Source organism: Vitis riparia, chromosome 17 (genome assembly GCF_004353265.1).
Source record: "Vitis riparia cultivar Riparia Gloire de Montpellier isolate 1030 chromosome 17, EGFV_Vit.rip_1.0, whole genome shotgun sequence".
NCBI classification, from domain to species: Eukaryota; Viridiplantae; Streptophyta; class Magnoliopsida; order Vitales; family Vitaceae; genus Vitis; species Vitis riparia.
In genome coordinates, this window is record NC_048447.1 from 8,308,982 (window position 1) to 8,381,070 (window position 72,089).

At 34.4% G+C, this 72,089-nt stretch overlaps 3 protein-coding genes and 1 pseudogene across 4 annotated transcripts; 1 reads left to right on the top strand and 3 right to left on the bottom strand.

The window, feature by feature from the left end:
• Positions 1-277: 277 nt before the first annotated feature.
• LOC117904819 (rhodanese-like domain-containing protein 11, chloroplastic) lies at positions 278-12,942 on the top strand. 2 transcript variants are annotated; one of them, XM_034817588.1, is made up of 10 exons: positions 278-562; positions 669-764; positions 2,235-2,342; positions 2,775-2,871; positions 9,397-9,436; positions 9,536-9,610; positions 10,814-10,901; positions 11,010-11,077; positions 12,200-12,272; positions 12,376-12,942. In XM_034817588.1, the coding sequence occupies exons 1-10, from the start codon at positions 431-433 to the stop codon at positions 12,457-12,459; spliced, it is 861 nt and encodes a 286-aa protein (XP_034673479.1). In that variant the 5' UTR covers positions 278-430; the 3' UTR covers positions 12,460-12,942. The 2 variants fall into 2 exon arrangements, with proteins under 2 accessions (XP_034673479.1, XP_034673480.1); XM_034817589.1 differs by lacking the exon at positions 278-562 and adding an exon at positions 1,591-1,779 and having other exon boundaries at positions 679-764.
• A 774-nt stretch (positions 12,943-13,716) lies between these two features.
• LOC117904818 (cytochrome P450 71A1-like) lies at positions 13,717-15,474 on the bottom strand. The gene is made up of 2 exons (XM_034817587.1): positions 14,526-15,474; positions 13,717-14,402 (listed from the first exon to the last, which is right to left on the bottom strand). Exons 1-2 carry the CDS (start codon positions 15,435-15,437, stop codon positions 13,791-13,793), a joined length of 1,524 nt encoding a protein of 507 aa, XP_034673478.1. The 5' UTR covers positions 15,438-15,474; the 3' UTR covers positions 13,717-13,790.
• A 12,832-nt stretch (positions 15,475-28,306) lies between these two features.
• On the bottom strand, positions 28,307-34,486 carry LOC117904058 (annotated as a pseudogene).
• Positions 34,487-55,398: 20,912 nt separating this feature from the next.
• On the bottom strand, positions 55,399-57,652 carry LOC117934497 (cytochrome P450 71A3-like). Its single transcript, XM_034856206.1, has 2 exons — positions 56,517-57,652; positions 55,399-56,081 (listed from the first exon to the last, which is right to left on the bottom strand). The coding sequence occupies exons 1-2, from the start codon at positions 57,444-57,446 to the stop codon at positions 55,470-55,472; spliced, it is 1,542 nt and encodes a 513-aa protein (XP_034712097.1). The 5' UTR covers positions 57,447-57,652; the 3' UTR covers positions 55,399-55,469.
• Positions 57,653-72,089: the final 14,437 nt, after the last annotated feature.

Consider the following 72,089-nt stretch of genomic DNA (forward strand, 5'->3'; position numbering starts at 1 on the left):
TAAATCTAACTCTCAATTTTTTCTCAACCTAAAAAATATCTATTTTTGATAATTTATCATTATTATTATTTTTTTATAAAATAATTTTCTTTTTTAAAAATTAAATACAAATAATCAAAATATTGAAACATATTTATGTTAAAAATAAGTTATTTTTAAAATTTAAATATTGAAGAAATTAGATTTATAAATTTGAAAATTAATTCTTTAAACTAGGATTAATAAACTACTCTTAAACGTCGCGGTTTTGACAAAAAATGCCCATTTGTTGGAGGCAGTCTCTTGGATGCGCACGAAGAAAATGCTGCTATTCGCCTGATCCCTGAAACGGCGTCGTTGCAGGCAATCTCTCTCCATCCCTGAGGAAGTGGATAAGCAATTGGGTGCCGATTCTCTCTTTCTTGTTTCTCGAAGCTCTCTGGAGTTGCAAATGGAAGCTCTGGGACTACCACCTCTCAGTACTGTCAGCGTTTCGCGTTGCAGAGCAGGAGTATTGGGAAGAACATGTTATAGCAATTTCTCAGTGCCATCTTCCCTCAAACTCAGTACAACTCACCACAAAGTAGTTTTGATTGATGGGCTTTCTGTTTATGTTTTTTTTTTCTCTCTCTTTTGATTGATTTCAAGTGGGTATGTTCTGAAAAGGATCGTGTTTGTTTTTTATTCAGAGGCACGGTATTGTTCGAATGCAAGCTTATGAAGAAGAGTACGAGCTGAAGCAAATGAAGGACATGGCTGCAGCCAGAAAGAGATGGGAAGCTCTGGTATTTAACATAATTACAAGTACCAATGCTGCTTTTATTATTTTTATCAATTGTTCAGGAGCTGATTTGGGTTTTGAATTAGCAGCAGTGGCATGCCTGTATCTGAATTTTAACAAAATAATTGACAACCCCATTTGGTGTTTGAGCCATTGTATAGTTGTGGTCATTTGAGTTCCATACTCTGAATACTATTGATGGGTTTGGTTAGTGAAGGTGTTTTTATTTGAGGTGAGATTGCGATTACTTAATATTCTCAAATGTTGTTGAGAGCGGTTGAAGTTTGGAGAATGGAATTGGAGGTGCTGTGATTTCTCTCTCTCCCCATGATAGTTAATGGGCTGGAAAAATTCAGAGGATCCTTATTCAACTTAGGCACTGAGGTTGGATAAGAAATCAACACCACAAATTCTTTGGTTATGAAGTATAATTGAAAATTGTGTCTATGCATGTTCTTGCCTCATGTGTTTTGCTTTCATTCCCTAAGCCAAACCATATCATATTGTTTGGCAAATTGAAAATACGATAAAAAATTCAAATACAAAATGGGATAAATTGGAATCTGCATTTAAGCTGAAGCCATATTTTGTCTTGACTGATTGAATAATTCTGGTGAAGTTTTATTGTGTAATCACTAATTCAATACTTATTCTGAAGTTGTATAGTGTCATTACTAATTCAATAATTCTGCTCAAGTTGTATCATTCTATAATTCTGCTGAAGTCACTTTTGTTACTATTTTAGTAAATCTGTTGAAATCATATTGTATCGTAATGCTTTCAATTATTCTACCCTCACCTTTCTTCCTTTTGTGATATGATTTGTTCAGAATCTATGAACCCATTTTGTTTTAAAAAAAATGGTGAACGATATCAGAGTCTCTGTTGCTTTGTCAAACATCAGATATCCACTTCTTGAGGCATTGTCTCAACAAACAGACCAATCACTGCATGCATGAGTCTTGAGGCAGGCTTTAATATTTGTACAAATGTTTAGCCATGCCACCGGAATCAAAATGGTAGGTTCCAAGTGTTCAATTTTTTTTTTTTTTTTGTCCTTTTCATTTGATTTTGGCCTCACATTGTGAACAGTATGGATGTTCCAACTGTGAATCTTGAAAATAATTGGTGTTGGTTCTTTAGGACTTTTGTGTAATATTGTTATCTATTCCTTCTAGAATAGAAGAACAAGGCACAATCTAAGCTGGGGTTTTTCATATTTAATTTCATAGATAAAATTATATATTTTATTTGATAATATAAAGATATAGGCCTGGGCAAGGCCTTCTAATGTTTAGTCATGTCCAAACACCATTATAACTGCCTAGAAATCTCAATTGCACTGAAGTATATGTCTACTATGACTCACTGAATATGAAGTAGGATTTTGATCTAATTGCCTCAGTCAGTGGAATTTGACACTTCAAATGTGTCTCAGGCTTTCTTTCTTCTGTTGGGTAACTTTCTTGTATAGATCAGGGAAGAAAAAGTTAAAATTCTTTCCCCGAGGGAAGCTGGATATGCAATTCAACTCTCTAACAAGACTTTACTTGACGTTCGCCCCTCTACAGAACGCAAAAAGGTGAGTAGGTTTTTTTTTTCTTCTTCTCCTTTCTTTCAAATCGTTTTTGTTTCAAACTCAGATCTTGTTTACATAAATTGCAGAGATCATACTTGTCTTTCATCCTGGTACTCAAGCAGAAAGCATTATTCTTTTTCAATATACTTTCATTTCATTATAGTCTGTCATTCAACTCATTCCCTTTATTACAGATCCACAGTACTAGGAAAAATTACGTGTTAAAAGTTTCATATATGACTATTGATATAAATTAGATTGATTTTTACCCATATACCTATAATTCTGGTTGACAGACTTGTGATAGGGATAGTCTTTTTTAGAAATTTATCTTGTTTTGAAATAAAATAAAAAAAAGTGGAGAACAATGTCTGTTCATTGTCCTTATCATTTCCATTGTCATTGGGTTATATAATTTTTCATTTTGTTTTGAAGGCATGGGTGAAGGGCTCAACATGGATTCCAATTTTTGAAGTTGATGATAGATTTGATGTCGGAACTCTTTCTAGAAAGATCACAAATTTCATGATGGGTATCACCAAATTCTTGCTGTCTTGTCTTTTATAATTGAAAAAAAGTCCCATGTTAGCAGTATGTTTTGTATAATTTCTCAATCGAGTGAAGGTTTGCCCAATGATTTTAATAAGAAGTCATTGCACAACAATATTATATATTGCTTGGAGTAGGAGACAAACCCTTTAGATTGGTTGTTGATGGCAATTTTCAAATAAGAAACAAATTTTATTTATTTATGGTCCCAAAATGTTTTATCAAATTTCAAAATTAAGAATTGCAATTAGAATAATTTAAACACATTTTTTAATAAATGTTTAAATACTCTGGAATAGTGCAGAATGCTCTAAAATACTCTGAAATTGTGTGAACTTTCTAGAAAGTTGTATGTACAAAGAGTAACTAGTACCAGAACATTTTAAAATATATTACATAGTGTAAAGAATGTAGGAAGATTCTGGATACTCTCCTAGAATCCATAGGAAGATAGAGAGACAAGGAGTATGTACAATGCTCCCAAATAATGTAAAATATGTTACATAGTATAGAAAATGTAGAAACGTTTTGGAGACCCCGGAAAGTTAGAGATTCTGTTACATTCTTTAGGTGCCTATAAATAGGTAAAGCCTTCATTTGACTTAGGCACCAAGACTTGTAGCATTCAAGGCTTGTCAAGCTCATTGCTGCAATACATTTGTAATCTTTTTAAAGCTTCCAATTGTTACTTTCTTAGTCTTTTAAAGTTAACAATTAATCTCCTCTCAATGTGGCATGACCATGCAGTCAAGTTGATTATGTGAACAGATTCTTGATACTTCCATTGCAAAAATGGAGTTTCTTATATGATCCAATATAGTTTGTGTTGAGAGAGAGAAAGAAGAAAGACCTTAATTCTCATTAATGTAATTAATCTACTTACAATTGAGAAATATATATATATATACAAGGCTAGGAGTCCTAACTACCATACATGTATCCTATATTAACAAGGAAAGGTTATATACTATAAATACATTATATTCAACACTCCCCTCAAGCTGGAGCATATACGTCATATGCACCAAGCTTGTTACAAATATATTTAATCCTAGGACCTCTGAGAGATTTAGTGAAGATGTCAGCTAGTTGATCATTTGAATTAACAAAACTTGTAGCAACACATCCTGATGCGATCTTCTCTCTAATGAAATGACAGTCAACTTCAATATGTTTGGTCCTTTCATGAAAGACTGGATTGGATGCAATATGTAATGCGGCCTGGTTATCACATATGAGTTTCATCTGTTCATCCTTTCCAAATCTCAACTCTAGAAGAAGATGTCTCAACCATATGAGTTCACATGTTGCCAAAGCCATAGCTCGATACTCGGCTTCAGCGCTAGATCTGGCCACTACATCTTGTTTCTTACTCTTCCAAGATATTAGATTACCTCCAATAAAAACACAGTACCCTGAAGTGGAACGTCTATCTGTGGGTGAGCCAGCCCAATCTGCATCTGTGTAACCAACAACCTGAGTATGACCTCTGTTCTCGTACAACACACCTTGGCCTGGTGTACTTTTGATATATCGAAGAATGCGGATTACAGCATCCCAATGGCTATCACATGGTGACTGTAGGAATTGACTAACAACACTCACAGGAAAAGAAATGTCTGGACGAGTAATGGTGAGATAGTTCAATTTACCTACGAGCCGTCGATATCTCCCGGGGTCTCCTAAAGGCTCCCCCTGTCCTGGTACAAGTTTGACATTCGGATCCATAGGTGTGTCTACCGGTTTACAGTCTAACATACCAGTTTCTTCCAGGATGTCTAAAGCATACTTCCTTTGGGAAAGGAACACAGCAGAACTGGATTGAGCTATCTCAATTCCCAAGAAATACTTGAGTTTCCCCAAGTCTTTGGTCTGAAAGTGAGTAAAAAGGTGTTGCTTTAGTTTCTGAATACCATCCTGATCACTGCCTGTAATGACGATGTCGTCCACATAAACAATCAGATAAATACACTGCCCCAAAGAGTTATGATGATAGAAAACTGAATGGTCTGCTGTACTGCGAAGCATGCCAAACTCTTGAACAACAGAACTAAAACGGCTAAACCATGCTCGAGGAGATTGTTTCAAGCCATATAGAGAACGGCGTAACCTGCATACTAAACCAGACTCCCCCTGAGCAACAAAACCAGGAGGTTGCTCCATATAAACTTCCTCGGCAAGATCACCATGAAGGAAGGCATTTTTAATATCCAATTGATAAAGAGGCCAAGAACACATGGCAGCCATGGAGAGAAGCAGACGGACAGAAGCAATCTTGGCAACCGGAGAGAATGTGTCACCATAATCAGAACCATAAACCTGAGTATAGCCTTTAGCAACTAAGCGGGCCTTAAGGCGATCAACCTGACCATCAGGACCAACCTTAACTGCGTAAACCCAACGACAGCCAACGGTAGATTTACCCGAGGGTAAAACAACAAGATCCCAAGTGCATTAGAGTGCAGAGCAGCCATTTCATCCACCATTGCCTGTCGCCAGCCTGGATGGGAAAGAGCTTCATGGGTGCTCTTTGGAAGAGAAACAGAGGATATAGCAGAAACAAAAGCAGAATAGGGTGAAGATAATCGATGATAACTCAAAAAATTGTAAATAGGATGAGGATTACGAGTAGAGCGAGTACCTTTCCGAACAGCAATGGGTAAGTCATTAGGAGAAGGCAGAGCCGGGGTAGGTGAAGCCGAAGGGATAGGAAGTGAGTCAGCAGGTGCCTCAGCAAAAGGGAGAGGAGCAACGACACGAGGGCGACGATGATAAACCTGAAGTGGTCGAGGAGGCATAGCATCAGGTGGGGAGACAATGGGAATAGGCAAGACTTCAGAAACAGGAAGAGACTCAGAAGTGGTGGAAAAGAATGGTGAGTCCTCAAAGAAGGTGACATCAGCGGAGATAAAGTATCGATGAGTTTCAAGGGAATAACAACGATAACCCTTCTGAAGTCTGGAGTATCCCAAGAAGAGACACTTCATGGCTTTGGCGGAAAGCTTGTCCTGTCCAGGAGTGAGAATATGAACAAAGCAAGTACAACCAAAGACACGAGGAGGAAGGAAATAAAGTGGTTGGTCAGGGAAGAGAAGGGAGTGAGGAATCTGATCATGTAAGACAGAGGAGGGCATACGATTAATCAAATAACAAGCGGTAAGAACAGCGTCCCCCCAAAAACGAAAAGGAACATTGCTATGGAGGAGGAGAGTACGAGCTGTCTCAACAAGATGTCGATTCTTGCGTTCAGCTACCCCATTTTGTTGAGGAGTATGAGCAAAAGAAGATTGATGAAGAATCCCATGATGAGACATAAACGAAGTAAATGGGGCTGAAAAATATTCCCTGGCATTGTCACTGCGTAACACACGAATAGAAACATTGAACTGGGTTTGGATTTCAGCATAAAATTTCTGGAAAATAGAGAATAACTCAGCTCGATTTTTCATTAAAAATAACCAAGTACATCGAGAATAATCATCAATGAAAGTGACAAAATACTGAAATCCTAAAGTAGACGCAGTCCGACAAGGACCCCAAACATCAGTGTGGACAAGCTCAAAAGGAGACTTTGCCCGATTATTCAAACGCTTTGGGAACGAGACACGAGTATGTTTCCCAAGCTGACATGACTCACACGGAAGCGACGATAAAGTGGAAAAACGAGGGACCATCTTCTGGAACTTGGAGAGACTAGGGTGGCCCAGACGATTGTGAATGAGGAGAGGAGCATCAGTGGAAATGCAAACTGCAGGAGATGAATCCGAGGTGAGGTGATAGAGGCCTTGAGACTCACGTCCTATGCCAATCGTCTTCCCCGTACTCCGGTCCTGCAAGGTCACAAATTTATCAGAAAAGGTAATAGAACAATTAAGAGTACGAGTGATTTTGCTGATGGAAATAAGATTAAAAGGACATTCAGGAGTATAAAGGACAGAAGTGAGAGGTAGAGAAGGCAGAGGAAGGGCCAAACCAATACCTTTAGCCACAGTTTGAGAACCATTAGCTAAGGTAACAGTAGGTAAAGCAGAGGTAGTAGTAATAGAGGAGAAAAGATCCTTATTACCAGATAAGTGATCAGAAGCTCCAGAATCTAGAATCCAGGGTCCAAGAGAAGATGTGTGGGTAAGGCAGGCAGAGGCATTACCAGGCTGGGCAACAGAGGCAACAGAAGCCTGAGATGCGGAAGAGCTCGGAGCTTGAGGCAGCGGAGAATCAGAGGACTGGGCCACATGGGCAGTGCGAGGAGGTCGTCCATGTAACTGATAGCAACGATCGCGAGTGTGGCCAAGTTTATTGCAATAGGTGCAATGAGGACGTTGACCTCTACCTCGGTACCACTACGGCCTCCTCGAGAGTTAGTTTGAGAAACTAACACAGAAGAATCTGAAGTGCTATCAAATGGCAAAGTCTGAGTGGAGGAGATACGGAGGAGGCGAGCAAACACATCATCCAAGGACGGAACTGATGAACTACCAAGAATCTGATCGCGGACAGGCTCAAGATCCGGACGGAGGCCAATAAGAGTAAGAACCATGAAGAACTTGTCAAGCTGTGTTTGTTGAGCCCCAACATCAGGAGTAAGAGGCATCACAGTCAAGAACTCCTCCTTAAGAGAGGCAATCTGGCCAATATAAGTAGATAGATCCAAGTCCTGTTGGCTGAGATGGACAATAGCAGAAGCCACCTTATAAAGACGCTGGATATCATTCGTATATAATCCTTTGGCCTGAGTCCAAAATTTAAAACAAGTTTTGTAGGCCTGAAGATGAAGAAGAATCTTGGGATCAACCGATTGCCATAATACACTACATAACTGTGCATCTATCTTCCTCCACTGTACGCGGTCAACCTCAGGGATATCTGCCTCCTGTGTAATCAAGTGATCCTCATATCCTTGACCCATAAACCAAAGTTCAACAGAGGCAGACCAGGAAAGATAATTGTCACTGCCAACCAATTTCTCCGAAGTAATCATAGGAGATCCAGATATAACAGCGGAAAAAATGGAATTTTTAGTAGTCATATCTACTTATCTGGAGAATGAAGTATGTTTGGATTGAAGAGAGCCCTAATACGGCTTCAGATTGCGGCGTGGCACCACGAAAAAGGGAGACGGCCTCAGATCGCGGCGTGGTACCACCAGAAAGGTAGAAGAACACTTCCCAAGGCACGTGCAGGGATTGGAGTAGAGAAAAAGTAGTCGGAGCTTCGCCGGAAAGACTGTTTGGAGGGCCGACGGAGACAAAAATCCCCAAAAGAGGTACGTGCAGGGCTCGAATGGGAGAACCAGGGAGGTAGAGAGGCTGGTCGGCGTCAGGCGAGGCTGCTGGAGGAGGCGCGTCGCCGGAAAATCCCTCACGCGCCCTCACGCGCCGGCGCGTGAGACCCAGCCGCCGGACGGAAATGTGCGCGTGGGCGGCGTGTGGATGCTTTGTTGGTGCCGGTGCCTTCACAAAAGTTGTAGATCTCCTCCAGGCGCTCCTTCTGGTATGGTCGGTGTCGGAAAAATACGTCGCCGGAAAAGTTCGCCGGAAAAGTTCGCCGGAAAATTTTGCCGGCGGTGAGTTGTTTCTGTCGACGATCCGAATGACCGGAAAGTATTGGGAGATGGGGAAGGTGACCGGAATGAAACACGGTCACCGGAAGGTTTCCCGGAGTTGATGACACGGGAAACAGGAAAGAATTAGGTTTTCTTCCTTGGCTCTGATACCATGTTGAGAGAGAGAAAGAAGAAAGACCTTAATTCTCATTAATGTAATTAATCTACTTACAATTGAGAAATATATATATATATACAAGGCTAGGAGTCCTAACTACCATACATGTATCCTATATTAACAAGGAAAGGTTATATACTATAAATACATTATATTCAACAGTTTGGATCAAAGGTTAATCTCTTAAATGATTATCATAAAAATTTCTTAGTAGACAAGCAAGGATCATTGCAAAATTTGTTCCACTAAGAGAAACTTGTGGTATCCAGTTGACTAAAGAGGTTCTTGTACTATCCAGTTGACTAACAGACATAAGAAGATGGAATAATAATAATGTTGTGTCCAGAGGATCCTAGGTGTTGAAGTATTATTGAACACTAAGAATGAAGGACGATATTTTTTCCCTTGAATTGATTTATTCAGTTAGTTATTCAAAAACATTTTCTTTTTGAAAAATTTGTTAAAATATTATGTTAAGAAGTTAGATGTGCTTTAAAGACAGTTTTATTTCTATTTTTTACTTTTAAAATAAAATTATAAACATTGTTTTTTATTTTTTATTTTTAAAAACATATTCTTTGGATGATAAATACAAGGATGGACAATCCTATTCTAGAAAGTTCACACAGTACTAGAGTATTTCAGAGCATTCTATACTAGTCTAGAATAGTTTACTATATTTATAAGTATGATGTCATTTGTTCAGGGTATGACATCTCCTTTTTGTTTTACTTTTTAGTAAACTTTATCGGAGCTTTTGAGGGTTATTATCTTGAGAATTTGTGCAGGAGGATGGTGGAGTGGTGTTCCTGCATTATCATATGATAGGTATGTGAAAATTATTTTTATTCTTCTATTTTTTGTTTTAAATTTTTATGTCTATATATAAGCTAGAATTACTCATTTATCATCTTTTATTTTCTACAGCCAGTTTTTGACCAAGGTTGAGCAAAAATTCCCAAAGGATACAGACCTTATTGTTGCATGCCAGAAGGGATTGAGGTGAACCTTTTGTTTTAACTGGTCCTTCACATACCATCTTATCAAGTTAAATAATCATCAAATACATTAGTGGGAAGGGATTGTTATTTTGGCTGCCAACATGAGCATTTGGAAGTTCCAGGGAATGGAAAAGTTCTATTTTGGTTTTTGTAGCATTTGAAAATGAATTGGTTTTGCTCTATTGCATTCAAAATAAGCCTATTCTGTGTTTCAGAAAATGAAACCATTACATTCCTTCATTCTTGCCTATTACTATGACCTCTTTTCTTTTATGTATTTATTTATTTTTTTCATTGCTGCTGAAATCATGAAAACTGACATTTTTCTCAGATGCATTTAGGAGAAATTTGTTAATTTTAGTCTTTCTATACCATGAATTGAGATTCATTCAACCATATAAGAGGGAAAAAAAATGGAATTGTCATCAAAATTAGTTCTTATACCTTCAGTCTTCCAGGTTCATAAACCAATTGGATGTAAAGTATAGGATCTCAATTCCAGGGGAAAGTTCCAGATGACACAGCTTTTTGATTGGAATATAACATCCATGTTGGAATTTCTGCTCTTGTAGCCTTCTGGCAGTTTCTAAGCCATGTTTCAGATCAAACATGATTTTTTATTTTATTTTATTTTGTCTGGTTGAATCTCTGCTTCTGGACACAATTCTGAACCATTGACCGAATTGGCATTCAACCTGGCCAAGAAACACTAAGGTCATGTTTAGAAACTGGCCTGGGAACTGTATGGTTTAAATTCAAATTCTGTTTATGAATGAATAATGAAGCAAGTATCAGGGAGGAGACTCACCCTTGAATATGATGAAAATGACTCAAAATATCATTCATGTCATAAAGACCACTTCCCAGTCTAGGAAAATTGCAGAGGGTTCTACATGGTTGTATGAGTTTAAAGGGCATAACCAATAGGGTGGTTTTCCAGCTTGCCAACTCATCTCAACCAAGTTTCATGGTGAAATCATCTCCTGCTAGCAATTTCCTTTGAGGATTTTGGCATCAATTTGTGTAGGGTTACTGTCAGCTGCACACCAATCATAGGAATCTCAAAACTGTGATGGATTGTACTTCTGTCTATAAAATAAGCCTGAGTTCTTGGGAGGAGGCTTTTTGGTTCAAATCCTAAACAACTAAAATGTTGTACCTTCTCAAATTTCTTTCATCGTACTGAACCACATTTATATAGCAGATCTCTTGCTGCTTGTGAGCTACTGTACAATGCTGGCTATAGCAACCTTTTTTGGGTTCAAGGAGGCCTGGAGGCTGCTGAAGAAGAGGTATAGGCATTTCAGACTGATGATGGCTCCAGTTCTTTTTTGTCTGTTTTCTGTTAATTAAAACTAAATTTCATTTTTGATAATTGAGTCTCATCTTATGTGGAGCAGGATCTTGTAAGGGAAGGTCCAGAGCCATTTAAATTGGCTGGAATTGGTGGACTCTCAGAATTTCTTGGGTAAACATGTCATGTTCTCTATCTTTTCTTTTCAACAAATTTCCTGAAAAACAAAAATTTTCCCCCCTTTTCCCCCCTCCTTTAAAATGATGAAATCTGATATTCCCTGATAGAGATCATGAATATAGAGCATACATGTATGGTTTGTATCCTTGCATGGAAGTGGGATACTGGGAGTTGGCATTTAGAATGTGACTCCACCTAGGAGGCTATGACTTTATGATATGGCAAGCTGTGTCATTCAATGATATCAGCATGATGCATCCCAAGGTTCTCTTAATGGTTGTAGAACTATGAAAGTTGTGTCAAACAACTAGAGATTCTTGTAGAGCCTCAGGGGGGCATTCAGTAGATGTCAATAATAACCTTGATTCTTTGCACTGAGAGCCAGGGGCGAACTAAGCAATCTGATTTGGATAATTACTGGAAAACTGTTTAACTTGCTTCGATCTATGAATGGTAGAATACCTGTCCTTGTAGATAGGCATGGCAAATCAAAATATATTATTTATGAACTCATAGTCTATGACATGGGGATTAGGTCCTGTAACCTCATATCTTGTTCCAATACATCTCTAGCTAGAGAGACAAATTTATGGTCTATCACATCACAGGTTTTTTTGATAGTTTGAAACTATGAAAGGCATGTGCAACTTCCAGAAAATGCTTGTAAAGTGAGCATTCAGTAAATATCAGTAGTGACCTTCCCCTAGAACTCACTGGGAGCAAGGGTCAGGGGTAAGTGATTTGATTTTGGATTATTACTGCGACAAAATTGAACTTGCTCTGACCTATGGAACTAGTAGGATATCCATCCCCATAACAGACATGACAAATCAAGATATATATATTATGGACATCACTTATGGTCTACAATTTGGTGACAATACTTTATAACCTTGCACTGTGCTCAGTATATCTATAGCTAGTGAGGCAACTTATGTTCTTGGACCTATTTTTTATCTTTACTTTCTGTAATGCATTTTCATTATATTTTCCTTATTTACAATACACCTTTACTGTTATGTGTTTGATCATGTGAAAAATCTGATCATAAATTACATTTTGTATTAAAAATATTACCAAAGTTCTTTCATCCACTAAGTTACTTTCTTCTGTCAGTTGGACTGATCAACAAAGAGTTGCAGCCACCAAAGAAGGTTGGGGTTACCGATTGGTTTTCTCTGCCCGTCTGGTAAATATTCTCCAGCTACAATGAAATAGAACAAGCTACTGTTAACCTTAGTTCTGCTTTTCACCCTTAAAAGACTTATTTCCTGTGTGATCATTTTTGGCAGGTGGGAGTCTTTCTTGTTGCTGATGCTTTTTTTATTGGGGCTCAGCAACTGGGTCGCTATCTTCAAGATATTAGGTCACACTGATGGCCATTGTTAGGATTGAAGGTATTTTAATCTAAACATGTGAGAAAGGACATTTTTTTCAGTCTTGAATCAATGTAATGAGGACAACGATTCACTGAGGATTCCAATTTTGGAAGCTAGAGTACCCTTGTGCAACAGGTGTTTGCACACCACTCTTTAGGCCCACTCCCTGCATCTGTAACCTTCCTATTCTCTCTCTTCTTGTACATCTCAGTCAATTGTGTTGTATTGAAGCATGGTTTCCTAGCATGTGGAGTTGTGGAGGTTGTCGGGCTGTTAATGCCAGTCAAATTTTGTGAACTCGGACTGCTTGTAAGGAAGATTTCTCTAACCTTTTGCTGGAAATCTGGATTTTACACTGCACAGTAATGTATTTGTTCTGTGAGTTCTACTGCCTAAACGTGTATTCTTGTATTTCCATTTAGAAAGTTTTGATTTGTATTCCCTCTTTAGTAGAATCTGTACTTGCTCTTTCGATTTTTACATTGTCTTTGGTCTTGATGATTCATTTCCCTTGGGTAGGAAGGAATGAATGTAGCAAGGATCTTGCTGCTTCATATTTATAATGAAGAGATCAAAAGTTTGTGAAAAGTTCTTATCATTCTGAGGATCAGATGATATACTTCATTATCGATGTAATGCATCAGCTTTGAGAACAAGGTCCAATGAGTAGAAAAGAAGACATTTTCCTTTGTTTTGGCTGAAGCTAGATTTTGTTTTCAAGTATTGTTTCTGACACATTTTGTGGAATAAATTCCCATATTTGGTTGCCAATTTGGTATGATATTGTTTAGCAAACTCACTAGATTACAGCATTAGGAATCTTGATACTTTGTTGATGACAAATGCCATATTATTCCAAGATTAATACAGTGGCTTCCCCTGTCATTTTTTATTTGATCTTATTTTATGAGGCTTCTTTCTGGGGAAATAAGCTCCCATCTACTTCTATCTTGATGCAAAGACATGACAGACCAACATCAGAATAACAGTTTTGGTACCTCAGCCAACAATTACTTTTCTCCTAGATTTCATTTATTTGCTGAAACAGATGGAGGCTACATATTTTACTAATTCTCAGAAAAGAAAATCAGGTATTTGCTCTTGCCAGTTCATTTGTCATTGCAAGCTCAAATGTCATCATCTACCATCTTATTCGAAGATCTGATGTTTGTATTTGTGCAATGTGAGATGTCAAGGGTTTTTTTTTTTTTTGCATGTAACATTCATCATAGAGAAACTGGATAGATGACTAGATGTTGAATTTAGGATGAACCTTGAAATTATTGTAATCGAACATGACCTGACTTGTTGATTGGCATGGTATTATCCTAGGGAAAGTGTGGTTTTGCAAGCACGATTAGGTTAGCTATCCTGTGCATTGTGATGCCGAAAACTTCTGTCATATCCAAATCTTGAGCTTGGATGCCAGGGGGAAGCTCCCAATCAAAGCTGTGGAGAAGTTGAGCAAGAGCAAGCTCAACAGTTGCTGCTCCAAATGTAATAGCTGGGCAGCTTCTTCTCCCAGCCCCAAAAGGTATCAACTCAAAATCCTGGCCTTTGAAGTCAATAGTACTACCCATGAATCTTTGTGGTTCAAATGATTCAGGGTTTTGCCAGGATTTTGGGTCTCTCCCTATTGCCCAGGCATTAACAAAAAACCTTGTTTTGGCTGGAATATTGTACCCATCAATTGTTACATCTTCCATGGATTCTCTTGGGACTAAAACTGGTGCTGGAGGGTGCAATCGGAAGATCTCTTTGATGACAGCTTTCATGTAGTGCAGTTGTGGAAGATCACTCTCTGTCACAACTCTTCTCTCTCCAACAATGCTTCTTACTTCAGCCTGTGCTCTTTCCATGACTTTAGGGTTCATGATGAGCTCTGTCATTCCCCAATCTAGGGTTATGAAGGTTGTATCAGTTCCTGCAGCAAACATATCCTGCAACGACACTAATGATCTCATTAATGGTAATTCTAATGCAAATAGTTAAGCTACTAGGACTCATGCAGAATGGTAAGTGAAGTTAAAAGGAGAAAGTGAATGAGGAAGTTTTCCACTAACCAAGATGATGGCCTTGACATTATCCATGGTGAGAGGCATTTCGGTAGCTCCTTCCTCCTTGACATGGAGTAAAACATCAACGAGGTCCTTGTGTTCCTCTTTCTTTCTCTCGGGATCGAGATGTTCCTTCACCACCTCATCAAAAAAGTGATCAAAACGTCGAAAGGTGTTTTGTAGTCTTGATTTCATGCCTGTTAAGCTGTGTATAAACTCCATGGAAGGGAAGAAATCTCCCACACTAAATCCTCCAAGCAATACTTGATACTCCTCGAGCATCGTTTGGAACCCATGTCTATCGTACTCCCCTCCTGCTGAGAAATCCCTTCCAAAGGCGACCCTGCAAAGGACATCATTTGCATAGAGTCCAAGAATCTTGGTTAAATTGGTGGGGCAGGGATATGACTCTGCAATCCGATGAACCATGCGAGCAACTTCTTCTTCTCTGACAAAACTAAATGATTGGACCCTTTTGGCACTCAGTAGCTCAAGTATGCAAATTTTCCGTATATGCCTCCAGTAAGCACTATAGGGAGAGAACACAATATCAGTGCAATCATAGAAGAGGTGTTTTGCTGAAAAGATCTGGGGGCGGCTTGAAAGAGCCAGATCATGGGTCTTCATCACTTCTTTCGCTACTCTAGCGGAAGAAACTACCACTGTTGGCACCTCTCCAAGTTGCAGGAAAATGATGGGGCCGAACTTCTGAGCCAGGCGGTGGAGAGAAATGTGGGGCATGTTGCCAAGCTGATGAAGGTTGCCAATGATGGGTAGCTTCCGAGGGCTGGGTGGGAGATTGAATTTTCTTTTTCTTAACATGCCCTTCTGAAGAAACTTCAGCACCGCTACTAGAATAATGCCTGCAAAGAGGAAGGAGGGTAGGAAACCTTCCTTCAGCCATTGAAGGAGAGCCATTGGAGCTTCTTCTAGTGAAGAACAATTGCAAAGCTTTCTACATGGATGACCATATATTTACAAGCTCAGTTTGGATCTGACTTGTAAGGAGTGTAAAATTTTTATTTAAAACTCAATAAGAGCTTTTCTAATTATTAGGTTAACTTTGTTCAAAATAATTTGAGTTAAAAAAAGTCTAATATGAAATTGAGGAAAATATTATTTCTTTAAAAGCTTTATTTTAATTTATAAATTCTTTTTTTTTTCTTCATATCTAATAAAATTTTATAATATTAATATTTATATATTTTTTCATATTTAATAAAATTTTATAATATCAATATTACCCCTTAAAAATTATAAAATTATAAATTCGGTGGGTATGTGATAAATCAATTTAATAACTTAAAGTAACTTAATAATTTAATTTAATTTATTAAATAAATTAAATATATATGCTTGTTAAAAAAATTAATGGTATGAGTTAAAGTAAAAAATAATAATTAATTTATTGTTAAGTTCATATTTTATTTTACATTTTTACCTTTATTTACCTATTTATTTCAACCTTTTCTTTTATTACCCCAGGACATATATTATTAATCGTCCTAACTTACCTTAATTATAATCTATAAGGATAAACATGTTAATTTAATAATTTATAATAAATTTTATTAAACAATCTTAATATTAAAATAATAAATTAAATAATAAATTTTAAATTAATAATTTAAGTATATTTAACTTTAAAACTACCTTTAATTTTACCAAACACCCCCTTATCTTCAAATTCTAAGTCAAAAATAGAAAACCCTTCCCTTTAGCTAGCTTGATACTTTCGTATGAATCCAATCTTTCCAACCCTTTAGCCGACTTGATCCTGTCATGCCTTTTTATTATTATTATTATTTTATTTATTTTTTGTGGAATCAATGCACTAGTGTTCAATTATCAGTCAATTTAAAGCTAAATTGTTCCATCATGACGTGAGAGATTTTTGGGCCTTTATGAATCATAGCTTTGAAGAAAGAGCACCACTGACTGAATGTGATATCATTCCACATTTTGCCATTGAATTACGATCCCACCTTAAAACTTGATGCTCCAAGCCTCCACCTTAGAGAAGATATGAAGACGCCGTGTCTTTGCAAAACACTCTCCTAATGGCTTAAATAGACTAAAGTTTGGTAAATGGTGATGCGAGAGACAAGATAATTGGACCAACCAGGCTACCAGTTTTCTCATTTCGTATGTTAGATTTCTTCTACGTTCCATTCAAAGTCCCACAGTTTGTGCAGCTTCCTCAGTATTAACTCGTGATTTACATTACCCTCCAGCAAGTTGGAGTTGTGGTGGGGTCCAACACCCCCTATCTCTGAAGAAAAATCTTAATGGGTTGCCTCGTATTCATCATGGTGGGGTCTCTCACCAATGGTGGCAAGCGGTTAAGGCAACGTAAGTCAGAAGACAGAACAATAATGGAGCCATGCTTGGGAATCTTTCAGATTTTTCCCACGACCGGTACTAGTCAGTATTGTGAAGCAATCAATCGTATTTTTTGGCGAGTTTTGTTTTATATTATACTGTTCAAAATGTGATTGCAATGTTTCCTGGAAAAAATGACGGACTGTCATTTTGAATCTCATGAAGATATTTGGTTTCAAATCACGAAAGCAACCTTATTTTAAGTTTCTTACCGGTTGATGAGGGAGTTTTGATTTTCTAATATAAGCCTCACAACCTATGCTGTACTGAGATTGTTGGAATTTGAATTTAAATTTCACCCATGTTAAAAGCAGAATGGATAAGATTTTTATGGAATTCAAAATTTAGTTTGAATTCGACGGGTTAGAAATTGAATGAACATAATTTTTTATTTAATTTAAAAGGTTTATTCTTCACCATTGAAATTGCCTATAAATGTATAGATGTTGTAAAATTATAAAGTGAAAGGAGAAGAAAATAAGAAAGAGAAATTATAATGTAGGAAGATAATATAATAGATTTTCATGAGAGGTATCTTCCTTTTTTAAAGAGTCACAAAGAGATATACATCAATATGGATGATTATCCACAAGTTCCCATAATCTGAGAAATTTTCATATTTTCTAACACTTCCCATTAGATGATCATAAGAATATGGTAGCTACCTCATTAAAAACCTTGCTAGTAAAACTCAATGGGACAAAACCTAGACGAAGGAAAAAAGAGTGCAATATATCCATATTAGCATTCTCCCCCTCATGTAAACATGATTATGATTTCTTCAATATTTCAAATGGCAGATCTCTCAATCTTCGCATTCCAATGTTATACCTTAACTTTTTCAATGTGGTTGAAGGTAACGCCTTTGTGAATAGATCTGCTAGATTATTGCATGACTGAATTTGTTGAACATCAATCTCACATTTCTTTTGGAGCTCATGAGTATAGAAGAATTTAGGGGAGATATGCTTAGTTCTGTCACCTTTTATGAATCCTCATTTAATTTGTGCAATACAAGCAACATTATTTTCATGTAACATGGTTGCATTGCCTTTGATGGAAGGTAGTCCACATGTTTCTTGTATATGTTAGATCATTGACCTTAGCCATACACATTCATGACTTGCTTCATGAATTGCAAGAATTTTTGAATGATTTGAAGATGTGACTACCATTGTTTGCTTGACTGATCTCCAAGATATTGTCGTTCCACCATAAGTAAAGACATATCCCATTTAAGATCGAGCTTTATGAGGATATGAAAGATATCCTGCATCTGCATACCCAATCAATTGTGATTTTAATTCTTTTGAATAATATAAACCCATGTCACTTGTTCCACGAAGGTATCGCAATATATGTTTAATCCCATTCTAATGCCTTTTAGTTGGGAAAGAACTGTATCTTGCTAGTAAGTTGACAGAGAATGCTATGTCTGGTCTAGTACAATTTGCAAGATACATTAGTGTACCAATTGCACTGAGACATGGTACTTCTGGACCAAACAATTCTTCATTTTCTTCTTTAGGATGAAATGGGTTCTTGTTCACTTCAAGTGAACGTTCACCATAGGAGAATTGCCTAGATGTGATTTGTCCATATGTTGATTGATGGACTAATATGCCATTTGAACAATGCTCGATTTGCAAGTCGAGGCAATATCTTGTTTTCCCCAAGTCTTTCATTTCAAATTCCTTCTTTAAATAATTGGTTGCTTTTGTGAGCTCTTCAAGAGTTCCTATAAGGTTTAAATCATCCACATATACTGCAATTATTGTGAGCCCAAATTTTGATTTCTTGATAAAAACACATGGGCAAATTGAATTATTCACATATCATTCTTTTAACAAATACTCACTCAAACGATTATACCACATACGTTCGGATTGCTTTAATCCATACAAGGATCTTTGTAGTTTGATTGAGTACATGTTTCGAGGTTTTGGATTAGTTGCTTCAGGCAATTTGAATCATTCAGGGATTTTCATATATATATATGTCAGTATCTATAAACCGATATAAATAGGCTGTAACAACATCCATAAGACGCATATCTAGTCCTTCAGAGACTGTTAAACTTATCAAGTATCAAAGTGTGATTGCATCCATTACAGGGGAATAAGTTTCCTCATAGTCTATATCAAGTCTTTGAGAGAAACCTTGAGCAACAAGTCGTGCTTTATATCTTATGATTTCATCATTCTCATTTCATTTTTTCACAAAGACCCATTTATATCCAACAGGCTTTATGGTTCTAAGTGTTTGAACTACAGGTCCAAATACCTCTCGTTTTGTTAATGAGTTTAGCTATGTTTGGATTGCTTCTTTCCATTTTGGCCAATCATTCATTTTTCGACATTCATTCACAGTTTTTGGTTCTTGATATTCATCATTTCTCATGATGTCCATAGCCACTTGGAATGCAAATATATTATCTATGATAGTGTCGCTACGGTCCTTTGTTTCTCTCGTGTGACTCATTGAGATCTCTTCAGTTCTAAATACCAGTATTTGATCAATTTGTGCCTCTTTAGGAGCTAACTATTTGTCAAGTTGGGTTTCATCATTTGACCTTTTCATATTTGTGAACTCTTCAGGAGTACTAAGTTTTTCATATGTTGTTCCTTTTTTTTTTCTACGATTTAAATCCTTTGAGCCAATAAGTCTACCATGCTTCAGGCGTGTCTTAGATTCATTTGCTATGACATTCTCCAATTGTCCTTCAGGGACATCAATATGTGTTGGGGCGTTCACAGCTGGCATGTGTGACTTTGTTACTTTCTTTAAATCTGTGAAAGCATCAGGTAATTGATTTGCAAGTCCTTGCAAATGAATAAGCCTTTGAACTTCTAACTCACATTGTCTTGTGCAAGGATCAAGATGAGACAAGGAGGGTACATACCATGTAATGTCTCATCATTCTTTTGACTTATCTCCCCCTAATGGCGGGAAAACATTTTCATCAAAATGACAATCTACAAAGTGGGCAATAAAAACATCACTTGTGATTGGTTCAAGATAATGGATAGTGAAGGGAGAATTAAAACCAACATATATACCAAATCAACGTTGAGGTCCTAACTTAGAACATTGAGGTGGAGCTATGTGAACATAGACATCACAACCAAAAATACAAAAATGTGAAACATTTGGTTAGGAGCCTAAACCTAGTTGTAAAGGTAAGCAATCATGATTAGCTGTTGGGCGAATTCGAATTAAAGTGGCAGCATGAAGAATAGCATGCCCCCAAGCAGACAAGGGCAATTTTGTTCTCAAAATTAATGGTCTTGCAATTGCAAACACTTAATTAGAGATTCAGCTAATCCATTCTGAGTATGAATATGAGCAATAGGATATTCAACATCAATACCAATCGACATACAATAATCAAGAAATGTTTGAGAGGAAAATTCACCAGCATTATCAAGACGAATTGTCTTGATAGGATGATCAAGGAATTGTGCCTTGAGTCAAATTATTTGAGCAAGTAACCTGGCGAAGGCAATATTTCTAGTTGAAAGAAGACAAACATGAGACCAACGAGTTGATGCATCGATTAAAACCATAAAATAACGAAAAGGTCTACTAGGTGGATGAATAGGTCCACAAATATCACCTTGAATACGTTCTAGAAAGGCTGGTGATTCATATTCAACCTTGGTAAATGATGGTTTAATAATTAATTTGCCTTGTGAGCAAGCAACACAATTGTAATAATTGGGCATTAGAATCTTCTAGTTCTTTAATGGATGCCCTAAATAATTGTTGATGATACGACGCATCATGGATAATCCTAGATGACCAAGACGTTCATGCCATATCATAAAAGATTTTAAGTCATAGAACTTCTAGTTCATGACAGCATATGACTCAATGGGTCTAATGATTGTTTAATATAACCCACAAGAATAAGAAAGAAGTTTTTCCAAGATGTGTTTTTCCCCATAAATAATTCAAGTAATGAGAAGGTATTCATTACTATCATCATTCATAGTTTCAATGTGATATCCATTTCGGCGAATATCCTTGAAACTAAGAAGATTTCGATTGGATTTTGCAGAATAAAGGGCATCATTAATGTGGATTTTAGTTCCTCTAGGTAAAATAATATTTGCTCTTCCGGAGCCTTGAATCAAGTCTACAGGACCTGATATTATATTAACATTAGACTTAACCAACGATATGTAGGAAAAATATTTTTTATCACGAAGGATTGTGTGTGTTGTGGCACAATCTACAAGACATGCATCTACATTGGATGTCGTATGATGTACCAAAGTATGAGAAAGATCCATGTATCTTTTTGTGAGAAAGAAGAGAGAAAAGTCTTTCTATTTCTCTGAAAAAGAGAACATCTTTCTATTTCTTTTGTAGAGACTAGTCATGTTGATAACGTATTGTAAAATTATAAAGTGAAAGGAGAAAAAAACAAGAAAGATAAATTAGAATGTAGGAAGAGAATAAAATAAATTTTCATTAGAGGTATCTCCCTTTTATAGGGAATCACAAAGAGATATACATTAATATGGATGATCATCCACAAGTTCCCATAATCCGATAAATTCTCATATTTTCTAACAATAGAGAAATTATTGATAAGTCAATGATTTTTTTTCTTTGGGTATTTGGGTTTCTCTATGTCTTTGATTATTATTTTTATTTTATTTTATTTATTTATTTATTTTTGCGGTGTCATTTGAATTAAAAATATGGAAGATGGAAACATAAGAAACTAATAGAATTCAAGGTATAGAAGACTTCCGAAAGTATTTAATCTAACTTGCAGTTTTTATTTTAATGCTACAATGGTAGGAGAGCCAAATCATACTTTGATTTTTAGGGTGGTTTTGTGTCACACCTCGATTTATTTTTTTATTTTTATTTTTTCAAACTGAACAATTGATACTCAAATACAGTATAAGTGCTCTCAAAGATATGGGGATACAAAAATTTAAATGCTAAGTTCCTGCTTGATTTTGTGCGAAAAGAGAATATGCAAAACCTATTATAAAGAGTACATCTTATATTAAACTTTGTAATTATTAGTTAACAAAATATGTTTTGTTTCACAAAAGAAACTTGTATTGCATTATTTTACTTATACCAAAACCCCATGGTTCACTATAGGTAGCCCATACTACAAGTGTACCTTGCAAATATATATATATATATATATATATATATTACATCATTCCTACAAAAATATTCAGTCTTTAACACAAAGGCAAAGCTTCAAAACACTTTCAATGTGAGCAAACAACATCGAATCTCAATAAAGCATTGCTCAAGCATTATTTCCTGCATAGGTCTTTTGACCTGCATCTAAAGGTGGAAAGGGATAAGGTGAGTTCATAACTAAGTAGGAAAGTTTATAACCATCCTAAGCATACCCTTAAAAACCTTGAATTAAACATGTAATAGCATGCATGATAAACATTTTATAACCATTAACAAATATGCAATCAAGTCAAACATGTATGCATGTGTTTGCTGGTTTCATCTTTGCTTTTCCTCATCCATCCTTTCACAATTGATAAACTGCTCACCCACACCAATCTATACATCCTATATCAATGGTCCACAAGATACTCGGTCAATATAATAATGACTATTCTAGGACATCACCAAAGGGCAAGTCATACCCCGTGTCTTTAGGGACTCATACCCAAGGGCAAGACCAACCCCATGTCTTTAGGGACTAAAACCCAGGGGCAGGACCAATCCCACATACCCACATCAAAGTGTCTTCCTCGAGGGCTTTAGGGACTTTCACCCAAGAACCCACGGTCTCACATAAACAATATATCAAAGGATAATGTCTGTAGCATCACATAAACACTTCCCACCAATCAATTCTCTGAATATCATATGTGATTATTCCATATCCTTCTTGCAATGCAACCACACCATGAACCATTTTCACAACACAGACCCATGAATCTTCATACCAATATGTGTTCCAATCTCAATGTAACATTTCAACATAATAAATCGAGATGCAATGACACATTAAAACATTTTATGAAATCATAGAAATGACATGAAATTTCGAATAAATGTTTCAAGGAAAGAAATCAGATACACCCTAGGATAGCGTAAACTTCCCTACCTTACACGGACTTTCCCTTTGTGATTCTTCTATGTAAGTGATCTTTACCTATTACAAGAAATTGAAATGAAACACATAATTTAGACTTCCTAACGATGAAAATTTATACAATTTACTATTGCTAATTTTTTAATTATAATATTCTCTAATCTACTTGCCTATAGGTTTTCAAATCAAATTTGAATTGAATTAAACAATATTTACAGTGCATATTAATATTCCCTAATTAATTACCAAACACTAATTGTTTTTATTTTCTTAAAGTCTAACCTATTAACAAATCCCAAGTGTCCAAATAACCTAATTAATCACATGTCTACTAATCTATTTTTAAATTAAACAAAATTAAACAAAGATTTATGCTGATCTTACCATTAATAAAATACTTAAGCTAAAATACTTTAATCTTTATTAATTGTGATTTTTAACTAAAACATGTTTATAGCTAATTACACTCAACTTTTACTGTTAATTTGTTTCAACATACCATTAAGAACCAAAATAAACCTAAATTACTAAAATAAATAACTTGCTTACCTCAAATCTTCACTTTTTCTCTCTAGATCCTCTCTCTAACCTAAGCTGCTGTAGGTAAAATGGTGGAAAATGAGCTACAGGCCCTTATATAGGGCTCTCCATGCAGCCAAGTAGGAGGTGGCAGGCCATATGGCTGCCACTAACCCCAACTTCTCAATTTTGCACTTTAGTCCTTCAAGTTATCAAAAATTAAACCCATAATTGCCCAATAGTCCTTTAGGTTTTCATAACTATAATCAGCCCCTAAGAACCTAATAAGCATGGTTAAGTCATTAACTAATTTCACTTAACTTTAATCAAAGTTTAATTCATAATTAAACACATTTAAAGTTAAATACTAAGATAATCATTATTGTCTATTTAATTCATTGGTTCTAGGTATTACATTTTGTTTATTATAATCTCTCTAGTCTTTTTAGGAATCTGACTAGAGGTTACTATTCACTATGAATCATTGATACTACCACTAGGTGTTTTTACTGCATTTCTATTATTCCAAGTAGTAGAATTGACTTGTTGTACGACGATCTTGACAAATCAATCCTTATCGTTTGGTTGTAACATAACTCGAGTTTTTTTTCTTTTTCTCTACCCCATACTAGACTCCTTGTATATTGATATTTTCCACTCAACCACTCCATAAGAAAATCAACCCCAAACTTTTCATCTCTAGCTAAAAATTTGATCAATTCTGTTTTTATCAAATAAGTTGTAATGAGATTATGAGGTACCAATGGGTATCACTAGCAGGATTTAGTTTTCTTTTCCTTTACTTTATGAATAAAGTATAGCAGGGTGTCCATAATCAACTGAACCAATGACCACCATTGCCTAGTGAACACACAATAGATAGCCTCTAATGGTAAATCTTAGAGCTCTATAACATGCCAATAATGAGATAATTGAGTCCTGATGAACCAACAATCTAGATACATCTCTAACCTACAAACTACGATTTGTGAACTAATACCCTCAGTACATAGTGTAGTTGCCATAGTTGTAAAATTAGTTGGCTTAAAAGGAAGAAAACTTCGTTAATAGGCATGCCAACAGAAAGTCCAAATGTAGTAGATAAGGAAGCCTCATCAATGATATCTGATTTGCCTAAAACTGTGAAGCGTAAACGGTTACTGATCTCCTTATCTATAGTCAACATAGAATAAAAATTTCTCACATCATTGGCATAAACACACGATAGAGGTTTCATAAATTGTCTAAGTCCATATCTTGATACAATGGCCTTATTAGAAAAATGTTTCCCTTATCACTTATCAAAAACCTGAGAACACCAAAATAAGAAAATATATTCAGCCTTAATAACTTGAACACTTCTTTATGGTCATTTGTTCTGCATGCAATAACCTCTACCATTTCAATACACAATCGACCCCTACTAGAATGTAATGAAAGATAGATGAAGATGGAAATAGACCCATAAAATCCACACTCCAATAGTCAAATATCTCTACAGCTAAGATGTTATGCAATGACATTGATCATCTCTTATTAATTGTTCCTGAATGTTGGCATTTTTCACATCCTTTGGTGTACTTCCAAGCATCTTTCATAAAATTGTTCCAGTAGAAACCTTACTGCAAAACCTTTTTAGTAGTTTTTTTGGAGGCAAAGTGCCCTCCATATGCATCACCATGGCACATGTTTAACATATTTTGTTTTTTCTCCTAGGATACATCTTTTGATAATTTGATTAGGGTAATATTTGAATAAGAAGGGTTCTTCCCACATATAGTTCTTTACTTTAGATAGGAAGAATGTATTATCTTGAAAAATCCAATCCACTAAGAGCTAGCCAAGGTAATTCACTATGTCTACATGTCATGGTAGTTTCCTTGTCATGGCCAAAGCTTTATCAAGAAAATCATAATTTCTCTTCTTTAAATTTAGTCATAGTCCTTGATATGTGACCAACTACTGCATTTTTTACTCCTTTCTTATCTTTGATTTCAATTGGAACTCTTATAAGAGTAGTATCCAATGAACAAGCCTAGCTTTAGCTTCCATTTTCCCAAAAAAAAAAATACTTCAACACATAATGGTATGTGAATTGTTGGGATATTTGAGCCTTGGAAAGCATGACATGATGTAAGATTGAAATTCATTTATAAATTTATTTATTTATTTATTTATGTTTCTTGGTTTTTCTTAAATATTTTATTTGTATTAATTGGTTATTTGAGCATGCATGCCCCACATCACTTACATTGTACATGATTTGGGTGAATTAGAAGTTACTCATAAGATCTAAGTCATGGGTTCTTTATAAAGTGATGATTTGACCACAATTAGTTCATAGATTTGGGTTATCCATTTGAGTAACTCCTAATTTGAGGGATGATTTGTCTTGGTTTTCAAGATGGTTTTCCCAGGTGAGTGTACTAGTGCATGTGATGCACATTGGACAAGACCTATGGTAAATCAAGACACAAGACTATCCATTTTCATGATTTACCAAGTTACTATACTGCATAGACTTTCAACCTTGAGAGGATATTAAGCTTGTGTCAAAGTTGACAAGAGGTTTTGACTTATGGGTGAGGCCCTAACGTAGTCATATATCCCTATGAATTGAGTCATTGTTGATGGAGGTTGGTGGCAATAGGTGTTCTCAATAAAAACACCATGATATCTCATGGATTGAGATAATGTGTTCTCTTGGGTTATCTAAATGACATGTAATCTAGAAAACTATTACCATAACATTTTCTTTAGTAAAAATTTGACATATACTACTTAGAATTAGAATATATCAATTGATCACATAATAAGTGAGATCTATAACTCAAGGATTGGAGATATAATCTTGATAGGTGATAACACTACCTTGTTAGATTACAACCACCAGTTCATGAGAGGTCTACATGTAGTGGATAGTAAGCCACGAACCCTGAACTTCGTCTTGTTATTATTTATATAGGATACTAGAGTGTAGTTGATTCTCTTTAGTGAAATGTTAAATCAACTTCAAAATTGGATTCTGAGGAAGTCAGTACTCCTATGAATTCCAATGGTCCCCGCTCTGAGCTCATATACCATGATGGCATGGTTTATGATGGTTGAATTGACTCTTGATTCATTATTATGTATAAGTGTGTTTTGGTAATTATGCAAGGTTGCGCAAGAGATAGTGAACAAGTTCTTTAGATTGGGCTAGTTGATTAATTAGATAACCTTGTGTGGTTAATTAATCAATCAGGACCCATTTTGTGCTAAATTAAGTGACCCAAGCCTTGGTGGGCTAAAGTCACTTAAGCTTAGTAAGAGAACTCTATAAATACCTTAAAACAGATTATTACTCCTAGGATGGATAAAGTCTTAAAAAAAACTCAATAATCATTTCCATGGCTCTATACCATTAACCACCTAAGATAATATAAAGAGAAAGCTGTGATGAATTAAACAAAACTAAAAGTAATTCAGGGGTGAGAGATGAACCTTCATTTTCTATTTCACTAGCTACTTGAACTTTTGTTTAAAGTAGTTTTAATCATGGATTCTATGACCCTTTTCTAAGATAAGCTTGAAGTCACGATAAAATAGAATTGATTTTAGAAATCAGAATCAATTCAAAAAGTCTTTTGTGATGGATGGTAACCACGCAATCCCAAGTGCGATTGACCCAATGGAAAAAAAAATCTTTATAAACGATTTTTCTATTTTTTTTTCTCCTCCTTACGTAATGACATACTACATATGTCTTATCTAGAATTGTTTCTTGAACTAGAAAAAACAATTCTATGAATTTTATAGCGTGATTTTTTTTTTCTTTTTTTTTTTTTTTGAAAAAACCAAGTAGGTCCTAAATTTTTGCAATCATGAATGCAGGGATTAGAGCATTTTGAATATAATTTTAGAATATAAAATTAAGGACACAAATTAAAAGAATATTTATTATTATTCTAGGTATAAAAATAGAAGAAAAAAAATTCTATTTATTTTTATTATTTTTATATATATATATTTATTATTATTATTATTATTATTATTTATCTCAAATAGGACGATAATATAACAAAATGAAAGGTATTTGTTGATACCAGGTCTACTGAGGATGGATTCCTCACTTGGTTGTGGCAGCAAAAGCTTCTGGCTAGCTGCTAGAGACTAGGCTTTCTTCTTCCCTGCACAAGGATGTCCGAACAGGTTGTTCGAACACATTCTCCAAAGCCTAAGTCAGATACTGAAATGGATAGGAACCATTTGAAAGAGAGTGGATGAGAGAGTCCTTGGTGTTGCATACTTGAGTTCCGTTTCAGTGGGTTTTTATAATGCTTAAAGAGGGAAAGCATAGTAGTGCTGAGCTAGCGCCTTGACCTAATGCTGCAATGATGACTATGCAGTAAGTGACAGGGCAATCATTGCAATTGCAAAGTGACTGGTGGCTATGTCAGATGGCGTATCATGACGCAGTTTGCCGTCATGTTTGTCTGTTGAAGGTATGGATGATGGGCGGGATGGTCCATTGATGTAGACATAAGGATGGAGAAGGTCCCATCAGTCATTCCAGTGTCAGATGACCATCGTTTCACATATCAGGGAGGATTTGGGGCTATCAGGAGGATGTGGTCCGCTCAGTGGCCCCAAATGGTCTAGGTAAAATGTTCTTGGGTGCCTTGAAAGTTGTCCAAATAGTAATGGAAGGAGTGACACGTGGTCCAACAATGGTATTGCCACGCAAACAGCCACGTGGAGGTACACGTGGGCAGACACGTGGGAGAAGGTCCCCATAATATCCACATACTCAGCAAGGCCATGGAGTTGCAACTGCAAGAAGTGGAACTTTTCTATGAATGGTCAAACCAATGCATTCAGTCATGTCCAAATCCTGCCTTCTACCTCCACCACCCACTTCCCAATCAAACTGATGAACAAGATTTGCTAACACAAGCTCAATTGCCATTTCTGCGAATAGAGTTCCCGGGCAACCTCTTTGGCTAGCTCCAAATGGGATCAACTCAAAGTCTTTCCTTGTGAAATCTATAGAAGAATTCAAGAATCTTTCTAGCCGAAACTCCTCAGCCTCATTGTAGACTCTCACCCGATCCACCGACTGGCGTGACTCGCTATTTTAAAGGTGAAAGGGAAAACTGGTTTTCGAGTTTTGAAAAATTCGTCCTAGTGAGGAACTGTTTTGTTTGGAGTCACTACTTACTTTTTATTTTTATTTTTAAATGTGGAAAACTAGTAAGAATAAAAACCCCAGTATGACTCCAGTCAAGAAAAAATGGTCTGCGAAAACTAGATTCTGGGTCTGGGGATTAGGTTACCTATTGGGAAGGTACCTCATGCGAGGTAGCACCCTTCTAGGCCCGAAACTCGGTCTCTACTAATGAACTGGGTATATGGGAGCATATGGATCAAAGATCAAACAAACATTGGGCTAAACAAATGACATGAATCACATAGACCCGCCTAGTATTTAGTATGCACATACACTCAACAAGTCAAAATCAGAGTGCATACCTGAGGTCCCTAGCTAAACGCTGCATAAGAGGTCAGTCAATAAGCTCAAATGCATAACAAATATACATAGCAATCATGCACCAAGCATTCATGTGAATTTCATTATCCAAAGCCGAAGTGCATACCTATGGTCCCCAGCCATGCGCTGCAAGGAAAAAGTGAGGCAAGTAATACAAGAAAACAACATGCACTATCAATCAAACATCAAATCTCATACCTAAAAGGGAGGGAAGTAGGTCGAAATGAAATAAATGGTTTGCTTTCTTTTGTACACATTCCTTTAAATTCCATCAAAACAAACCATGCTCGCTTAACCCACATTCTTCCCATCCATGAAGTGGGCTCACATGAAATCTAACCAAACTAAAATCTGACCCTAAAGGTGGCCTACAAGTGCCTTGGAGCCTAAGGACTCAAGCCACAACAAAAATGGGGGTCAAAACATGCTAAAACTGGGGCTGCCTAGCAGAACCTGTTGAACCGGTTCCCAACCAGTTCAACTGATTGAGAAACATTCTGAAAATTTACCAGAAGATTCCTTGAATAATAAGGAATCCAAAAAAAAAAAAAAAAAAGCTCTCAATTCTGAGCTCGGATGAGGGAAAATTGGCCGAAACAATGCAATGTGTTTATAAAATGGGGCTGCCAAGCATAACCTGTTGAACTGGTTCAAAAAATTGAGAAAAATTCTAAAACTTTACCAAAAGATTCCTCGAAGAATAAGAAATAATAATAAAAAAAAAACAGTGCTCAATTCCGAGCCTGGATGAGGGAGAACCGGCCGAAACAATGCAATGTGTTTATAAAATAGGGCTGCCTAGCAGAATCTGTTGAACTGGTTCCCAATTGGTTCAATCGATTGAGAAAAATTCTGAAACTTTACCATCAGATTCCTTGAAGAATAAGGAATAAAAAAAAAATGGCGCTCAATTCCGAGCTTGGATGAGGGAGAACAGGCTGAAACAATGCAATGTGTTTATAAAACGGGGTTGCCTAGCAGAACCTGTTGAACCGGTTTCAAACTGATTCAACTGATTGAGAAAAATTCTGAAACTTTTCCAAAAGATTTCTCGAAGAATAAGGAATCCAAAAAAAAAAAAAAATGGTGCTCAATTCCGAGCCCAGATGAGGGAGAACCGACCGAAACAATGCAACGTGTTCCTTGTAGAAGGCCAAACTCGAGCCACCCAACCTTATTTAAACTAAGGCCACGAAGCTCATTAATCAAGCAACAATGCAGCCCCTCTGAACTCAAGAAACCCAGCTGAAAATTTGGCCACACGGACATCCACATGCAGCCACCTAAATCCCTTGAAACCAAACTGAAATTTCATTCACCTGAAGCCTCCCGCCTACAGGTACTTAAATCCCATGGAACAAACTGAAATTTCAGCCTCCTATAGCCTATGAATCCAATTGAAATTCAGTGCCCCCCCCCCCCCACCTCGCTCTCTCCAATGCAGCTACTGGAATCACCAAGAAGCAAACCAAAATTTCATCCACATGGAACCTCTACATGCATCCACAAGACCTGGGGTTTAAGTTCAAATTATTGATGGTTAGCCCCAAATTAAAAAAAAAAAAAAATAGAGAAGGTCATGGAGACCCTTTCTCAATACCAAGCAAGGGAGGTTTCAAGAAAAACCAAGTGGCAGAAATGCCCATACCAACATAGCCACCTGAATCTAGCATCTAAGAAGTTCCTTAATCCAAATCTACAAGGCCATAAGAATCATTCCCTTAACAATCAGAAGGTCACAATGACCTTCAACCAAAACCAAAACTAATGAAGGTAGTGACCCTATTACTTACACATCAAAAGTAGGTCACTCCCCCCATTCCTGATCAGAACCAACCCAAAATGAGACATCCACAACAAACATAAAAAATGAAACCATGCAACAGTTACATATCAAGAGCATCCATAAAGTGACTGTTAAAAAAACAAGCAAGGTGAATCATGAGTAGTGCAGAATCTCTCTTTTATGCCACAAAATTAAAGGAGAAAAACAACAATCCAAAAGACCATGCCTGAGAACCTCCCTCCCAGGATAAACATGAAAGCTGAGATATTCAAAGGTGGAAAAGAAGATTATAAACCTGGAGCTCCATTCATGAACATCATGTATTGACAAGGGGTGCAACTCAACACACCATTATCAAGGCAAACAGAATACAACTTACAAATAGAGTGAGGACAATAAAGCAAATTCCTATTTCTCAAAGGAAAACTCAAAACCGAGCCATGTCATTTTAAATCGATGTAGGGAGAAACATATCAACCGAACTATGAACTGAGAAATAGATCAAAAGGAAGCAAAGAGGAACAATACCAAATCCTCAAACACTCCTATTTGAAACATCCATAGAAGTTTCAGCAGTCTCTTAAATAGAGAAGAAAATCTAAAAGGAAATGAATGAGATACCAGAATCAGTGCTTACCAGATTGTTCTCCTTTCAAGCATAAATCTGCTTGACTTCAAGGCTGTCTTTCCTTCTATTTGCCTTAGCACACAGAGGCTCACGAGCAGAACCTCACTCCAAGGATCCAACCAGAAAAATCCCCAAACAGAGTCTTCCTACTCTAAAACCTCAAACTTTCTGTTTTGTCTCCCTCTTTGCTCACTTCATGTGCACCTAGAACTTTTTCAAATGCTCAAAACCTTCTCCACACTTTGTTCTTTTCCCTCACCAAACTTGGACAGAGTTTTTTCCCCCAGAAAAAAAAAATGCAAAGGAAAAGGGACCCCTCTCTCTTTCCATTCTGGCTTTTTATACCAGAACCCCTGCTCCTCCCACTTTCACCTTCATTTTCCCTTCTTCAGCTCTGGAAAGTACCCCCATCAACCTCGAAAACCAGCTCCATAAACACTCCTCACAGTCATGAGGTGAGCTGCTCTTTCCACATTTACTCCTTTGCTTCACCACCAAGAATCCATATGGATTCATGGTGGGCTGCAAGAAACCCGAACCAAGGCCTAAAATGGACCTAAAATATTGCCCAAGCCCGATCTGGAGCTTATGGGCCCAAGCCATGTAGGATTTGGGCTCTGAAATCACCAAAATCAATGCTCTATACAAGCTGACCCAACGAACCGGTTGAGCCGGTTGAGAAAAATTTTGAAATTTTGAAAGAATATTCCTTGAAGAATAAGGAGTCCATAAAAAAAATGGTATATGATTACGAGTTCAGATGAGGGAGATATGATCGAAACAAGCCCAAGTGCTTCGTATTCGAACCTACTCCTATGAACTCCAACTGAATTGAAACTTTGGGGACCGGTCAACCCGGTTGAGAAAAAAAATGAAAATTTGACATAATATTCTTTGAAGAACAAGGATTCCATAAAAAAAATGGTGCGCGATTCCGAGTTCGGATGAGGGAGATATGATCGAAACAAGCCCAAGTGCTCCGTATTCGAACCTACTCTTATGAACTCCAACTGAACTGAAGTTTTGGGGAGACCTCAGTTCCTTCCTTTAGCATGATGTGAAAAACTAGGGAATTGGACATGAAGGCACTCCAAAATGAACTACACACTCGCACTACATTGGATCGCAGATGAACCTACACAAGGCTCGAAAACCAATCAAGCCCAAAAGAGGGGCCATGGCGGTGCCATACAGAAAAAATTGGGTACATGTGACACCCCTAAGATAAATGCAAGTGTCAAAGGACAAAATTGAGGGTCTACACTTATCCCACAACAATGGGTCTCTCCCAATTGCCCATGCATTGGTAATGACTCGTGTCCCTGCTTCAATATCGTAGCCCATTATTTTGGTGCCCCGGGTGGATTCTTTAGGAATTAGTAGTGGGATTGGAGGGTGTAGTCTGAGAGTCTCTTTGATCACTGCCTTCAAATATTGCATTTTGTCTAAGTCATCCTCACTTATGAGGAGTTTTCCTTGAGCAATTCCTCTGACCTCATTCTGAAGTTGCCTCATGACTTGTGGGTGCCTCAAGAGCTCTGTCTTGCCCACTCTAAGACTATGTGTGTAGTGTCAGTTCCAGCAGCAAACATGTCCTACAACAAGAGAGAATGCATTTGACTAGAAACAAAATAGATAGGTATCTTGAATTTTGAAATGGGTGAGCAATGAATATCAAGTTAATTTGGTAATTTGGGAAAAATTATTATTGATCATAAATTTTGGTGTATTTACCATCTGTATAAATCACATTATACTATTATAATGATATATCATCTTGGCAAATGGGTGTTAACATAAGTAGATGAATCATCTTGAAACCGAAGGAAAATATGAAATTCTTATAAATACAAATACATATACACAAATAATAATAATAATAATAATAAAAAGAAACTCCACAAAGTCCAAGAATACCAGTTATAATGTTAAATTCATGATATTTCTTTATATATATATATATATATATATATATATATATATATATATATATATATATATATATAAAGAAAGAAAGAATTTATTTATTTATTTTTTTCTTGATTACGAAACAAACGTTGCTCGTCCATGATAGTTAATTAATCATTCTTACCTGAGTAAGTGTTTTGATGCAAACCCTAGTTATGGCAATGCTTGTGACATTATCCTCTTGAATGCCAAGCAAAACGTCCACAAAATCCTTCACTTCCTCATCTATACCACCTCTTTTCCTTCTCTCTATGTGCTCTTTCACCACTTCATTAAGAAATCTATCGAACACTTCAACAACTTTCTCCATTTTTGCCTCTAACCCATTGATGAAGTTCACCCATGATAGCCATGGAATGTAGTGGCCAACATTGAAGCCACCTAGCAACCCCACAAACTCTTTTAGTAGTTCTCTATATTTTCTTCCAGTTTCATCTCCACTGTATTTTCTTCCTAGTGCAACTCTGCATATGAGATCATTTGTTAGGGATTGAAATATTTGGCTCAAATCAATTGGGGTGGAAGAAGAAGAAAAGGAATAGATCTTCTCCATCAGAAGGGTTGTTTCTTCTTCTCGGACACCTCGGAAGGACAAAACCCTTCTGGTGCTGAGAAAGTGGAGGACACAGATACTTCTCATCTGTCTCCAGTACTCTCTATAGGGGGTCATGGAAACGTCCTTGTAATCATAGAGAAGCTTTGCCGAGATGTTTGATTTAGACCTATTTGAGAAGATGACATCATTGGTCTTTATAATCTCTCTTACAACGTTTGCAACTGAGACGATGACCACTGGAACTCTGCCAAAGTGGAACAGCATAAGGGAGCCATGGTGCTGAGCCAAGGTCCAGAGAGAGCGGTGAGAAAGCGAGCCTAGTTGGAAGAGGTTTCCAATGATTGGGAGCTTTGGTGGAAAATGAGGTAGCCTCTTTATGGTGACTACAGGAGTAGTAGGATAGAGCCATTTGATGAGGAAGTATATGAAGACAAAAAATGGGAGAAGTAGCATAAAGAACAACACGTTTTCCTTGTACAGAAGACCTAGAAAGATTCCCATTTTCTTTTTGTGTGTATCTGATAGAAGCTGAACTGAAACTATGTTTTTCATTTCATCACTTGAATATAATAGCAACATCATGGTTTTTATACAAGTTTATTCAACTATTACACTAACTACTCTACTGTACAACCGTTCTAACTTCCTAGGGTTGTTGTAACTAATTGGGAGTTGAGTTCTTGATCAGTTTGGTTTGGGAGAGCAAAAGCTTGAGTGTATTTTGTTTGGCTATCACCCCACTTCAAGCTCACAAGGTGAGGAACAATGGAGAGTTTTGTTCTAAATCTGAGATACCGAGAGCTTGGTAAGTGCTTGGTAAAAATGTTAGCAATTTGATCACAAGTTGGAATGTAGTGGATGCTGAGATTTTTTGCAAAGAACATGATCTCGGCTGAAGTGAAAATCTAGTTCAATGTGCTTGGATAGAGCATGAAAAATCGGGTTAGCAACTAGATGAGTTGCACTTTGATTATCATACCAGACAAGGGGAGGAGCAGAGGGAGAAAGACATAACTCTTGGAGCACAGACTAGACCCATATGATTTTTGAGGTTAGAGAAGCTAGATTGCGATATTCAGATTCTGCACTGATGCGAGATACCAACCTTTGTTTGGTCGATGACCAAGATATTAGGTTGGGTCCAAGAAAGAGACAATACCCGCTGGTACTCTGACGATCATCTGGGTAAGAGGCCCAATCTGCATTTGTATACCCTTGAAGGTCAAGGGAGTTAGCTTGGTGCAACTGTAGACCATAACTTGAGGTGTCTTTTAAGTAACGAAGGATCTGTTTAACTACAAGCCAGTGAGTTTCTATGGGATTGGCCATGAATTGGAAAGCTTTGTTAACAACAAATGCAATCTCGGGCTGAGTTAAGGTGACATACTGAAGAACGTCAATGGTGCTACGATAGAGCTTGATATCCAAAAAATGAGGACCATCATGTTGTGAAAGAGTTTTGCCCAACATTCTAGGTGTGTGTGCTGGTTTGGAATCCAACATATTTGTACGTACAAGAAGATCCTGGACATATTTGTGCTGATTGAGGTGCATCTTACTTCCATGGTGTATTACCTCAATACCAAGAAAATAATTTAGGTGTCCAAGATCACGGATGGCAAAGGTAGAGTTGAGGTAGGAAATAAAAGAGAAAACTTGAGAAGAATTACTTCCAGTCACCAAAAGATCATCAACATAAACAAGTAAGATTAAAACATCAGTTGCTGAATGTCCAAAAAACATGGAACTATCAGCTCTTGAGGCTTGGAATCCCCATTGAAGAAGAGCATGACTAAGCTTATGAAACCAAGCTTGGGGGGTTTGTTTAAGTCCATACAGTGCTTTGTTGAGTTTACAAACATAGGAAGGAAATTGAGGATCAACAAAACCACGGGGTTGAGCCATGAATACTTGTTCATCAAGGTCACCATTCAGAAACACATTTTGAACGTCTAGTTGTCTGAGTAGCCATTGGAAAAAAACAACAATGGCAAGTACAATTCTTATTGTTGAAGCTTTCACCACAGGACGAAAAGTTTCAAAGTAGTCCAGACCTGGAGTTTGCATGAAACCTTGAGTGACTAAGTAAGCTTTGTATCAATCAATGGTGCCATCCAGTTTATATTTTAATTTGTATATCCAACGACATCCAATGATATTGCTATCAGCAAGAGGAGGAACTAGCTGCCAAGTATGGTTTTGTATGAGAGCTTTGTATTCCATTTCCATGGCTGAAACCCAATTTAGATCCTTTGAGGCTTGTTGGAAAGAATAAGGTTCAGTAGGTTTATGAGCCAAAAGAAGCTTCTTCTTAAAGATTCTAGTTTTTGCCTGGGTGATCATAGGGTGTGAGTTGTGTGGTGTTGAGGGATTAGTAAGAAAAGAACTAGAAGATGCAGTGAAAGGAACTGGAATAGGGTTGGGTATAGGAATTAAGGAAGCTGAATTATGGGAAAAATGATATGAATGACTAGAATTAGACAAGTGAGGAGACTGAGATGTAGGAACTGAAGATTATGAAGTCTGAGTTGGTGGAATAGACAATGGTATAGGTAATAAGGTTGGAATAGACATGAATTGAGAAGAAGAAGATACAGATGAGGTGTTAACAATCTGCTGGAATGGAAATGTTGTCTCATGGAATTTTACATGTCGAGTGATATATATACAGTTGGAGTTAGAGTCAAAGCACATGTAACCTTTGTGAGTAGGACTATAGCCTAGAAACACACATGGACTAGAGCGATAACAAAGTTTATGTTTATTATAAGGGTGAAGGTATGGATAGCATAGGTAGCCGAACACTTTGAGATGGTGACGGTTTGGAATTTTATTAAACAACACTTGAAAAGAATATTGAAATTGAAGAACTTTAGTTGGTAACCAATTAATGAGGTAAGTAATTGTATGAAAGGCATCAAGCCAGAATTGTAATGGTAAAGAAGCGGTGGCTAATAAGGCAAGACCAGTCTCAACTAAATGTCTCATCTTTCGTTCAACTTGGTCGTTTTGTTCAGGAGTGCATGGACAAGATATCTATGTGTAATCCCATGAGTGGTAAGATAAGGAGTGAAAGTTTTGAATTCTCCACCATTATCAGATTGCAAACATTGAATACGGAAAGAAAATTGCTTTTCAACCATTGTTTTAAATTTGATGAAGGTCGGTAAGGCTTGATCTTTTGTATGTAGAGAATATATCCAAGAAAATCGGGAAAAGTCATCAATAAATAGAAAAAAATATTGAGCACCAGTTGTAGATGGAGTTGGGGCAAGTCTCCATAGATCAGTGTGAATTAAAGTAAGAGGATGAGAAACTCTAGAATTTGATAAAGAAAAGGGTAATTTGTGACTCTTTGCAATTGGACAAGCAAAACAAACATCACGTTTATTTCTTTGATAAGCAATATTACAAGAATCAAGAGTTTTTGTCAGAATATCATCAGTTGGATGACCAAGCTTGGAATGGCAGAGGCTAGAGGTGATGTTTGACGTTGTAGGAGTGTAGAAGACTGTAGGGTCATCATCAGTCAAATGAGGGAATTCATATAAGCCATTCTTAAGTTGTCATTGAAGAAGAACTTATCTTGAGACTTGATCTTTGACAATAAATAACTTTGGGTGAAACTAAAAAAAAACATTATTATCGGTACAGAATTTGGAAACACTAATTAGATTAGTAGTGAGGTGAGAAACATGGTAGACTTTCTTTAAATGAAAATTTCTAAAGGTGGACGGAAAAATTTTGAACCAGTTGATTCATGCCCAATTGGTGTCTCAGCTGATTCGTGTCCAGCTGGTGCTCCTTGATTAAGGGAGTAATCAACAAAATTTATAACCTATTACACCATATACTAGGGTAGCAAAGACAAAGCTACTATAGCATAGTGGCTCTAGGATCGTTCACTGGGATGAGTTTTCACTTCACAAATGATATTAATTCAAAGTTGAATTGGTGCCTTTTCATTTCAAGGTTAGCTTTAAAAGAAAACATAATCTTTGGTGGAAAAAGGTTTGGTTTTAAACTAACCAAAAATAGTAACTGATTTTACTTACAAAGAAAAGTGTTTCTTGGAGTTTCAGATCACTAGACTCAGATTCCTCATACAAAAAGGGAGTTCCGATCACTTATTTCTTTTCCTCGCATTAGAGAATTAACATATAGTTCCTTCTCCAACCGGTGTTGTACAGATGCTTCCCATTAATGGTTTCAAACACTAAATCCCTCTCACTGATGCACCTTGCAATGGCTCATACCTCTCACCTAGCACTTGCCATTCAAGGTGATCTTTAACCTTGGATTACCCGTCAAAAGCTCGCAAGAGATAACTAATGGATGTCTCCTTGGAGTCCAAAAGCTTACCAAGTGTTGGCTATTCTAGAAAATCCTACCTTCAAGTCACCTCCCAGAGGCTCGCAAGGAGTAAACTAGTGAATCTCCATGGACGGAGATCACTTGCCTTACCAAGTGTTGGCCCAGGTGATTTAGAGGCGTTTTAAGTTAACTAAAAAGATAAAAACCATTAACGGGATCACACTTTCTCTTCATTAAAAACTAAAACAACAAAACTTCCAATTTATGCATGTGAAAACTTACCCGGCTACCTTAGCTCCAAGAGACGAAGAGCCTAGCCTCTCATCCTCTGAGGAAAAATCCTCAGAGTTTGATTGGCTAGAAAGAAAACTAACGAGAAAACAAGAATATATATGAAAAACAGAGCAAGTGCTCTGTATTTTACTTCCTTGCAAATTTGTACAAAGGATTCATCACCCCTAGAACAGGCTCCTCGGGCTATATTTATACCAAAATTACATTAACAACTATTACATGGATATTTAGCTAATTTCCTAACTTAAAAGCTAAGGAATCCTATTATTGGTGGCTTACAAGGAGAATTTAGGGATTTAGACAACAAAAATCTGATGAAAAATATCTCCAAGTGTCGGTTACAAATATCGGGAAGCACTAAGGACCATTTCGCAGGAGAAAAAGAGGTCTGCGAAATTTCGCAGACAAACAAGAAGGGCTGCGAAATTACTTCGCAGCAAAAGGCTGGTTCCGCAGTGCTGCAAAGTTGGCTTTCATCTTATGGTGTTTGGCTTCCATCGTGTCGTGAAACTTCAGGGGAAATCCATAGCACTGTGCAAAAAGGCTGTGAAATCATTCCGCAACAAAATGGTGATTTCGCAGCACTTTGTTGAATCCTTCCTTCAGCTTGGAGCAGTTGTCTTCCAAAGGCTGTAACTTCCTCATTTCAGCTCCAAATCAAACACGGTTTAAAGCATTGGATTTTTGACTTCCTAAGCTTTCAAATGACATATAGCATGCATAATTTGGACATCAGGAAGTGCTCCAAAAGTGGTTGAAATGAATGTTATCAAGAATGCTTCATGACAGATTTCTCTTTGCTTCCCCTCCTTGCATTTCAACTTTGCTTATGGCAAAGGGCTTCAAAGCTTTGGTTTTTCATGCCTCTAAGCTTCCCATTTCTTTGCCAAGGATTCCTAAAAACTCTCCTCAATCTCATATTGCTTTGATGATCAAAAAGCTATCAAAACACCAAAACTTAAGGCAATTTGATTAGAATTGATTGCAAGAGGCCTTAACATGTTAATTGGGTTAAAAGGCAATAACTACTACTCAAAAGTGTTTAAAAGGATTAATTACAAGCTATCAAATAGCACTTTTTGAGTAGTAATCACCAGTGTGGAGGATTGAAAGTTTCTTACCATTTCCAATAATAACTTGCTCATTTTCTTTGTATGCTTGAACATCAGAGAGAGTCTCAATATCTTGAGCCAGATGATGAGTGGCCCCAGTGTCAAAGAACCATGTCTCATTATTTTTCGAAGCTGGAGATGCAACCATAGCTTGCATTTGGTTGTTGCTATTGGATGTATTATGTATAGAAGAACTATTTGTAGATGTATAGCCTTGAAAATTAATATCAAATCTGTGATAGCACTTATGAACGGTGTGACCATATTTTCCACACAATTGGCACTATAGACGATCGGTAGAGATAACATGGTTTCCTTGTCCTCTGCCACCAGATGGATATCTACCTAGTCTAGGGCCATTTTTGTTTTGAGAGAAACTGAATCTGTTGTTGTGCCTTTAGTTGAAGTTATTTTTGTGTTGAGAGGTTGCAATATTTGCATTGACGAGATCACTTTTGGGTACTGTATTTTGGAGACACAATCATTGCTCGTGAGTAAAAAGAATACTATGTATTGAGTGAAGAGAGAGATCACCTTCTTGTGTTGTCAAGGAAGCTACTATGGAGTTGTAATCAGCTCCAAGACCCGCAAGAAGTTGAAGAATTTGATCCATTTTAGACACTGATTCTCTAATTGCTGCAAGGTTATAAAAAATATTCTTGATCCTGAGGATATATTCCATCATTGACAAAGACCATTTTCTTATTGTTTGGAACTCTAATCGGAGTTGCATTACTCGTGCCTTTGATGAAGCTAAGAATATATTCTCTAATGCAGTCCATGCTGCATGAGAAGTCTGAAACCCAACAATCTGTCCCATAATTTCGGGAGTAAGAGTGGAGTAGATCCAACTCAAGATCATACGATCAAAACGTCTCCACAAAATGAATTCTGGGTTTAAGACACCAGTGTTTGTTTCTTTTGAATGACACACCTTCAAACCATCAATGTAGTATTCAAAGCCATTAGCAAATATTACGTTTTCCATTTAGGTTTTCCACAAGACATAGTTATTTCTATCAAGTTTGATTGGGAGTGTATGATTAAGTACCTGTGTTTGTGGAAGAATGTCATTTGAGGAAGAAAACATGGGCACCATTCTAGTTTTTAGATCAGAAGACTGAGTTGAATTTTCCATTGGTGAGACAGATGATATTTTGAGAGACGAGCGTATTATGCAGCCTGAAGCTTATCTTTTCAACAAGTCTTCTTTTAAGAGATTTTTATGCTCTGATGCCATGATAGAAATTGAATTGAAACTATGTTTTTCATTTCATCACTTGAATATAATAGAAGCATCATGGTTTTTATACCAGTTTATTCAACTGTTACACTAACTACTCTACTGTACAACCGTTCTAACTTCCCTGGGTTATTATAACTAAGTGGAAGCTAAGTTCTTGATCAGTTTGGTTTGGGAGAGCTAAAGCTTGAGTGTATGCTGTTTGGCTATCAATATCTAAATGTATGCTTTCTATTGCAGGTTCTGGGATCTTCATTGGCTTAATGCAGCAGAAAGCTATCAAAACACGTATCCATGTCCACACATGGCAAATCCCACTAAAGTTGATCAGCTTATGCAAAACCTTTTCCCAAAGTCAAAAGTTCTAAAACAAAGTCACTCAAAACGATCATCATCAAAGAGACTATTTCAAAGTAAAATATTTACCCGCCCATCTCTGATGTGAACTAAAATGAATACAAAAGTGGACATGGCTTGAAGCACAACTTTTCAGGTGGTGCATGATTTGATAGTGTTCTATTCCAATTGATAAGCAGGTTGCGGCTAGAAAAAGTCGTATCGACCATTTATGGGTGTTGTGCCAGTAGAAGCTCTAATACCAATATGTTATGTGAGGAGAAGCTTTGATACCAATTTGATGTGCCAATGAAAATTTTCATGCAAATATATTAATTAAAAAACATAAAGATAAAACAATCATACATACAGTACACAAGGTTTTAATGTGGTTTAATCAATTATGCCTATATCCACAGATGGGATAGAATCATTCCACTATGCAATATAGAACATTACAGATGCTAAAACCAAATACAACTATTGGGTTTCGAAACATCCTGTGTTTCCCCACTCCTTGTATTCGTACCCTACCACGAGCCCTCTCGTTCCATCAGGTATCTCTTGTTCTTCCTTACATCTCTTTCCACCTCGTATAGTCTCTACAAGTTTATCTCCATCGCATGACTTTTTCCCCTTATGACCTAGAATATTTATAGAGATATTTCCAATAAATTTCATTTTTCTATAAGGAAATCTAATATTGCAATAATATATCAATTTAAGAAATGTTATATGCAATATTCTATACAAAAAGAAATCTTTATTGATTAGGAATTTGGGACACTTTTCAACAATCTCCATCTTAGAGCAAATTCCATTAAGTCAATCTTCTATCTCTCCATGACACAGGCTTTTTGTATCATATCCCCATGAGAGAACAATCAACTCCACCTTTAACTGAAATTCCTTTTATCTTCATCTTGTGTGCTCTATAATCTTTTTATCTTCCTAAAATCTTCAATTTGGAGCTTTGATATCAATTTGTTGTGCCAATAGAAGCTTTGATGCTAGTTTGTTGAACTACCCGAAGCTTTCATGCAAACAATATTAATTCAAGAACATAAAGATAAAACAATCACACAGATAGTATACAAGGTTTTAACGTAGTTTGACTAACTATGCCTACATCCACTGATGAGATATAATCTTTCCTTATACCATAGAAAATATTACAGATAGCAAAACCAAATACAACTATTAGGTTCCCAAAACATCCCATGTTTTCCCACTACTTGCATCCATACCCTACCACGAGTCCTCTTGCTCCACTAGGTATCTCCCGTTCTTTCTCACATCTCTATTCACTTCGTATAGTCTCTACAAACTCATCTCGATCTCATAACTTTTTCCTCTCATAACCTAAAATATTTATAGAAATATTCCTAACAACTTTTCTTATTTAATAAGGAAATCTAATATTATAATAGCAAATCAACTTAGGAAATATTCTATACAAGATTCTTTACTCAAAAAAAAAAAAAAAAAAAAACTTTACTAAGTAAGAATTTGGGACACTTTCCAACAATCTTCACCTTGGACCAAATTCCATCAAGTCTATCTTCCATCTCTCCATAACATAAGCTTTTTGTACCATATCACCAATGAGAGAGCAACCGACTCCAACTTCAATTGAAATTCCTTTTGTTTTCATCTTGTGTGCTTTGTAATCTTTTGTTCTTCTAGAAATCTTCAACCTGAGCTCTGATGCCCATTTATTGTGCCAGTAGAAGCTCTGATACTAGTTTGTTATGCCAACGAAAGCTCTAATACCAATTTGTTGTGCCAACGAAAGCTCTAATACCAATTTGTTGTGCTAGCGAAAGCTTTAATACAAACAATATTAATTCAAGAACATAAAGATAAAACAATCAACACGATGGTGCACGAGGTTTTAACGTGGTTCTGCCAACCATGCCTGTATCCATAGATGAAAGGGAATCTTCCCACTATACTATAGAGAATATTATAGAGGACCAAACCAGTTATAATTATTGAGTTCCCAAAACATCCCATGTTTCCTCACTCCTTGTATTTGTACCCTATCATGAGTTTCCTCGCTCCACTGGGTATCTCCCGTTCTTCCTCACATTTCTATCCATCTCATATAGTCTCTACAAGCCCATTTCCATTTCATGACTTTTTTTTCCCTCATGACCTAAAATATTTATAGAGATATTCATAACAACTTTCCTTATTGTATAAGGAAATATAATATTGCAATAATATATCAACTTAGTAAATATTCTATACAATATTTATAAAAAGGAATCTCTACTAATTAGGATTTTGGGACACTTTCCAACAATCTTCACCTTGAATCGATTTCCATCAAGTCAATCTTCCATTTTTCCATGGCACAAGCTTTTTGTATCATATCCCATGAGAGAATAATCGACTCTACCTTCAACTAAAATTCCTTTTGTCATCATCTTGTGTGCTTTATTCTCTTTGACTCTTCCAAAGATCTTCAACTTAGTGTTTTGATACTAGTTTGTTGTACCAGTAGAAGCTTTGATACCAGTTTGTTGCTCTAGCAGAAGCTTTCATGAAAACAATATTAATTCAATAACAAAAAGACAAAACAATCATACAAATGATACACGGGGTTTTAACGTGGTTCAACCAACTATGCCTACCTTCATGATCGCTTTATTTTTCGTCATTTATTAGATCAAAACAAAATTTATAACTTAATTCACTATTTTAGAGTAGCTTGTACCTGATCAAAAATGGTTTTAGTACAAACTACCATAGTATAGTGGTTTTTTAGGTGTTGTCCACTAGGATGGATTATTCTCGATAATTAAGGCTTAAATGAGAGGATAAGAAATTATTGTGACCAAGTGAAATTGATTTGAAAATTCATAGTGAAAAATCAATTTAACAATGGTCTCAAATTGAGAAGAAAAATGAAATATAAAATAGAAGAAAATTAATAGGAGATGAAATTCTTGGAGTTAGGATTTTCTAGAAAACAATTTCCATGGTGAATAGATGTTGAGATCTAATTTTCATCAAGTTAGATTGAAAACCTAAATTTTCATCTAAACCAATTTTTGATTTAGCTTTAGGTCTAGATTTAATTTATCTTCAAATTAGGTCATTTAATCCAAGAGATCAATTCAAATCATACATTCAATTCATCTTAAATTATCTTCCAGTGATTCACACAATGCAACTATTCAGTCTCATCAAATCTGGCTTTAAGAATTTAATAGTTTGCATTGTAGTAATCATCCAAGACAATTTGAAGAGAAAAATCCTCAAAATTCAATTAATCAATCAATTGGATCAAATTACCTTTGCAATTCAAGCTCATTTATCTAATTCACCATAAATCTTGCCTCTAGATCCTCCATCCTCTGAGAAAAATGAGATTTAGCCACTCATGCTTGGAGATTTGGTCTCATAAGGCATGTTTGGCTAGTGAGAAAATGAGAAAAAAATGAAGGAAAGTAGAGAATTCTATAGAGAGAGAAAATCTGGAAAATTCTACAATTAAAAATGTCCCAAAAAGCTCCTTAAATGAGAAAAATCAAGTTTTCATTTATATGCCAAGGTCAAGTGGACACTTGGCCTCATCTAAGAGGTCTTCCGGGGGGTTCTTCACCAAGAAATCTGGAGTTTAGTAATAAAATGACCATTTTGCATGAGGTCCAGCAATTTCTCATGATTGTGTGAAATAAAAAATGCAACAACAACAATTTTCGCCTTCCCAGAGCATTTTGCATTACTATGCGAAATTTTCACATAATCATGCAAAATCAGTTTTGAGATTCCCCTTTGGTTTGCAACACAAATACCTTCTAGTCCATTTCGCATAGTCATGTGAGATTTTTGCATGATCATGCGAAATGGAAATATTTAATTTTTCCACTCATTTTTGTCATTTATTCCATTTCTTTCTTTTGAATCCACCTCAACCACCTCCAAATCAACTCCAAATCCTGGTCCAACCCAATTGCATTACTTTTTTCATTATGCATTTGGATCTTCATCAAATTTATTTGTTCTCTTCAATTTGATTCATCTCTTTTGTCACCAATTTATCAAAATCATACATTGAAATGACTCCAAATCTTCATAAAACTTGTTAGTAACTCTTGCAAAGGCAACAACATGTTAATTGAGTGTTTTATGCATAATTACTACTCAAAAGATGTGAAACTCATGAGAATTATTATCTAAAATATGTTTTTTTTTATAGTAGTAATCACTCCACGAATGAGAGAGAATCTTTTCACTATACCATAGAGAATATTACAAAGGACAAAACTAGATACAAGTATTATTGGGTTCCCGAAACATCCCATGTTTCCCTACTCCTTGTATCCATACCCTACCATGAACCCTCTCGCTCTATTAAGTATCTCCTGTTCTTTCTCACATCTTTGTCCACCTCGTATAGTCTCTACAAGCCTATCTCCATCTCATAACCTTTTTGATTACTACCAAAAAGTGCTATTTTGTAGACCTAATTATAATGGTTTTAAGCACCTTTGTGTAGTAATCATATTCATTTAACCCAATTAATTCATTAAGGTCCTTAGTAATTGGTTTTAACCATTTTGTGGCAAGTTTACATGTTTTTATCAGCTTATGAATCAATTCAAGCATGCCAAATGATGGAGGAGCTACTTGTACAAGTTAAAGCAAGGATTTTGGACGTTTACAGGCTTGAATTTCAAGTGGAAACACGAGCACAAGCAAAGAGAAGCGAAGAGGAAAATGGAGAAGAGGAAAACAGAGGATAGCAGCTGCAGTCTTCCTTCGCACTTTTGGGGCACTTTCCGAAGTCCATTTTCTACATGCTATATACCATTTCAAAGCTCAGGAAGTCAAGAATCCAACGCTTCAAATCGTGTATGATTCGGAGCTGAAATGAGGAAGATATGGCCTTCGGAAGACAACTGCATCAAACCTTGCGAAAATTTCGCAAGGTGAATTTCTCCTTGCGAAATTTCGCAAGGGGATTTTCCTCATGGTACGAAATTTTGCCATTTCGCAACATTGCGAAATTTCGCAAGGAGAAATTCACCTTGCGAAAATGCCAAATTTCCTCTGTTTCTCCACGCACGCACCACCAACTTCCCAGATATTTTTAGCTTGATATTTTCTCATGTAAATTCCTTTTGTAACCTTGTATTCAGCCATCATAAGGCTTTATCTTGTAATTTTGCTATATATAGAGGTGCACAACACCTCCAGAAGGGAGACGGATTGGAATATAGATTTGGGGGGATCGATCCTCTGTACATGAACTTAGTAATATATAAAGCTCTTTTTTCTCTCTTCTCCTGTTCTTCCCCATTTCTATTTTCTTAGTAGCCAAACAGCCTCTGAGGACTTTTCCTCAGAGGATGATTGGCTAAAACCTTTAAGTTTCTCAAAGTATGGATGTTATGTGATGGCTTGGATGCAATCCCATGGAAATTTCTCGCACCTGGAAGGTAAGGTAGTCGTTTTTCATTAATGGTTCATTACTGCAAAGTTTGGTTTTTATTTCCTTTGGACAACTTCCAACGGCCAATACTTGATAAGCTTTTGGATTTCCATCCATTAGTTATCTCTTACGAGCTATTGGAAGGTGAGGTTTTCAATTCCAAGTTTTGCATTAATCCATTAGAGCCAATTTCAATGGCCATTGAAAGGTGAGTTTATCACCTGGAATGACTTTGAGTTGCCAATATTTGGTAAGCTTTTGGCTTTAGACCATTAGTTATCTCTTACGAGCCATTCAAAGGAAGTCTAAGGTGAATAACCATTGATGAAATCCACTACCATCTATTTTGCCATTTTAAAGGATTAAAACTTGATTTGCTAAATCCATACCGGTTCGGGAAGCAAGCATCACCATAGTTGCAACCCCAACGCGAGGAGCCTATCCTGAGATTTCCAATTTGCATAAGAGCCAGAGCATAGCTATCCTATCTTTGAGAAACTTGTTTTTACACCCTTTCATTTTAGTCTTTAATGTTAGCTTAAATTAGTTTAAATCTCTTTAAAACATTTTCATCTTCTTTTAAAGCTAACATCCATAAGAAAATCGCCTATTTTCCTAATTTGAATATCACTCGTGTTTGCGAAAACCCTTCCCAGTGAACGATCCTAGAACCACTATGCTATAGTAGCTTGGCTACTTTAGTAATAGTATTTAAGGTATAAATTTTGTTGATACGCCTTTAAAGGTAAGCTACCAAGAGTCGCATCACTTTTCCTCTCATGACCTACAATATTTATAGAGATATTCCTAACAACTTTTCTTATTAATAAGAAAATCTAATATTGCAATAAAAAATTAAATTAGGAAATATTTTGTACAATATTCTTTACAAAAATAAAAAAACATTTACTAATTAGGAATTTAGGACACTTTCCATCACTAGGATCTTACAAATAGAGAAAAATCGCCTAATTGCACTACCGTGTTCCATTTTATTTGTTAAGTTGTATGTGGTCAAGATTGCATTTGATTTTAATGGTGTGTTTCTGTTTTACATCTTTGAACTCTCTCATCTGGAAAAGAGGTATTAGATAAACTAGCATATTAGATTATATCACATTTTCCTTGAAGACTTCCAAATTTAAATAATTAAATTTTGTGTTGTGTAACAAATTTGTAACTTAATAAATGAAAATTAGGTCATTTGAGTAATATTTGATTTGTCAAAGTCTTGAAGACAAACAATCCATTTTCATGCCAAGAAATTCGGGTCCTACCTCTTTTAGTGTAAGCATGTGCATGTCCTCCATCTACTACACTATTTTCAATATCCAAGCTTGTTATATAAATATGAAGATAAACAAATAGAAAATTTTGGATCCATAAACTTCAACAAATATGAGATTCACCCCAAAGTAAGTGAAGTGATGACTAAAAAATGATAGTTCATTGTAAAAGAATTTTTAGTGCAAAACAATTTTTGTGGGAACTTCCTTGGCATGAGTTGGTGACTAATTGTTTTAATTTATTAGAAAAAACAATGTCAAGCCACAATATCAGTTTCAAGTTTAAAGACCATTTATAACAAAGGATAAATTTCATTCACCTCTTTAAAGTTTACATTAAATACATTTAGTCACCATTATTTTAAAATTTCATCAAATACCTTCCCCATCATTCTTATTTTTTATTTTCACTCATCTCCCATGAGGTAAATATAATTAATCGTTATGAAAAATGATTATTATTAAATATGAAAAAATTTCATGATAAAATATTATCTTTAAGTACAAAAAATAAATCACAATGAAAGATTATTTTTAGGTGCACATAAAAAATTTTATAACAAAATATTACCTTTTAAGCACAATAAAACATGAAAAAAAAATATTATTTTTATCTGTAATAAACTTTTCTAACAAAATATTACCTTTAAACACAAAAAAAAAAAAAAAACATGGGAATATTTTTTTTTTTTACACATGAAAAAATATATCCTTCAGACAAAAAAAATAAAAATAAAAATAAAATAAAATAATGACAAGATTATTTTTAAGCATAGAAAATTCATAACAAAATATTACCTTCAAGGATATATATGTATACACATATTTGATTTCAACACCAACAATATAACTTGTCTATAGTCATAGAGTGAATGTTGAACAAAAATTATGTCAAAGAAAAAACCTTTAGTAACATGGCACAATCAAATTTTATGATATCATAAAAAAAAACAAGAACAAAAAAAAAAAAAAAACAATAAATCTTAAAAAGACATTTGAGCTAACATGAACTAGAATTTCATCCCATTGACATTAGATGTTATGATTGCAATGATGAAATAGTGCTATATTGGTTTTAGGTAATTGCATCTAGTCACCAAACTTGCTCCTCTAGTTGTTGAGCCTGCTCTTCAAACTATTAAGATTGTTCCACCAATTTATCGGCTTGATCTTGCACTTGTTTTCCCAATTACTCGACTATTTTCTGTGATGCCCAACTGTGTTTCTCTGTTGTACGAAAATACTTAAGTCTAATTACGTAGTAACTTTGACAAAAAAAAAAAAAAATAGAAAAAGAGTTATTAGTGTTGCTTTAGCATTTTGGGTATCATGTTTAGATTTTAACCCATGGAAAATAGTCAATATTAGGTTAAATGATTGTTTTTATTTAGATCTAAAAATGAAAATGGTTTCTGAATTGATTTTTATGAAATAGAATTAAATAAAAATAAATAAATTGACAATAGTGCAAATATCGACTTTTAATTCAAATGATCAGTTGAGTCTAGGGGTTTCCACAATCCAATTGTGAGAATAGAAGCTAGAGAAAACAAGGGGTTTTTTTAGTAAGGTGATCTTATGGATTTTAGGATTCTTGGTCGTTTGCAATCAACCTAAGTTCCATAACTCAAAATTGCATATAAAACCTGATTTTTACCTTTTTAAATTAAATTCCTAAACATCATCAGGTGAATGAAATTTATTGTAGGTTTAAGTCTTAGGTTTTATTTATTTATTTTTAACTTTTTCTTAACTCATCACTTATTTTAAAAAAAAAAAAAATTGACTCAATAGAAAAAATGAAAATATTTTATTTTTTTTCTAAATACTAAAAGTAATATTTGGAAAGCACCATAACACAAAAATACCAGATTTGTCATTGAAATCTTATATTCTCAAACTAAAATAATTTCTTTTGAAATTCAAAAGAACAAAAGCTAGCACAGTTGACAAGGTCATCTCTACAAGCATTTAAATTAGATTATCAATAATAATCACTTGACTTTTAAAAAGAAAGTTTATCATATAAAAGAATAAGGAATTAATATGATTTATCAAATGATTTTTAAAAGAAAATTATCTAATAGTAATCTACTGTATCTCATGTGTTGAAGATAAAGTCTTGTAATGAACCAAATATGCATTTTATATCAGCACTTAGGATAAGATTTCCTACTTTAAAGCTTGGTTAATATATTATCCTTTTAGAAAACTGGGAATCTCACATTATGATCAGATCCATTTGATTCCAATTCCTAAAACCTCTCTAACAAATCCAAATTCTTTAGCTTGAAATGAACTAGTTTCATAATCAGACATCAAAAGGATTCAAGCTCAATTAAAAAAAAAAAAAACCAGAAATCTAAAGAACAAGTTAAAATCCTGATAGAGAAATGCATCATTTCTTTCTTTAATTTTGATTCATACAATCTTCTTCCAACAATTGATAAGGACTTAACAATCCATGGCAAGATTCATGATCCTCAATCTTGTTTGGCAACCAAGAAAATAACAAGAAACCATAATAGAAAAAGAAAAAAAACCTCTCTCTAAAAATAAGACTAAATTCTTTCTATCACTCAATCTCCCTCATCCCTATATCACCAAGGCAAGTTATTAATAGGCATTTGATCAACTTACAATCCAATCACAACTTGCCATGTATCTTGAGAAAAAACAGATAATGAATCTTCAACTTTGATCCTTGCATGTTGTTTACAAGTTGTTTTGATACAACAACGACAATTTACATGGTATCGAAATATATTTTGCATATCAATTGTAATCTCCATTCCTTTTGTAGCTTCTTGGTTAAGAATTGATATAAAGCAATAACAATCGATACATATTTCACATATCGAATTTAGAATTTGCATATCGAATCTTAATCCCTTAATTTACAATGAGTTTGTTACTTTGTCAAAATGACATCCAATACAACCTTGTATATAGCGTCATCCATTTTCTTTATCATGGACCATCAAGATATGAATTCGATAAACCTATTATAGCTACCTAAGAAAATAAAGGATAATCTTAATAGAAAAAATACCCAAGAGGGAGGGGAGTGAATTGGGTTTTTTTTTTTATAAAATTTCAAACACAATAAATTCAAGCAAATGAAGCATAGATATTAAGAGATAAAGTTACACTTGGATTCTAACTCCAATGGGCTCTTACACAATCTCTTCAAGTCTCTACTCACTTGAAGGTTCTAACACTCAAATGAAAAGTTTGAATCTCTCAACCTAGCTCAACAAGGGCTCAAATACAACTTAAATGCTAGGAAGAATCACAAAGGTGCATTAAGGAATATGCAAATGGAGATTTAATACACTAAGGAAAGAATGAAAGCTTTTTGGGTAAGAACAGTAGGTAGACAAATAAATGCAAGTGTTCTCTTCTTCATAAATAAAGTGGAGCTCTCAATTTATAGGTTTCTAGCCTCGGGAGCCAAAAATACCAAAAAGTAGCCTCGACTAGTCGAGCTGGGGGTTGGCCAATTGACTAGCCTTTGGGCAATAAATGCATGGCGACCATTAGGCCTCAACCAGTCCTTGATCGAGAAGGCATATCCCTCGATCGGGAATGCAAGGCTACTAGAAGAGAGAAGATTTTTTCATCTCTCAACCGGACCTCAGCAAGAAGGTGTAACTGGTTGACATATACCCTAGTCGATTGAGCTGGTTGGACAGTGCTTCAACCGGTTCATTATTTTTGGCCTGAAAACTTACCTTTTTTATTCTTTTCTCTTCTAACACTTAAACAAGGTCTTTAGGTAAATTAATATGTCAATTTTGAAACAATTTGCCTAAGGTTCATTTGATAAAACTAGGGTTATGATGGAAATGTAACTTTAATGCATAAACCGAGTTTTTAAAGATGCATAAAAAGATATGAAAATCCTAAGTGCACCCATGCATTCATCTTACATATGTTTCATATGATTAAAGGTCTTTTAAATATCTTGATCTTGCATCCATTGGGTCCTTTGATGAATTTCCAAACTAACACCTGGAATTCTCTATAATTCAACCCAATTAGCCACTTAACCATGGTTTCTTATCATCAAAATGCGATTAGGAAAACCCTTGGGCTAACACTACCCAAAATGTGAGCTCTATCATGGTATCAAGATAAAAAAATCAATATCTCAGTAATATTGAAATGTTGATTTATTCTAGATACTTTATCTTTAATTGCCTACTATCAAAATCCAATCTTGCTTCTTCTTAATTAATGTGGATGTTAAAAAGTGCTTCAATTTTGCACAAGTTCTTATAAACTCCCAACATTAGAAATTGGACAAAGTAATCAAATATACTTAGAATATCATTAATTAAACCTTTTAAACCTATACAATACACACACAAATCATTACTTAAGTTTAAAATCATTACATAAGTTATTACCTTTTGTAATAGTAATGCTTATAATCTTTCCATATGTTAACTTATCATAAGCATTCTCTAATCTTAATCTTGATCTTTTCTAAGAAAAGCCTAGGTAATCCTAAAATAAAATTTTCTTTCTAAAATGATTTATTACACTACAAGAAAACATGTTTTTTCTAGCGAAAATTTAGCGGTGAATTAAGGTTATCTCTAAAAATAACTTTTTTCAACAAATTTTCAACTATTTTCGCTAATAACAATTTTTTGTGAACTTTTTATGAAGAATTTCATATTTTCGTCACTAAAACATGTGGTAGGAAAATTTAGCACCTTTTCTTTTTGCACAAACACTTTTGTCATGAAAATTGAAAATTTGCCAACGAAATTTTATGTCACTAATATAACTTCTTTGTGATGAAAAAAATTTCATCACTAAAAGTTACAACTTTTTATCTACATTTGTTGTCAAAGTTTTTTCATTGCTAATTGAATTATTTCTTGGTGAATTAAGTAATTTTTTTACTAAATAATATTTTTAAATTATGATATTAGTAAGCAGTATTGATAAATAGTTAGTTGATTTATTTAATTATTAATTAGTATGTTCTTAGTTTTTATATAATAGTAGTATTATTGTAAAATAATATAATATACTATTTTAGTAATTGGTATCTATATTATAATATTTTATTTGTATTATTTTATATAAACAATAAAAATAATTAAAGATAGGTAGGATTAAATACTATAATATAAATTTATTCAAATGTCAGTATGTTGTTATATAATGTTATCCAAAAATAAAGAATATTATACTAATTTTGTTTTATTGGATAAAGGTTTTCTATAACATAGGTGGGATTGAATTTATTTCAGTTATGGGTAAGCTATAATCCTATGGTTTGGTGTCATTCAACATCATGCTTGTTTACTTAAGAAGTAAATTTCTTTCATTAAATCATCTAGTAACTTTTAACTACCTAACTTAACCTAATTATAATTTCTTTAATTATTATCTAGTTTCTAAATAATGATTAATTATAAAATTTATTAAATAAATTACCTAGCATCTATAAAGAAGTTTCTTTGACAAAGAATCTCATATGTCTTTCATTTTCTCATTTTTATGTTGTAATTCTTGAACAATCATATCATTTGAATTTTTTAAATCTAAAATGTGAAATTCTATTTTGAATAAATATTAAGATTAATTTATTATTTACAAGGATATAAGTTATAATTCAAATAAAAACAATTAGTTTCTTTCTTTATGATTTGCTTCAGGTCATCCACCTAAAATCTTGAAGTTTAAGACATGTAAGTTTGATTAATAAATCTAATGTTTTGTCAATGATCTTAGATGGAACTCCTATGAAATGTTTAGAGATAAAGAAAATTAGAGTAGCAAGCACATCCTCTATTTCTTCCTCATCCTCAACTATTTCATTTTTTGAATTAGTTCTATAAGCGCTTAAGATAAAACTCTTATCTTCTTAAGTGAGAAATGATCCCACCAACCTTTTAGTTAGCTTGTAAATACAACAATTAGTCTATGGGCAACAACATGATTATTGTTTAGTTTATAGGTTACGCTAACCATAGTCATTTCCTGAAGTTAATTTGGTTAATATGTTAAACTCTGTCATACCATCTATGTTCCATTCATAAATAGTTCTACTAGTATATGAAGATTTTGTGTACTTATTCCTTTTCTCATATTGCATATTGTGGAGGGTTGGCTCAAAGGTAAAAATTATCAGTCCTAGTAATTTCCTAATTCTAAAAATTCTTAATACTAAAAATTTCCAAGTTTTGAGTTTCTTTAGGAATTATAATTAGTTCATAGTTTCAACATCTAAGTAATGTTTTCATCAATACATTAATTATCCTTATATAGGAAGATTGTACGTGGAGTATCCGGAATAATTAAATTCTCATTTAATGCTTTAAAATTATTCTTTTTATTAGATTTTAGTCAAGTATAGGGTTTTCTTGAAATTTCTTAGATAACTCAAATGACTTAAATAAAAGCTTATCATATTTTTCAATAAAAGTTGTCTTAATATGTTTTTGATATTGGATAACTTCTTCCACTTTATTGAGTTGATCTTCTAGAGTCTTAAGAATCATATTAATGTAATTATCATCCATCTTAGTCTTAAAAGGTGATGCTTTTACTATTTTTTATATAGATATAATTCAAATTAATTAGAAACTTATACACTTTTAAATTATTTAATTTTTATATAGATGAGTTAAAATAAGTTAAATGAGTTTGAATCTTAAGAAAATTTACTTCTTTGTTGTTTACTTTATTTTCTTAGGAATATGTTGATCTCCTAGACATAAATTGATTTAAATATTCAACTCATTTCAAGCATTAATCTAAAGTTCATTTATGGATTTACAAACCTAATCGAAAAATCACCACACATCTTACCCTTTGATGCCTGCACCTTCTACTAAAACACGTTATTCTAGATATCTTTTTGAGATTATTACTCCCTAGGATGGATAAAGCCTTAAAACAAACTCAATAACCATTTCCATGGCTCTATACCATTAACCACCTAGGATCATATAAAGACAAAAATGTAATGAATTAAACAAAACTAAAATTAATTCATGGGTGAGTGATGGACCTTCATTCTCTATTTCACTGGCTACTTGAACTTTTGTTTAGAGTAGGTTTAATCATGGATTCTGTGACCTTTTTCTAAGATAAGCTTGAAGTCACCATAAAATAGAATTGATTTTAGAAATTAGAATCAATTCAAAAAGTCTCTTGTGATGCATGGTAACCACGCAATCCCAATTGCGATTGGCCCAATAGAAAAAGAATCTTTATAAACGATTTTTCCATTTTTTTTCTCCTCCTCATGTATTGACATACTACATAAAGTAGTAGGTCCTACATTTTTGCAATCATGAATGCAGGGATTAGAGCATTTTGAATATAATTTTAGAATATAATATTAAAGGCACAAATTAAAAGAATATTTATTATTATTTATCTGAAATAGGACGATAATACAACAAAATGAAAGGTATCCACACACTCAGCTAGGCCATGGAGTTGCAACTGCAAGAAGTGGAACTTTTCTATGAATGGTCAGACCAGTGCATTCAGTCATATCCAAATCCTCCCTTCTACCTCCACCACCCACTTCCCAATCAAACCGATGAACAAGATTTGGTAACACAACCTCAATTGCCATTGCCGCGAACAGAGTTCCTGGGCAACCTCTCCGGCCAGCTCCAAATGGGATCAACTCAAAGTATTTCCCTGTGAAATCTATAGAAGAATTCAAGAACCTTTCTGGCCGAAACTCCTCAGCCTCATCCCACAACAGTGGGTTTCTCCCAATTGCCCATGCATTGGTAATGACTCGTGTCCCTGCTTCAATGTCGTAGCCCATTATTTTGGCGCCCCGGGTGGATTCTCTGGGAATTAGTAGTGGGATTGGAGGGTGTAGTCTGAGAGTCTCTTTGATCACTGCCTTCAAATATTGCATTTTGTCTAAGTCATCCTCAGTTATGAGGAGTTTGCCTTGAGCAATTCCTCTGACCTCATTCTGAAGTTGCCTCATGACTTGTGGGTGCCTCAAGAGCTCTGTCATTGCCCACTCCAAGACTGTGTATGTAGTGTCACTTCCAGCAGCAAACATGTCCTACAAGAAGGGAGAATGCATTAAGTAGCAGCTTTTTGACAGGAAAGAACACTGACAGGTATTTCGAATTCTGAAATGGGTGAACAATGAATATCAAGTTAATTTGATAATTTGGGAAAAATTATTATTGATCTTAAATTTGTATAAATCACACTGTACTATTATAATGATATATCATCTTGGCAAATGGTTGTTAGCATAATTAAGTAGATGAATCTTCTTGCAACCGAAGAAAAATAGGAAATTCTTATAAATACCAATACATATACACAAATAATAATAATAATAAAAAGCACAAAGTCCAACAATACCAGTTATAATGTTAAATTCATGATGCTCCTTTTTATATAATGAAAGAAAGAAAGATTTTATTTTATTTTTCTTGATTGCCAAACAAACTATGCTCGTCCATGATGGTTAATTAATCATTCTTACCAGAGTAAGAGCTTTGATGCAAACTCCAGTTATGGCAACGCCTGTGACATTATCCTCCTGAATGCCAAGCAAAACGTCCACGAAATCCTTCACTTCCTCATCTACACCTCTTTTCCTTCTCTCCACGTGCTCTTTCACCACTTCATCAAGAAATCTATCGAACTCTTTAGCAACTTTCTCCACTTTTGCATCCAAACCATTGATGAAGTTCACCCATGACAGCCATGGAATGTAGTCGGCAACATCGAAGCCACCCAGCAACCCCACAAACTCCTTCAGCAGTTCTCTATATTTTCTTCCAGTTTCATCTCCGCTGTATTTTCTTCCTAGGGCAACTCTGCATATAAGATCATTTGTTAGGGACTGAAACATTTTGCTCAAATCAATTGGGGTGGAGGAGGAAGAAGAGGAAGATATCTTCTCCATCAGAAGGGCTGTCTCTTCTTCTCGGACTCCTCGGAAGGACTGAACCCTTCTGTTGCTGAGAAGGTGGAGTACACAGATACTCCTCATCTGTCTCCAGTACTCTCCATAGGGGGCCATGGAAACGTCCTTGTAATCATAGAGAAGTTTCGCAAAGATGCTTGATTTAGGCCTGTTTGAAAAGATGACATCATTGGTCTTCATGATCTCTCTTGTAGCGTCTGCAGCTGAGACGATGACCACTGGAACTTTGCCAAAATGGAGTAGCATAATGGGGCCATGGCGCTGAGCCAAGGCCCAGAGAGAGCGGTGAGGGAGCAAGCCTAGTTGGTGGAGGTTTCCAATGATTGGGAGCTTTGGTGGGGAAGGAGGTAGCCTCTTTGTGGTGACTGCAGGAGTGGTAGGATAGAGCCATTTGATGAGGAAGTATATGAAGACGAAAAAGGGGAGAAGTAGCAGAGAGAACGACGCGTTTTCCTTGTACAGAAGATCTAGAAAGCTTCCCATTTTCTTTTTGTGTATCTAAATGCGTGCGTTCTATCGCAAGTTCTGGGATCTTCCTTGGTTTATATGCAGCAGGAAGCTACCGAAACACGTATCCATGTCCACTAAAGTTGATCAGCTTGTGCAAAACCTTTTACCAAAAGTTGAAAGATCTAAAACAAAGTCACTCAAAACTATTACCATGAATAACTGGTATCAAAGAGACTCCTTCAGAGTAAAATATCTACCCACTCATCTCTGATGTGAACTAAAATAAATATAAAAATGGACATCGCTTGAAGCCCAAATTTTTAGGTAGTGCATAATTTGATAGTGTTCAATTCCAATTGATAAGCAATTTGCGGCTAGTAAAAGTCGTATTGGTCATTTCTAGGATCTTACAAATGGAGAAACGTGGCCCGGTTGAACTGCTGTGTTCCCTATTATTTGATAAGCAGTATGTGGCCAAGACTGCACTTGATAAAAATATCTTAGATATTGCCACATAGGTGCCACTTGGACACCACATAAAGCACCATGAAATTCTAAAAATCCCATTCCCCTTTTCCGAAAATCCTCTTTTTCTGAAAACCATACATGTCTTTGCAATTTGTTGGTGCAATGTAGAGTACTTGGGAAGCTGTTTTTTTAAGTTCAACAAGTATGTGTAGAAGGGCTAGAATTATCCTCTTTTGTCATATTTAGAATTTCCCTTTATTCATTTAAGGTTACTAAAGTCTTGTGTTTTTTCTAAACTTTAGGATCAACAATAAGGGAAAGTTCAATTACAGTGTTATGTTACATTAATGGTAATATGATCAATGCACCTAATGGGATTTGCTTGAATTCTCCTTCATCAAAGGTTGTGTTAGTTAGAAGCAACAAAACATTCAATGACTCAGTTGCATGTTTAAGTCAGGCATTGTGCAAAGGCTCTTCTCAAGTAATGTTGAAGTTGGTTTATCGTTATCCAATTAATATTGGAGATGGTAATTTCAACTTTGTAACACCACTTATAAATGACGATGATGACGTGAGTTTAATGTTCAATGTAGCAACAAAGTTCACTACACCTCATACTGTTGAGTTGTATGTAGAGTTCCTATCAGTGCAGATGGAGAATGTTGACTGCACCATTGAATTGTCAATTGATGTATCGCCTATCCCGTCTCAAAAAAGGGTGGATCTTGATGATACACTTGAAATAAGTGAAGATCATGATAAGCCTGTAATGAAGATAGATTCCAATGCGGTGCATGACATGGTCATGAGTGAAGGATATGTTTATGAGGCCCCTAAAAACCATGATGTTGATAGAATGGAGCATTTGGGAAATGAGTCTACACACCTTTATCATGAATATGTCATCCCTTCCCCGATGTTAAGTGAGTTGAATTGGGATGTGATAAGGAGAACTTAGGGCCACGTAGTGGAATATGGAATGACCATGATGTATTGTACAAAGGCATATGGATTGAGAATAAAAAAGAATTACAGTATGTTGTTAAAAGATATTGAATATACAACAATCATGATTTTGTTGTAGTTGAATTAGAGCCTCATTTATGGTCAGTAAGATGCAAGAGGTGGGATGAAGGTTGTAAGTGGAGACTTCATGCTTGTTGTTGTAAAACTCACAACTTGTTTGAGATAACATAATACATAAGTTCTCACACTTGTGTATATCTTAAACTCTCACAAGACCACTCTCAGTTGGGGTCCACCTTGATTGTTAGGGAGATACAAAATATAGTAAGAAATGATCTATCTATGTCAGCACCAACATTGCATCAGATAATAAAAGATAAATATGGCCATGAAGTTCATCATAGAATAGTTAGGAAGCAAAGAGAAAAGTAATTATGGCAGTGTTTAGTGATTGGGATGCATTTTACTATTTTCTACCCAAGTGGATGAATGTTCTTCAAGCAACTAATCTTGGTACAAAATTTGTTTAGAAAACAACTCCCTTAGGAAACTTTAATGACAATGTAAGATTTAAAACAATGTTTTGGGCATTTGGAGCTACTATAGAAGTATTCAAGCATTATAGGCCAAATTGATGGTACTTTTCTATATGGAAAGTATACAGGCAAGCTATAGATTGTAACATCAATTGTTTCCAATGGATATCTCTTCCCTTTTCCCCTTGCACTTGTTGAGGAGGAAACAATAGATAGTTGATCTTAGTTCTTTTCTGCAATGAGGTGTCATGTTACTTAAAGAGATGGAATATGCTTAATTTCTAATCGTCATGTAGGAATCAAGGCAACATTACAAAATTTCAAAGTTGGATGGACTCCACCCTATGCTCATCATAGATATTGTCTAAGACATGTGGCAAGCAATTTCAATAAGAAGTATAAAACAAAGTCTTGAAAGACTTAGTGTACAAAGTTCAATCCCAACATCAACCTTGCAAGTTTCAGTTGTGCATGGAGGAACTACAAAAGTTGAATGGGAAGTGTGTGCATTTCTTTGAAAAAGTAGAGAAAGAGAAATGGATACAAGCATATGATAAGGGGTTTCAGTATGGATGTATGACAACAAATATTGTAGAGAGTATTAATGGGGTGTTTAAGGGAGCTCAAATATTGCCTATCATTGCATAAGTGCAACTAACTTTATAAGTGTGTTGCCTACTTTGAAAGGCGTAGAGTAGAAACACAACCAAACTAAAAAAAGGTGAAATGTACATTTCTTATGCTAAGAATAAGATTAGCAATTCAGAGGCTTAGGCAAGTAGACATAGTGTTATAATATTTCATCGAATGAATGAGGTCTTTGAGGTAGTCATTGTTGTTCATGGGTTTCATATGGATAAGGGCAACAATAAGCAAATTGTGAAACTTAAGGAAGGTGCTTGTACTTGTAACAAATGGCAATCATTTGGGTTGCCTTATTCTTATGTCCTAACTATTTGTGCTTATGCAATGTTAGACAATTGGTAATTCATGGATTCCTATTAGAGGATGGAAAAATATGTAGCTTGTTATGCCCTAGAATTTAGTCCAATACTACATGAAGACTATTGGTCTCAACCAAATTTCCTAATTTTGCATCTCGATCCAACAATGTTACGAGAACAAGGTCGACTTAGATCATCACACATACGAAATGAGATGAATTGGAGAGAACCTAGTGTAAAGGTTAAGTGTGGAGCATATAAGTAAGAGAGTCATAATAAACGCAATAGTCTTAACAAATATTAAAGACAATCCTTTAACATCTCTTCTGAATGAATTTTGAAATATGTAATGATGTATGAACTTTTGGTAATGTATGAACTTTTGATGATGCATGAACTTTTGGTAATGCATGAACTCTTACCAATGTAACTCTTAATGATGTAAGAACTTTTCATGATATATTGACTTTAATCGATGTATGAATTGTGATGATGTATGAATTTTTGGTAATGTATGAACTCTTACCAATGTAAACTCTTAATGATGTATGAACTTTTGGTAATGCATGAACTCTTACCAATGTAACTCTTAATGATGTAAGAACTTTTCATGATATATTGACTTTAATCGATGTATGAATTGTGATGATGTATGAATTTTTGGTAATGTATGAACTCTTACCAATGTAAACTCTTAATGATGTATGAACTTTTAAAATATTGAAAAACATACAATAAGAAACCTTGTTTTATAGGTCTCATGGATCCCCAATCTTATGATTCATCGGTGTTTTCTTCACAGCATGTACATCAATCATGTATTTTATGGGATACAAAGGTATCTAGGACACAAATTCTTCATTATAGACAACTTAAGGCCATATTTCATTGTATAATGTCACTAGATTTAAGGATTATTCTATATTTGCAGTAAGGAGGATTCTATGGCATAGCATGACTTGGGTTTGTTATATTAGATTGGCACTTGGTCACTGCCTTGGTTGGGAGATGGAGCCCTAAGACGCATACATTCCACATGCCACATAGGGAGGTGATGACTACTCTATAAGATATCACCAATATTCTCAGACTACTAGTTGATGGACTTCATCTTATTGGTTTGATCTCACAATAGTGGCTTGAGCTATGTGAATCTTTGTTAGGACACATGCCCAAGAAAGATGACTTGGATGGATCATAACTTAATATGACATGGTTATCAATGAAATTTCCTACTCTACCCCTTAATGCTAATGATGTTGCTATTCAACGTTATGCCAAAGCATATATCTTGCAGCTTATTAGAATATGTTTATTTGAAAACAAGTCTAGTTGTTTTGTGCATCTCATGTTTCTTCAATCTTTATAAGATTTTAGGGTTGTTAGTAGGTATTGTTAGGGTAATGCTTACTTATCTTATCTCTATAGGGAGATGTGTCGAGCATCCCATGTTTAAGCACGTGATATAGTTGGCCCACTTATATTATTACAACTATGGCCATGAGAGAGTGATTCGTCCCCGTTGCAGTCATGCCATTTGATTCTGGCTCAGACGGGTGTTATCAATAAAATTTATAAAACCTAAATCACCTCACACTAGGGTAGCATAGCTAACATAGTATAGTGGCTCTAAGATCATCCACAGGGATGGGTTTTCATTGTACAATTGACATTAGTGAAGGAAATAACATGGTGCTTTTTCTTATGAAAGTTAGCTTTTAAAGAAAATTAAATTGTGGTTGCAAAGATTGATTTTAAGTTAAGCAAAAACACTAGGTGAAATTTACTATAAAGAAAAGGTCTCTTGGAGCTTTAGGTCACTAGGATCGAGTTCCTTAGGCAAATGGGGAGATTTCAGATCTTCTCCTTGTGTTGGGGATAATAACATAAAGGATGGTTATCTCCCGAACTGGTTTTATATTTAGCAATTAAGATTTGATCCAAAAGTTTTATGAGAAACGGTAATTGCTTCCCATTAATGGCTTCAAACACTAAAGACTTTCACCTTGAACCACCTTCCAATGGCTCGTAAATGATAACTAATAGACATCCATGGATCTAGCAATAAACATCCATGGAATCCGAAAAGCTTACCAAGTATTGGCCATTCAAGGTGATTTTAAGGGATTTACAGCTAAACCTTGAAATACAAACCATTGATGGTTAACAACTACTGTCATTTATAGCAAGGACAACTCCCACCTTTGCATTCAGGTCCTTCACCTAACTTCCATCACCCCAAGGAACGTAAAACCTAGCCACTCATCCCCTAAGAAATCATCCTCAGAGGTTGTTTGGCTAGAAAGAAAAATGAAAACAAAAATGAGAAGGTAAGGCAGAGCAAAAGCTCTGTATATTTCTTACTATGGGAATTTTACAAGTGGTTAATGAAAAACATACATCATCTCTATCCCTCCGTCTCTGTCCTTATATATAAGCTACCTAAAAGATATAGAAATAGATATAAAAGAAAACATATAGGTTGATTACAAGGAGAAACTATGAAATTACACAAAATATCTGAAGATAAAAATCTAACGGAGTCGGTGCACAAGAAGATTTTGCATACCATGCAAAATTTCGCATAGTGTGCAAAATCCTTGGCTACCTCAAGTGGTTTCTCTTGGTGTGCAAAATTTCGCACAACCATGCGAAACTGCTGATTGTGGGATTTCTTCCTCTAATTTTCTTCCTTGCATCTCTAATTGGCTTGGAAAAGGGCTATGAAGTGCTCCAAAGTTTGGATTCTTCATGTATTTGAGCTTTAACTTGCTTTGCCATGGATTTCACCAACTTCTCCCTCATTCTTGGCTTGTTTTAATGATAAAAAAGCTACCAAAAACACCAAAACTTGCCAAAAACTGATTAGTAACCCTTGCTAGGTTCCTTAATGTGCCAATTGAGTTAAAAGGTATTAACTACTACTCAAAAGTGTTTAAAACAGTTAGTTTCAAGCTATAAAAAGAGTACTTTTTGAGTAGTAATCAGAGAGATTTCCATGTATTGTTTCGCTGAGATTGAAGGTATTTTCACATGATATAATTGGTGATGATGGTCTTCCATTCCCACTATCTCTATCGGGTACATGGTATATACAAAAGTTGATATTTTCTTGTAAAAGATTCATAAAGAACTTTACTTATATTTGATCTCAACTAACATGTTATTACTTTATCTTAGGTGGAGAGATGTTTTCTTTATCATAGAGGTATCCATGCATGTCCTTGGCCAGTATAGATTTATCTTTCATATATAGAGGCTAAGTCACATTATATGGTAGTCTTACACGTCTGATATCATATCTACATTGCTAAACTACTATATTGTTGGTGATGACATTTCACGTATTGTGTCACCACTTTTTTTTTTTTTTCCATATTATTGATTAGCATAGGCCAGATCGGGTTCTACGCCAATTTGGTATGAGTCAACATACACTGAAGTCATGTGATACTAGCAATAAACTACATAACATTGACTTATGAGGTTGACATGATCTTTATTAGAGGACTGAGCATCAAGAGTATATATGTAGAAAGATAAAGTCACTATTGTGATCATGTAGTTAGTAGTGAGTTGGTGTTTGGAGATATTTCATATTATGACCCTTATATGTAGTGGTATCATTCGATCACACATCGATTTATCACTAAGTAGGGATCTTTCCATGAGCTTATGGTAATTTCGAGAATATTACATTTTCATTCATTCTCTATTGGTTTTCCTTCTATTGTAACTAACATATTCTACTTTGGACATGTAGGAATGAGTTGTCAAGGCCAAATACTCCACCAACAACAAAGAAAGATATAAATTCATTGTCTTATAAGACCTTGCAAGCAATTGATAAGATAAGTCAATTACATATTAGTCATCCTATCATAGTCTCACATTTATTTTCATGACGAGGTAGGAGAGAAGGGAAAAGAGAGAGGTGTAGAGGATATGTTATGAAGCAACATCAACACTCTTAGACTCCTGTAGCACCTATTATCCAGGAATAGATTCGTATAGATGATTGACCATCCACATCATGGCAGACACTTATTCAACCTTATAGCACCCCAACAACATATCATCAACAATCGACATCCTTCATGATATTATCCTCATCTATTCTAGCTCAAGTAGCACCTCATAAAGGCCAAGGTCGAGTATGATGTCAAGGACAAGGGAGTAGACGTATAAAGCATGATGGATTAGTTCCTCATGTTATTGATTTTCCTCTTGATGATGTCATAGCAAACCCTATAGATAATGTAAAGGGTATAGATTTCACTTTGGATGTTCCAATTGCTTCTAGTGTTTTGATTGTTTTAGATGTTCTGATTGCTTATAATGGGTTGGTTGCTTCTAATGTTCTAGTTGCTTCTGAAGTTCAAGCCACTTCTAATGTTCCACTTAATGTCCACATTACCTCTGATGTCCATACTTCTAATGTCCACTTAATTTTCATAGTAATGGTTGAGTTAGAGGAAATAGGAGATATTAAACTATCACCATGCAAGATTAAAAAGTGTTATTGAACACGCCTTTGGTATTCTTAAGACATATTTCCCAATATTGAGGAAAATGGCACCATATTCATTTATTCCTCAAACAAAAATCATTATGGCATGTTTTTCCATTGACAATTTTCTTCAGAAAATTTCAGTTGTTGATAGATTATTTTCTGGATCTAACAATGAAGTGGTTGAATTGGAAAGTGACAATTTAAATCAAACCTCAACTATGTGTAGCTTTTTTGTAGCATCTAATCAAGTATTCATACAACAAATTTCATATCAAATTTCAAATGAACTCTTTCAAGTATTTAATAACTTGTCATTTTGTAGCTTCTACCATTGTAAGAAATGTGATTTATTTTTTGGATATTAGCATAAAATGTGAAGTCTTTGGATTTTTGAAAATATGTAATTGAATTATTACTTTTTTCTTGAATTTGATTTAGGTTTTATCAATCTACTCTCTCTCTCTCTCTCTCTCTCTCTCTCTCTCTCTCTCTCTCTCTCTCTCTTTTTCAAATGATTAGCTTTGAAAAAATATATTCTAAGATTTATAGAAATATGTTAAATTACTTTTTGATCAAATAAGAATTAATATAAAAATTAATTTTCTTAATGTATTAAGATGTTGACTTTTGGAATATAAAACTAAACAACTTACTACTTAATACTATTAAGTTGTATTTATAATTAAGTTAAATTAAGTTCTATTTAAATTTGAGTAAAAAAAACAAACAAACAAACACCATCTTAGTTTTTTAACATTTTCTACTCCTTGTAGCTTTGTCCTTAGTTAGATAATGATAGGGAAAAATGGGATAACTAATTATCAAAGATTGATAAGAATCATTATTGGGTAATACTATATCATATCATTCCCTAATCAAACTAACATGGAGAGAACTAAACATTCATAAATTGTAGCTGAAACCATTCATTAATCTCTTAAGTTTTCATGTTTCATGCCCTAGGGTGACTTTTTAGCCTTTCATGGGAATGATGTCACATACATAATCCATAATAGAGTAAAAAGACAGATATTGAATCAAAGGAAATTGAAAATTAAATAACCTAACATGTGGTACACTTCCCTTAGCCACTGATTCCAAAGAAAAGGCATAAATAACCCCAAAAAACTAAATATTATGAGTTCTAATTAAGTATTATATTTCAAATTGGGTAGAGGAATTTGAAACTCATTTTACTATATTTAAGGGTTCAAAACATGATCACCAATAGATGAATTCAAAATTGTAGTGAGTCCAAAATCAATTTTAAAATCATAAGTGTCAAAATTAAATGAGCTCAAAATGAAAAGGGTGAGTTTGAAATTTCCAACCAATTTCAAATTCACCCACTATCCATGCTAATTCGCCATGTTTTGGAGTTTGGAATAGGTTCTTCTTATTCAAAATATATAGAGGGATTCAATTTTGAACCGTTTTTAACTCAGCTATTCAATTTTGAACTCACCATCCCTCTCTACCTACTTTGCTTCAAATGCTCATATCTTCTTTACTTCAACTCTAATATGAAAACTTTTTGAACCGTTGGATTGTTGACTTCTCAATCTTTGAAATCATATGTATTTTGCTATAAAAAATAGCATTGAAAAGGTTTCAAAAATTATTTCAAAGTTAGATTATGTGTTGTTGCCAGAGTTTGAGTACCAAATTTTCCATGTGAACTTAATTGCATTTGTTTCAAACTTGCTCTATTATGGTTGCTCGCCATCTATCTCATTTTATTTCATTCCCATAACTCACTTATTTTACACTTACCCCGTTTCTTCATGCTTCTCAAGAATTAAGTTTCTTATTTATGCCTAATTATCCCCTTAATTCTAGTTAGAAATTAACAATTCTTGCAACTTGCATTCTTTTAATCCTTTAAACCCAAGATTAAGTTCAAAATATATGTTAGATCCATAACTAGGCCCTTAAAACCAATTCAAGTTCATTTAGATAGGTTAAGCCTTTTATATTGCATAAATCATATCATACATGTGCTATTAGAACACATATTTTGGCTCCAATCATCCCCCTCAATTTGAACTTAGCCAGTCCCTAGAAAATAAAGAAATTAAAAAAATTGAAAAACATGTAATAGAATTGACGAAAGCATCATAGTGACTCAGCATATCATCTTTTACATATGATACTCAAGTGGTCAAATTTCCCACAATTGAGCAAGATGACATAAGATATTTAGTTTCCCCACCTTGTCTTCGTCCATTCATATTTAGGATTTCTTTTAGTTTTTCTTAGATTTTCCAATTATAGGTTTCGTCCTTTATAATTTAGAAAAGTGAATCACTTGAATTTCATAATCTTTTACTAAAATGGAAATTTAAAAAATTTTTCTAACAAAAAGGTTAGTATTGAAGTGGTATGAGTTGGCATATAATTGGATTTGACAAAAAAAAAAAAAAAAAAAAAAAAAAAAGGGAAAAAAAATAATCAAATGACATTTTGTTGTGTTTTAAGCATTTAGAATTCAATAAAAAATTTATTAGTTATAACTTATAATCAATAAAATAAAATTAAAAGCACGTTTGGTCGCATGATTAAAAAATAGTTTTCTATTTTTAAAGGGAATATATTTTTTAAAAACTCATAACATTATTTTGCCACAAGTAAGACTTAATGCATTAGATTCATTTACGAGTAGTAACTTAAAACTCAAATAGTGATCAAATCAATGTCAACATTTATGGGCAACGATTGATATTAGCTCTATTATTCATTTTTTTATATAGAATTATTAATTTTCAATTTCTTCGGTAGGGAAACAAATTCTAAATTAAACAAAACTTAAAACATTGAATTCATTAACAAATCTAGTAATTTTTAAAAGTAACCTAAAATTCAAATAATAATCCAATTAATACCATAAATTTATGAACACAAATTGGTTTAGAACAACTATATAATTTCTTTTCTACAAAGAATCATTACTTTTCCAATTTTTTTTACTAGTTAAATAAACTCTAAATTAAACAAGACTTAAATGTGTTAGGTTCATTAATGAGTTTAATTATTTTTAAAAATAATTTGAAACTTAAAATAATAAACTTATTAATACAAAAAATTTATGGATAAAAATTGGTTTATAATGACTATGTTATTTCTTTTTTGCACATAATTATATTTTTATAAATTTTCTAACTAGAAAAATAAACTTCTAATTAAGTGACACTTTATATTGAATTTATTAATTTTTAAAAATCATTTGAAACTCAAAAAATAGATTTAATCACTAAAAAAATAATAGATCAAAATTGATATATTATAAATCATAACTTTACTATTTTTCTATACATACAACTATATTTTCTAAATTTTTCACTAATTAAATAGATTATAAATTAAGACATAATTAATTTTTTAATAAATATTTTGTAATTTCCATATATTTTATTATTATTATTATTATTATTATTTAAAATATTAATGGTGGGTTTAATGAATGCCTTCTACTTCTTAGCATATATATATATAATAAAATAGAAGTGTATGTACAAGGTACTTTTGCTAGTTAACTAAAATATTAGAACTTTTCAAGTACCTGTCCCATTTGAAATTTAAATAAATGGGATAGGTTTAAGAATTTTTTAAAAACCCAGACGAGTTCAAGACAGATTTGAGTATTGTTTTGTCTCGTCGCGCCCTACCTCAGATTACATATAAATTAATTTAATTTAATTTTTATTTTCCTATTTTTAATACATAGATAATAATAATAATAAATAATTTTCAATAAAATAAGTTATAAAAATATAATTATTTAATTGTTTATAAAATATATTTATTTTAATGTAATTAAAGAATTAAAAAAATTTTTAAAAAAGTTTTAACAAGGCAAGTATGAGAATTTCTTATACCCGTCATGCTTCATTTATTTTTTGTAATGGGACAAGGATGGAAATTATTTTGAATAAACGGGGACGGGACGGGATTGGGACAGGGGTGACCCATCTTGAACCCACCCACCCTATTGCCACCTCTATAAATAAACAATATAAGGAAAAATGAAAATTTATTTTTTATTCTAAAATGACAATAAGAGAGAAAATTGAAAATAACTAAATTATCATAAGGGATACAGAACTATTAATTGCAAGTCCATCAATATCTATTTTCTTAACTAAAAATGTTATAAATCAAATATAAAAGAACATACAAGAATAAACTTGAAAATGGAAAAAAGAAAACACAAAAAATAAATAGTGAAATTAAATGTTATAATTTATTTTTATTTTAAATTTGTAGTTTTACATTTTTTATGTTATTAATCCTATTTTTATTTTGTATAATGCAATAAAACGAGGATGTCATAGATGTCAAATTATTAGGATGAAAATATTACCATTTACTTGAGAGGGTAGAGGAGGATTTTTTTTTTTTACAATCTACTTGAGGACCTCCCTTCAATGCTTATGCATGCACAACATATTTTTTTCATTGACTTGACTATTTACTTGTCAAAGTAATTAATTGTAATTACTAGCCCAAAGCTGAATTAGCCTAAAACCCAGCCCCAATCCTAATCCAAAGGAGATTGGACTTGAACCTAGACCTTTACTTTCGGCCCATTGTAGAGGAAAGGGTTGAAAATTTTTAGATTTATTTTTGGCATCCAATTCCATATAATGGACCCCAAAAAATATTGCATAATTTAACCAAACACCTAAAAGTTAGTATATAATTGTTGTCAAGTATGTTTGACTTGTTGACCATGTTATTATACCTAAAATGTTTTTAATAGCTTATTGAACTAATAATATTAAGAGTGTGTTTGGTAGTGATTCTAGAAAACGTTTCTAATATTTCTAATACTTGAATGATAAAAATTTTCAAGTGTTAAAAAAGTTAGAAGTGCTTCTTAAAACCATTGCCAAACGAGCTCTAAAACAGATGATGATGATGATGATGATGAACCTAAATTTTCAAAATCAAATATAACACTAAGAGAATGTTTGGTAAAATTTTATATTTATTACTTAATAACTTAAATTGACTTTAAGTTAAATTGTTAATTTAAAATTTTTTACTTAATTTTTATTTTAAGTATTAAAATGTTTGATAAAATTAAATTAAAATTTATTTTAAGTTATCAAATTGCCATATCTACCCTCATCAGTTGTAATTAATTTTTATTGTTATTAAAATTAATTTTTATTAATTTAAGTAATAAATTTGTTTATGAAACATCCATAATTAAAGTATTATATAGTTATAAGATAATCTTAAATATTATCTATATATAAATACATATTATAAATTATACATTCATAAATTAATATATATATATATATATATATATATATATTATAAATTAATTAGTTTTAATTCTTGTGTATTTTGTATAATAATTAAATATAAAATAAACATAATTTATAAATAAAATTATCAACATTTTAAAATAAAATATACTTATATATGTATCATCATTTCTTTTATGTTATTGAATACATTAAAATTAGATAAATATCTATAAAATGTAATTTTAAATTTTAAATATTATTATTGGATGTCACAAATTATATCATACATATATCAATTTCTTTAATAAAACAACATCAAATTTTCCATTACTACTTTTTATATCATATATATATATATATATATATATATATATATATATATATATATATATATATTAACAACATTTCATTAATTTCTTTCTAAAATGGACAAGAAAAAAGTAGTAAAAAAATATTAAGATGTTAAAAGTATCATGATTAATATATATATATATATATATATATATATATATATATTGAGAAAACAAAGGCTATGCTTAAATAAGAAAAACACCTAAAAGGGAGGCTGAATTGGGTTTTTAAAATCTTTTCAATCACAACAAATTCAAACACAATATAAGCAAAATAAAGAGATAAAGTTAGAGAATTCAAACTCGGGTTTTATAGTGGTTCGACACTTCCTTGCCTACGTCCACTCTCCTCAATCTCCTAACCGAGTGAGGGTTCCACTAACTTGAAGCTTCAACCAAGCTTCCAATCTTCTTACACTTGGATTCCGACTCCAATGGACTCTTACACAATCTCTTCAAGATTCAAACCTCTTGAAGGCTTTAACACTCAGATTTTTACAAGAAATAATCCTTCAACCTAGCTTAAGGATAGCTCAAATACAAGACAAAGCTAGGATGACACACAAGAGTGCACCAAAGGATATGCAAGTGATGATTTAATGCACTATGAAAGAAATGAGAGTTTTTTTTTATCAAGAACAGGTAGGTAGACTATTGAATGCAAGTGTTCTCTTATCAATAAATGAAGTGGAGCTCTCAATTTATAGGTTTCTAAGCTCGGAAGTTAAAAACAGCAAAAGGTAACCTCATTCGATCGAGCTAGGGGTCGATTGGTTCACTAGTCGTTGGAGCATTTAATGTTTGACAGGTTACCAAACTTTAAATCACATATATTACTGTGAATTAATTCCAAAGGCTTAGTGTTCCTTTCAATAGAATGAAAGGGTGTTTTAAATAGCTTAGCCTCTACACATGTCCCGCATTTATAATTAGGATCAATGTGAAAGTTAGGCAAGAAATTTAAATTTCTCAATTTGCGCAAATAATTAAAATTCACATGTCCTAATCTATCAAGCCACAATTTAAAATACTCAAGCAAATAAGCAAAAGAACTAGTTTTATTATTCTTGAAATCTCGCATGATAGTCATTACATTCATTTTAAAAGTCGATTTGCAAGTTACATTTTGCCCACATACACCCTATTCTTGTCACATACAAACTTATTGGATTCAAAAACCATTTTAAACCAATTCTTACTCAATAATGAGCTAAACACTAAATTTTTGCAGATATCGGCTTCAGTATCACCTTTTCTATGCCTTCAATTTTGGAAGTAGCTGAATTACCCATGTATAGCTCTCTTTCATTTATTTGTACATAAGAAAATAACATCTTTCTATCTTAACATAAATGGCGAGTAGCTCCTATATCTATCCACCATTCCTTGGTTATCCACCATATTAGCTTCAAACACAATAACAAAAAGCATAAGATCTAGCACATCAGTTGCCAATTTCTCTTCTTTGGTCATATGTACTTGATTTTTCTTATCATGTCCTTTGGAACGATAATCCTTAGCTCAATAGCCTTGTTTGTTGACTACGTAGCACTTTTCATTGATTTTTTTGAACTTATCATTCCTCTTATTAGGACTTTCACTAGAGTACTTCCTTTTCTTGCTAGATTTTTGCTCTAC

What these genes read in the sequence shown, in the direction of transcription:
- LOC117904819 (XM_034817588.1), top strand. Translation starts at nt 431, where the DNA reads ATGGAAGCTCTGGGACTACCACCTCTCAGTACTGTCAGCGTTTCGCGT. An exon ending in GATCACAAATTTCATGATGG is followed by an intron (nt 2,872 to 9,396) that starts GTATCACCAAAT and finishes GAATTTGTGCAG; the next exon opens with GAGGATGGTGGAGTGGTGTT. An exon ending in GGACTCTCAGAATTTCTTGG is followed by an intron (nt 11,078 to 12,199) that starts GTAAACATGTCA and finishes TTCTTCTGTCAG; the next exon opens with TTGGACTGATCAACAAAGAG.
- LOC117904818 (XM_034817587.1), bottom strand. Translation starts at nt 15,437, where the DNA reads ATGGCTCTCCTTCAATGGCTGAAGGAAGGTTTCCTACCCTCCTTCCTC. An exon ending in ATGTCAAGGCCATCATCTTG is followed by an intron (nt 14,403 to 14,525) that starts GTTAGTGGAAAA and finishes GTGTCGTTGCAG; the next exon opens with GATATGTTTGCTGCAGGAAC.
- LOC117934497 (XM_034856206.1), bottom strand. Translation starts at nt 57,446, where the DNA reads ATGGGAAGCTTTCTAGATCTTCTGTACAAGGAAAACGCGTCGTTCTCT. An exon ending in GCATCAAAGCTCTTACTCTG is followed by an intron (nt 56,082 to 56,516) that starts GTAAGAATGATT and finishes CCCTTCTTGTAG; the next exon opens with GACATGTTTGCTGCTGGAAG.